The sequence below is a fragment of the Corapipo altera genome, unplaced genomic scaffold (genome assembly GCF_003945725.1).
Source record: "Corapipo altera isolate COAL_440 unplaced genomic scaffold, ASM394572v1 107b, whole genome shotgun sequence".
Lineage (NCBI taxonomy): Eukaryota > Metazoa > Chordata > Aves > Passeriformes > Pipridae > Corapipo > Corapipo altera.
Genome location: NW_020884951.1, coordinates 2,290,001 through 2,358,449, shown reverse-complemented (window position 1 = coordinate 2,358,449; position 68,449 = coordinate 2,290,001). Strand labels below are relative to the sequence as shown.

Here is a 68,449-nt window from a genome sequence, read left to right as displayed (position 1 = left end):
ATTTGAAAATTCAAGCGGATGAAGGTGCCGTGGGCAGTGTGGTGTGCGGGTGGAAGCTCTGTGCTCTCTGTGCCTGTCCCACGGGAGCTCCCTGGGCCCAGCTGAGGCAGGAGGGGGAAGCTCCCCAGTCCCTGCCCTCGTGTCCCTCTGGCCCGACAGGGACAGCAGGACATGGCCACGTGTGCCAGAGCCCCTGGGGCTGAGCCAGGACGTCGCCCTGCTCAGGCTCAGATCTTACCAGTGCTCCCAGTTGGTCACAGACAGCTCGGGGAAGGAGCAGTGGTGCTGGTGTGGCCCAGAATTGGGGTTCAGGTGGCTTCAGGGACCCGAGTGTGCCCAGCAGCACTGGCCAGGGCTCAGTGTGCCGGGGGCTGACTGAGGTGGGGGTGAAGGGGGAACAGAGACCTGGTAAGATGGTGCCTCATGAATGAATGAATGGATATTAAACCCTATCTCTGAGTGGCTAATGAACGATAGGCAATTAACCCCAGCCCTGACCTGGCTAATGAACCAATGGCAATTAACTCCTTCCCTGTCCTGCACTGGGATTTGAGGCAAGAGCCAGCACTGTGTCCATGCTCTGCACTGGGGATGCAGAGTGGGTGACGGTCACTTGGGTGACAGTGGGGACACCCATGGCACAGCCATGGCTGGTGAGCCTTGGCCCGGGTCTGGTGGCAGCAGGGACACGGTGGCAGCAAGGACACGCTGCCCCTGTGCCGGGCATGGGCTGCGGGCTGGGGAAGGCCACCACGGCCCGATGGTCACAAGAGGGCAGCAGGACCGCGCCGTCCCTGACCGCCTTTTGTAGCTTGGTTCTTCCCCCGCCTTGGTTTCCGGCTCCATCGGGGTTGCTCCGGGATGCACAGCCGGGGTTTGCGGGTCCCGCAGCCAGGACAGGGCTTGCGGGCAGCCACGGGGGGTGAGCTGAGTGTTGCCAGCCTCGGCCCCTGCTGCGGGTTCTCTGCCTGCTCGGTGAGTTACCAGTTTGAGGCAAGAAGATACTTTCATTCAACAGGGGGCATTTTTTTTTTAAAAAAAAAGGCAATTTACTGGGCTGGAAATGCAACTCTTCCACTCAAAAGAGCTGTTCCCCGATGCAGCTCCATGGTTTGTAGTTACACTTTATTTGGATAAAGCTTGGATTTAGCATTTTTTCCCCCAAGCTAATTTTTTAAGGCAAATATACTGTGTGCTGGATTGTAACTTAGGGTAAATGAATGGGGCAGGTAACAGTGGAAGGAAGGACTTTCCCAGTAAAATCAGGGAGCAACTCATCCAGTGAAGCTGTTGACTGACCCCTGGCACGGTGAACCCGTGAGCCCCGACCTTTGGCTTTCCTGGCAGGATCGATGGCATGGCTGTGGGAGCTGCAAGTCAGGCTGGAGGCTGCTGAGTCTCCACATCGCAGGTACTCGGCACAGGGGTGGCAGGCAGTGAGGGGTGGGACGGGCATGGTGTGCCCAGCACGGGGGTTCCTCGGTGCAGACACGGGAGAGCGGCGCTGGGGGCAGGTGGGACAGGGAGCCCAACACCCGGGGCTGCTGCTGGCACAGACCGAAGGTCACTGTGTTGCTCTGCTGTCAGGGGGCAATGCTTGTGCTGCAGGGGAGGGGTCCCTGAGAGAGAGAAGTGAAAGCTTGCTGTAGATTTGTTCCCAGCCATGGTTGTAACAGAAAACAATAAGGGCACTTCCTGATGCAGGTTCGCTGTTTCCACCCCTGTTACTCTTCCTGACCCTTGTCCCTCTGTCCACGTTTAAGGGAAGGGAACAAAGTGTTGTTTGGGGTGTCACGGCCTCCCCGTGCCTGGTACCTCGGCACATCTGCATTCTAAGCCCTCTGTGGCTCAGAAGCTGCTGTTTGTGCTGTGGATGGAGGTGAGGGAGCATCAGTGGGAGCCTTGGGCACAGCGAGGCACAGCGGGAGGGCTCCTGCCACACAGTGCTCCATTGTCCCTGTGGGGTGGCAGTGGGGGATGAGCTGCCCCAGTGCTGCCATGCCCAGGGTGGGAGCAGATGGAGGGATCCCCTGTCTTGGCTGAATTCCTCCTGCCTGTGGAGAAGGCTCGGCCCCAGCTCCTCCGAGGGTCCAGGGGCAGCATCTCCTGCCCTGAGACACACCTCAGACAGCACCTGGCTAAAATCATGCACATGAGCCCCCTCCAAACCCCTCCTCTTCCCCCAGTGCTGCACTGCTGGCAGTGGAAAGAGCATGATGTGAAGCATGAGGTCCTCTGAAGGGCTAAAAGGAGTTTGGTATTTTAAAATGAAGAATACAAACCCAGCTGGCTGAGCTGAACAGCCTGTGCTGTGAGTCCACATGTTCCAGTGAGGAGAGCATGGACATTCCTCAAATAAGGGCCATTACATCCCTTTCTAATCAAATGGGATGGAAAAGAAAATGGGAAAAGCAAACTAAATGTCATCTCCTGGGTGGTTCTTGCTAAGAAGTTGTGGGTTTGCGTTGCCAGCTTTGCCAGCGGTGGGGGTTCCGTCCATGGACAATGGACACAAGGAGTGCTGAGCACCAAGAAAAACCACTGGTGTCTCCAGGCCAGTGGGGTGAGCTCCTGGCCCTGCACTTTTCCTCATCAGCTGAAGATGAGGAAGGTGAGGCAGGTGTCTGTGGCTTCTTCTGTCCAAGGAGCAGCGAGTGCAGTCCTGAGGATGAACCTGACTCTGCGTTGATCCATGACAACTCTGCGCCCTTCCTGTGGGGATCTTTTCCCCGGAGAACTGGAAGGCACTGGCCAAGATTTTTCAGCCTCACAGAGAGTCCTGCAGGGCACGGCGAGGATGCTACAGGCAAGAATAAACTTTTCAGCAGCAGTGAATTGTTGGCCTTTGATGAACATTCCCAGACAAAGCCTGGGCACGTGCTCGGGAATGGCAAAACAGATCCAGAGGGGCTGCTCAGGGCAGACCTGGAGAGAGACCACAACACCCTGGACTGGGATGAAGATGAGGTTAATGACGAGGTTAATGACGAGGTTAATGCCTCCTCGCTGTCCTCGGGGGAGCTGGTAAGTGCCTCTCTCAGTGACTGTGTGTGCCTGTTACCTGCGCCCCACTCCCTGCTCCCTTCAGGTGCCTGGCTGGTCCTGATGCTCTGGCAGACACCGGCTGCTCTATCTTCTCTTTACCCTAAACTCCTGCTTCACCCTCAAGACCTCTGGTCCTTGTTATTTGGTTGTGGAGGACTCCAGGCTCTGCCGTGCCCACGTGTGGGGGCTGATGGAGCCTTTGGAGCAGCCCCATCCCTGCAGCCGTTCTCCTGGTGCTTCCCCCATCCCTATGGCTGTTCTCCTGCTTCCCACATCCCCATTGTTGCAAGGCAGAGCCTGATGAGCTCATTGATTTCTACAAGAAAAAGGCAGAGGGTAAATTTTACAGCTCAGCAAGAACTGCTGGATTTCACTGGGATTGTGTTTTCTGGTTCTTTTCAAGTCTTTTCCTGGTGTTTTGTGTTGCTGTCGCAGGCTCATAAACAGAAAGTGCAATTATTTATCCCAGGCACTGATTTAAAACCTTCCTCTCCCTGTAACTCAGCCCTCCCTTAGCAAAACCCACAGGGCTGAGAGCTGGGATGGGGCTGCTGCCTCTATTTTCTCAGGGTTTTGGAATTCTGCCCAGCAGCAGAGGCAGAAGTCCAACACAGCACAGCCCAGCACGTGGTGTGGGGACACCAGTCTGCACCCCACCTGCAGCCAGGATCTGTTCCAGAAAAACCTCTTCTACCTCTTGGTTCCCTTTGGAGCAGGGAAGCACGTGGCTCCAGCTCAGCCCCTGGCACAGGGCTGGCAGCATGATCCCTCCCTGGGACAAGCCTGGCAGCCCCTGCAGCCGTGGGGGGCGAAAAGAATTCGCTGTCACATAATGAGTCTTTGTGTGTGTGAGGGTTGGCAGAAAGGGTTTTCTGAAGCTTTTTTCTTGGAGCTTTCTTGGAACCCCCAGAGAAGGCTGGGAGAGGCACATGGCTCCTGTCCAGCCCTGGAAACGCCCTGGGGTGCAGTGCCAGGGGCACGGGATGGGCATGGGACGGGCACTTGTTGTCCCCAAGCGTGAAGTGTCTCTCCTTGTCCGTGCAGTCAGTGGCTGAAGGAAAGGGCATCCTTGGGCAGGGTTTTTGACTGAACAGGTGCCAAGAGAAGCTGTGCCCGCTGCTGGTTTGTTTTCAGTGTCTGCTGCCACCTGCTCTATGCCCACTGGACCCGTCTGCCCATGCCCTGAGCCCCCTCAGCTTTGGGGTGCTCTGCTCTCGGGGTGCCCACAAGATCAGCCTGGCCCTGGTGGGGTTTCAGCAACCCTGGGCTCTTGAGGATGAGCCAGGAGGGTGTCCTGGCCCCCGGCTCTGTGCTGTGGTGGTCTGTGCCTGAGCACGGAGGTGCCAGTGTGTTATGGTGACAGTTCTCTGGAGACCCAGCGTCCTGGAATGGGACAGCAAAGCCCAGAAAACCAAACTGGGCACTGGTGGGCTTGCAGAAACCCTTGGGCCCTGTCACCTCCTGCTCCAGGGCTGAATGCTTGGAGCCACTGTGGGATTTGACTGTTGGCACCCAGAGCAGAGCTACCATGTCCCTGTCCTGTGTCCCAGTCAGTCCCTGTGCCGTGTCCCCAGCTCTGCACGAGAAGCTGCAGTAGACAGGGTTTGCCTCCAGATTTGGGTGTGGAAAACTTGGTACATGAATGGCCCATCCCTCCATGAGTGAGGGGAGGTTGGTGTGGATTCACCACAGGGGTTCAGCTTGCAGAGGCCTGCCCTTGCAGGGAGCCAGTGCTGCACCTGACGGGATTCCTCTGTCTTGGGAATTAATTCCAACCCTCAGCCAGAATTAGGGCTGGGATCCTCCCCAGACAACAGCTGTCGCCAGAACTTGGTGCAAAAATACCCAAGTAGCTCAAACGCAGTTTATTACGTGGCATTTCCTTGGGGCAGCCCAAGGAGGAGGTGTCCCTGCTGCCTGTGGTTGTGTTTTGGGTGCTGAGTGTGTGCCAGTGGCAGGTACCACCCTTGCCCCCCCAGGTGTGTGTGTGTGTCTGTACACGCGTGTGCGGGAGCACACGTGTGCTGTCAGCCCTCCCAGGCGTTTGGCCATGGGAGCCTCCTGCTCCTGCTAATAATAAGAACTGCTGCAATTCCTTGGGCTGTTCTGGCGCCTGCCTTGGGGGCAGAGGATTAATGTCCCAGGATTAATGTCCCAGCCGGGCTCCAGCAGCTCGGTGCTATTCCCAGGGGAAGAAAATATGCCTGGTGAGTGATCTGCTTATGCCCCCTTTTATACTTAAAAATGCAGCCTGATTTATATTTCTTTTTCTCTTCAACATGCTTGAGTGAGAACTGGAGCACAGCAGCAGGTTTTTGCTGGAATTCTGTCCTGTGTGGGAGCCTCTGTAGACGCTCACAGATATTTACTCTGGGATGCTTGCTTATTATTACCAGAGTTAAAATCAGATGGATATATGGGTCTCAAAAACCCCCAATTTCTTTCCGTATAGAATACACTTGAGTCTATTTATAATTTGTGTAATTTGTCTATAGGATCTCAAAAGTGTCACCCTATCAGTTATGCTCTTTTAAATGCGTTTAAATAGCTCTTCCCCCATACTAAGCACATCCCCAGGGCTCTGTTGAACACCCCAAGCTTTCCAGCTCACAGCTTTGAGCTTACAGACCTGTGGAAGTCTCAGGGAATGGGGGCAGGAGCCCCCCCAGCTGGCACAGCAGAAATTCCCCAAAACCATCAACTGATTTTTTTCAGTGATGTTGTCTCTTGTTCAGTAAAACTGAGGTGTTCAGCCAGTCTGTGAGGACTAGTCAGCTGAAAAGTTTGTTTGGCTTTTGTGTGTGTGCTAAATCAATCTGTGTTTGTAAATTCTCTCACTGGTGTTTGCAAACTGGAGCATCCTGTGAGGGAAAAGCACAGACCCAGCCTGTGCCAGGACCCCCCACGGGACAGGGAGTGTAGGGGGCTTCTTGCAGCCCTGGATGACGCACCAGGAGCCCTCAGGTTGTTTCTGGAAGCCCAGTGGACATCTGGGCTAAGGAAAAGTGTCACTGGTATTGGAGGGCAAAGCATCAGCAGGACACAAGTGCCACCAGCGCCGGGAGAGGCAACATCCTGCTGTGCTGCCCCAGCCCTCTGGAAGGGCCGTGCTGAGGGAATGCCGTGGGACCGACTGGCTGCTTCAGTGCTGTGGGATGGAGAGGTTGATGCCTTTGGCCCCAGAAGGCCCTTCTGGGTGCTGCCCAGCTCTCAGGAGTGCTCTCCTGCTCACCCGAGCGCTTCCTTCTGCGGCAGGAGCCGGCACGTGGGGATTAAGTAATTGCCTAATTGCCCATCCCGGAGGGAAGCTTTCCCGCAGTGCTGCGTCTGCAGTGCAGCCTGAGGCCCGCGGGCATCCCAGCAGCATCCCGCCCCCTCCCTGCAGGCAGCGTCCATCCCAGTGCACCCCACCTGTTTGCTGTTGGAGATTGGAGCGTTACTTTGGGGTTATTTTAAATGAGGAATGTTTTAAGGGAGAAGCAGCGGTGGCAGGCAGGGAGCTCACTGGTGGCATGGGGTGGCTGTGGGACAATGGGAGCTGGGCAATGTCTTCTGCTGCCCTCTGGCATTCGTGTCTCTCGGTTGGCTTCTTGTGCTCTGGCCGCGGCGGTGCCTCTCCAGTGCAGGGATCCCGCAGAGACATTTGGCCTCTCGGGCTGGAGCCCAGTGCCGAGGTGTGAGCAGGGACCCGGCCCCGGGCTGCAGTGGGGCTCCGGGGGCTTCCGTGTGCTGGACTTTCCCGGGCAGAGCCCCGCAGCCCCTTGCCCGGGGGCACATCGGGGGGTTCAGCCCTGCCCTTGTTCTCTCCGCCTCCCCGGTGCCGCTCCCCTGGGCAGCAGGTTTCTCGCGTTCTCCCCCGTCCCTCCACCGCCCTCGTGGTGCCACAGCCCCAGCACTGCCAGCCCCCGCCCCGCGCCCGTCGTCGGGAGAAGAAAAGGGTCCCTGTTCCCGCTATGCTAATGGGGAAACGCCGGCTCCGCGGGAGCTGCGCCCTTCCCGACCTCGGGAAATGCCAGCGCACAGCGGAGAGTGGAAAATCCCCGCGTGCCCACGGCCGGGGGTGTCCCCCGCTCATACCCCTGCAGACACCCCTCGGGTCCAGCCTGGGACCGGCCCCGGGAGCGGTGCCAGCGGCGGGTTCTGTGGCCGACGGGGACACTGCCCGGCCTCTGTCACTGATACTGTGCAACAGCCGGGACAGCAGCAGCTCATCGCTGGACAGGAATAGCTCCGGCCGCGGGGACATGGGATCCTCCAGGGAATGATCTGTTGTGGGGGGAGGCTGTACCTGTCCTCCAAAATACCATCTCTGTCCCTTGACTTTCAGAGAACGTGAGATGCGTGTGGCAGTGCTGGGGCTGCTCGGTGGCATCCCAGTGACCATCCCAGCTCCGGGCACTGGGGACAGCTGATGGCATTCACCACATGGGAAGCTCTTAGTGAGTGTGTACGGGGGGGAGTTTTCCTTAAAAATCAACCTTTTAAAATTAATTCAAGTTTAAAATGGGTTCTCACGCGGTTCTGAGGGTGATAGTGGTACTCACATGCATATAGATACATACACAGAATGAGTGGACATTGCTTTTGCTTTTCCTGTAGCTGGCTGTGGAGTGGGTACATTAGGAATTTTGGGAAGAGCCAAATGCAGCAGTGGGGTCTGTGTCCCAGCACCACTTGGCAGAAATACCCATTTGCTGTGCACAGTTCCTGCCACTTCCCCATGGATCCAGTCCCCTGCCAAGGATAGTGTCCTGGCACAATGAGGAAGGATCCAAGATGTAACATTACTGGAATGCTTTTGGGATGACTGGGTAGGAAGAGGCTACTCAAGTATGCAGAAGCCGCTGTGGTTTGTCTCCCAGGCCTGGGAAGGAGACAGACTGCTTCTATTTGTGCTAACTTGGCTTTTTTGGCTTTTGGAGGAAGTGGGAGAAGGACCCACCACCGGGTGAGCGGTGACATGGGGGCTGTCGGGGGGCAGGGGGGGCTGGCAGAGGCACTTCTCTGGGTCCTGGTGGGGTCATGGTTGAAACTGTGGGGCTGGCCCCCTGTCTGTAAGGGCTTGTCTGGTTTAGGCAGGACAGAGCCACCTCCACCAGCCTGTCCTGATGACTTTGTGGATGGATGGATGGATGGATGGACGGATGCCTCTCTTGCTACCCCATGTGCTGCCTGTGCTCCCTGGAGCAGGCAGGTGCCCATCCTGCCTGCCAAGCAGAGCACAGTGTTGACAGGTGAGCCCCTGACAGGAAGAGCAGCCCAGTGCCACCCTCCCTGTAGGGACAGTCCCTCCTGTAAGAGGTGCCTTCAGCCCCAGCCCAGGCCCAAATGCCCTGCTCTGGGGGCAAAACCTGCAGAAGCATTGAACAGCCTCCTGGGGCTGCCCCGAGTGACAATGGTGGAGCCTTTCCAGGATCATGGTGACAGTGCCCTTCCATGTCCTGGCCGCAGTGGTGGCCCCTGCCAGCTCAGCCCTCTGGCAGCAGTGCCTGGTGAGATGTGTGGGGATGTCTGGCAGTGGGCATGGAAAGGTGACCCCAGTGGGACACGTGCCATAGAGGTGAGACTGCCTTCCCAGCCCCAGGCTTTGAAAGGAAGAGAAAAGGATAATACAAAGCTTGCACTGTGCTTCAGTGCCCCCGGCCCCGCTGAGCTGGCCCAGGAACACCAGTGACACGGGGGACAGGGTGAGGAGCTGCAGCTGGTGCCAAGCCTGGGAGTGGTGCCAGAGCCCACTGAGGAATGAGTGAGGGGAGATGGAAGGAGGCAGCTGGAGCCAGTGCTGGGACTCATCTGCCTGTGACCTGCTGCCAGGGCCACGGCAGAGCTGTGCTGGGGCCATGGCAGAGCTGTGATGGGGCCATGGCAGAGCTGTGCCAGGGCCATGGCAGAGCTGTGCTGGGGCCATGACAGAGCTGTGATGGTGCCACATCAGAGCTGTGCTGGGGCCATGGCAGAGCTGTGCTGGGGCCATGGCAGAGCTGTGCTGGTGCCATGGCAGAGCTGTGCTGGGGCCATGGCAGAGCTGTGCTGGGGCCATGGTAGAGCTGTGCCAGGGCCATGGCAGAGCTGTGCCCGCCTGCAGGGAGTTGCACGGGTGCAAGGCTGGGCATGGGCAGCACCGTCCCTGCAGCATGTGGAGCTGACCCCAGCCTGGGATGGGCAGTGGGCAGGAGCAATGCCACGGGTGAGCCTGATGCCAGTGCAGTGTGGGTGGCACCCACCGAGGGTCCTGTGGGAGCAGGGCTGAGCCTGGGCATCGCTGGAGACGCTTGCCCTTGCTTAGCCCTTGCTTATTCCGAGCTGTGCCTGCAAGAGGAATCCTGGGGCTGTGAGCGGAGGGCTGGCACAAATGCTCGTGAAGGGACCTTAAATTGTGGCCTTTGTGAACAAATGATGTTTGTGGAAGGCAGGTAAGGAGCTGTGAATAGCTGGAGTGAATGGCTCAGTCATATTTGATGGCCAGGGGTGGTTTTCCCTGTGTTGTTCCCTCTGCTGGGGTCTCTCCTGCAGGCTGGCCCTGCGTGCCCTTGCTCTGTGCTGAGGGTGCTCGCCGTGCTCGGCACAGTGAGCCTGGGTGCCCATGGTGGGCCTGGCTGCCAGCTGTGGCCAAGGGGAGCCTGGCTACCTCCTGTGCCCGCAGTGGGGCCAGCAGCACCTAAGCACGCGGGAGGCCGTGGCGGGGGCATCCAGGGATGACACCACGGCTGGGTATCCCTTGTCCCTCGAAGGGGAGAGCACCAGGAGCTGCCAGTCAGCTTGGGCAGCACTGGAGTGACAACCTGAACCGTCCGTTTTTCAGCGTCCTACGTGTGCCTTTGACAGCTCCAAGTGCCTTTCTCCCATTCCAGAGTGTCTCTCTCCCCTCGCCCCTTCACGCTGCCTGGGAATGGGAGCAGGCGGTGCGTTCCAGGCAGGAAGGAAAGCCTGGAGCTGTTTAAAACTCGCAATCTTCAGGGAATTTCAATCGCGTCCAAGCCTGTTCACAACCAACTGAATAACGGTGCAGGGTTTGAATGCTGGCCCGCCTCCGCCGCTGCCTCCTCCTCCTCCCTCCGCCCGCCGGCCGCTCCTGCCCGCACTGGGCTCTGCCCGGCTCCGCTGCCGCGGGCGCTGCCATGGGGGTGCCGGGGGGGGCCCTCCCCGCCGGGGGCAGCGCCGCGCTCTAGGGGGGCTCTGCCGGCCCTTCGCCCGCCCATCATGCCATTGCTGGATTTTTTCTGGTCTTGCTTCAAAAGAGCCAAGGTAAGGGACCGCTGCTGGGTGGTGTCCGCCGCTGGCACCCTCCAATTTCAGGAGAAGCCTCTGGAAGGGACGACGGGGACGCGTCCCCGGCGGCGCTCGGTTTGCTCACGGTGTCAGCGTCTGCTCTGGGGGGTGTCGTGCCCGTGCCCCACGTGCACGTGAGAGGTTAATTTTGGCTGGGCCGCATGTGGGTGTGCTGGTCCCCGTCCCTGTGCTCGCCCGTCACTGGGTCACCGTCACTGGGTCACCACGTCCCGCAGCAGCAGCCCCGGGTGGGCGGGGGCTGTGCCCGGTGAGAGCGGCGGTGGGCTCGGGGGCTGCGTGTGTCTGGGTGTGCTTTTGGCCCTCCGAGGTGGTCCTGCCATGCTCGGGTGGTGTGGCTGGGCTGGGACACCCCTTCGAACCCAGAGGCTCGGGTTGCTCCCGTTGCGGGAGCACGGCTGCCTTGGCCGACCCGCAGGGCCAGGGTGGCTGTGAGCGACATGACAAAGGAGCAGCGAGGCCGGGGGCCCCCAGTTTTAATTTCCTGCAGCAGCGGCTCTCGTGGCATCTGGGATTTTTCATTGGGCTTTAATTCGTCATCTGTCGCCTTAATAAAGAGCAAATCTCCCTGCCTGCCTCTGATCACTGTACTGGTTTATTGTGTCCCAGCCCACGCAGTGTGGTGGGAGGTGAGCTGGGAAGATGGTAGAAATATGGTTAGTGTGGATTTTGGGAGCTTCAGATTGGGAAAAGCATAAAATCCCTCTGCAGACAGAGCTGTACACCAGGCTGTGCCGGGCGAGTGGATCTGCTGCGGTGAAATGGATGTGGAATGCACACTGTCCCCCGGGCTTTCAGGGCAATGCTTAAAATAGTTGAGTCTAAAAATGACATTTGTGAAATTCATTAGTAATATTAGTGGCTGTCTTGTCCCTGCTGTCTCCAGAGAGCTCAGCTGTCCTCGTTAACCCTGCTTGTCCCTGCGTGCTGTGTGTTGGCATTGCCATCGTACTCGTGGTGGCACAGAGACGGACACTGGCTCCTGCATCTGCCTTGCCCAGCTGCAGACCCCAAGGCCTCCAGCCCAGCCCATGCTGGCTCCAGTGCCTGGGGGCTTCAGTGATGTTGGAAGCAGCCGGTAAACCACTGGATTCAGCCCGACGTGGGGTCTGGTGGCCCCGCTGGCCAGGGCACCACCTTCCTGGGTGCCCTTGGTGCACACTGATGGCCTTGTGTGGGGTTGAGGCTTCTGCTTCAGTCTGGCCCCTCTCCCTCCGTGCTGGTGTTGCTCAGCTGCTCTGTTCACCATGAACAGCCGAGGAATTTCTTGAAGAGGGAGAAACATGCTGGGCTCTGTGGAATTAAAGCTTTCCCGGTTAAATGAGGTGGAGCTGTGGCTGGCGGAAGATTTTGTGGGAAAAGGAAGGTGTGGGAACAGACTGGGCAATGCCAAAGGAGCTGGAGGAGCACAGTGCCCACCCCCACTGATGTGGGCTCTCTGTGAGGTCGCAGCGATGTCTCCGGCCCCGCTGATGGCACCTCTTGGGCAGGCACTGCTGAGGGAAGCCCGGCAGCAGGGACACGGTTAAACCCATCTCTCCTGGGTCATTCCCAGCCCTGCTGCCCCGGCAGGAAGAGGGGTCCCGGGGGTCCGTGGGAAAGGCCAGCTCAGCAGCGCTCTGCATTCCTGCAGGGATCCTGCGGCCCCTCCGGCCCGTCCACGGGGCTGTGGCAGCGCTCTGGGGCTCCAGGGGGTCCCAGGCTCTGGGTTTGCCTCAGGATGGGGGAGTGGGGGACCCTCAGCTCCACCTCTGCAAATTGCTGCCTTCTCCCAAGTGCTGCTGAGGCTCCATTGCTGTGAATCCAATTGCTCTTGGCTTTCCTTGGAGCCGGGGTGGTGGGTGCGTGCTGGGCACATTGTGTTTGCCCAGCACTCAGGGTTGTGGGTGGTGCTGGCATTTTAAAACCAATGGGGCCGATGCCCTGGGGAGAAGCCTTTGCCAGAACTGTGCTTCTCCTCAGAGCCAGAGCACCACTTCTGGTCCCAGCTTCTCTCCGGGCGGAGGAGAGGCTGGAGGGGGGACTGAGCCCAGACATGAGGGGTAGCAGTCCTTGAGTATGAGAATTAAATCTATAACAAAATTATTTCTGTTCTTTTTTTCTTTCTTTTCACAGAGTTTCACATTTCTAGAAGATAGGAAAGATGCAGGTAAGCTATGGCAATGTTTTTTGGGCAGGAATATTGTTGCTGTGGGACGGGCAGGGGTCATGGGAAGAAGACAGTCCCCTTGCTGGGCTCCTGGGTTCATCTGTCAGCAGCGTGATTTTGCCCCCAGACTGTTGTTTTCAGAGGGATATATTTGCCAAAGGGCCTTGGTTCCTTTCCCATTCCTCTCTTTGTGGTGAACAGCTTTGTGCTCTGCAGACAAACTCACTGGGAGCTTCGGAGCCTCGGCACTGCTGTGACCCGGGAAGGAGGGTCTCCCTGGCTCAGAGCCCCCTGGCTTTGTGTGACTGAGGTGCCTCATGTGTGACTGTGGGGCAGGAGGGACTCGTGGTGCAGCTCCAGGCTGACCCATGGGGATTGTGTGCAGCTCCACCAAACCTCTGCCAGGGTGGGGGCACAGGCTGGGGGTTGGGGCTGCCCTACCCTGTGGGGCTCGTGGGTGCTGGGAAGGCTGGTGGGAGGAGGAGGAGGAGGGGTGTGTGCCAGCAGGGCTGGGAAACAGGGATGGAGATGGGGCTGTGGGCAGGAGGGTCGAGGTCCCACCTTTTGTCATCCCACTGGTCAGTGCCATGGGGGTCTTTGCACAGTGACACCCCCAGAATCAAACCATTTCATACTACAGGCAGCCCATGGGCACTGGCTCTGACAGCCCTGGAAGTGGGGGAACCTGGAGCCCAGGGTGGCTCTGCTGCTTTTGGCACAGGGCTCAGGACAGGCCCTGGGGATGGTGGCTCCAGCACCAGAGTCAGGAGGAGAGTGGCTGCCCACTGTTGGCCAGAGCCTTGGTGCCATGAAAAGGGAAACCTGCCATGCAGGGACCCCATGGGATGTGCCAGGGAGTCTCCAGCCAGTTCCCTGATTGGAGGGCAATGTCCAGGGGCCTCTTGTTTTCATCCAGGTAAGGGTTAGGTGAGCTCTGAGCCCAGCTGGAGAGAGCTGGGAGTACAGGAGAGCTCTGGGCAACAAAAGGTACTTTGTGAGGGAGCCCCAGACGTATCCTGGGTGGTCTCTGGCCCTTTCATGGCAGAGATTAGGAACATGAATGTCAAGAGCTTTTTAAAAAGGGTTAAAGAGCCCCGTGAAAAGGAAGGAGCAGGGCTGGATAACATTGTGACTGAGATTTTTGGGGGAAGAACATTTATAGGTGTTTTCCCCTTTGTTAAAACTGCCTGTAGAATCCAGGTCTCTCCTGGTGAAGGCTCAGTGACACTCACACCACCCCAGCTGATACCTGCCTGTCCCTACTGTCCCTCCCACCGCCCTGCCTGTGGCAGGACCCCCTCTGGCCCACCCTGTGGTCCCCTCCAGCAGCACCTCCAGCTGGGTGGGACACAGTGCCCCTGCACAGTCCCAGCACGGTCAGGTTTCCATGGATTTCCTAACCCTCTGCTTCCTCTCCAGCATTCACTTCCCATGTATTGTTCTGGAAGAGCAGAAAGGAAAGGCTCACAGACTGGCCGTGCACATGAAACCTGCATCCTCAGAATAAACTCCTGCCAACAGCAGCACCAGGACCCTCCAAAAGGGATTGGGAGGTGCTCTGCAGATGTCACTGAGCAGTGACTCCTCTCACTGCCGAGGGACAGGGATGGAGCTGGTGGCTCCTGGCAGCACAGCCAGGCAGTGGTGACATTGCAGCATTTCAGGGTGGGCTCCTCTGGCTGGACGTGGTGAACTAATGGGGAAAAGCAGCACAAGGGACTCGGCTGAACTTTTGCCCCTGCATGAAATAATAAGGTTGTATTTACCCAGCATCTGGATTGCTGAAAATAACCCTCTAAATTTAGCTGTTGTTGATGTGTTGTCACAGCTGAGCTGTTCTTCTCTCCTCACATGCAAATCTCCTGTGCTGGCTCGGTGGGTCTGTGGCCTGAGCACAAGGCCCCTGTTCCTCTCCTGGCCTGTGCCCATGTGTTCAATTCCCTGGGTTTTGGGGAGAAAACGGGGACTGGGATCTGGTTTTGTCATTGCCAAGATGGGTTGGAAGGGACATGGAGGAGGGGGCTGTGCCAGGGCTGGTGGGTGTGCAGGGGCTGCACCACTGCCCTCGGCACCGGGGCCGCACCCCGTCTGTGGTGTCGGTGCTGGGGAGATCTGGGGGGACTCTTGGGCTGGGTGGGATGCTGGACATGGCAGCAGGGACCTGTTCTGGGCAGTTTTGGAACTGGCTGAGAAACTGCTGCTGCTACACGGTGGAAAAGGCAGTCACAGGGCTGGGTGTGGGCTGGAGAGGTGGGAAGTAGAAAAGCTGAACCGAATGTGATTATTAGTGGGTTTAGTGGGACATGTGATGAGGGGATTCTGTGCTGCTGCTCCTTCCTCTTCCTCTTTCCTGCCTGCCCGGGCTTGGGCTCAGGCTCAGCTGGTGACTCACACTGAAACACCAGCATCCACCCCAAACTAATGCCGGGTCCCTCCTGGCTCCACATAGCCCTGGAGATGAGCTCTGCCACTCCTTGGCCTATTCCTCATGAAGGAAAGATGTTCCTCAAATACTCTCATCTTCTCTCAATTACAGTCTCTGTGGCCTTACTCCTGCACCCTCTCCTCACCAGGAATGGATCCCTGCCTGGCCAGTGCATGTGCTTTGAGATTAACTATTATCAGTAAAAAAGTTTTTCAAAAAAATAATGAGGTCATTCCTAAACAAGACTTTATGCACTAAAATTCACCCTGCCAGAGCAGTTTGTGCCCCTTCCATCAGATGTTTCCTCAGGAGCTGGGACAGCCTCTCCTGAGGCTCCAGACATGATCTCCAGCCTTTCCCTTCCAGCTCATCAGTGCACCCCTGAGGCTGTTTTGGAGCTGCTGAGCCTTTTGATACATACTTATCCCTGTTGGTTAAATTGCCCTAGGACATGGGCTGGTGCTAGTGCCCTGGGCTGGTGCTAGTGCCCTGGCATAGCCAGGCTTCCACGTTTCCCCATGGGTCACTCTGGGATATTTGTCGTGGGTGCAGGAGGTTTGCAGGGATGGTGGATCCCATGTGAGCCCACGGAACCAGGCACAGAATTCCATCCTCGGGTAATTAAGAGGAACCAGCAGGGCAGTGACATGGACATGCAGAGGATGCCTGTTAGTGCCTTGCCTACAGGAATTTTAAACACATTTTGTTTGTTCCCGTGTCACCTTTATGTTCTTTAGTCCTTCTGCAGCTTTAATTCCAGGGGTGGAAATTTTCCTGTTTCCTGTAGGTAACAAAATACAGATCCCCCCTCTGGACAGCAGGATCCTTCTTTGAAGGCCAGAAAGGACGAGCATGGGTTAGAGAGAGGGTTTTTCTCTGTTGGTGAGCTGCATGGCAGGTAGGAAGTGCAGGGAATGAGCTGGGAAAAGGCCCCTGTGGCCACCTGGTGCCCACGGTATTGCCAAGTTTTTCCTTTGTCAGCAAGGAGAGATTGAGACTGACTGTAAAGTTCTAGCTGCATCCTTGGGGTGGTTTGCATGAGATAGAAGGGGCTGAGAGAGAAGTTCCAAGTGTGATCACTTCCCTGAAATGATAATGAGAGAATACACTGAAAACTGGCAGAAAGGTTCAGCTGGGCAATGGTTTTGCTTTGGTTGGAGCTTTGTCGTGCAAACTCCTTAAACAGGCACAGGAAGGTAATGCTTCCTGCGTCCGAAATTGCCCCTCTGTCCTTCTGGGGCGAAGGTGGTGTAAAGGAGCAGGCAGGGGGCCGTGGGAGCCTCTTGGGGCTGTGCCATGCTCACGGGCGTTTGTTTTCAAAGCCTGAGAGGTCAAATGGGGAAAAAGCGGTGAGAGGTGTTCGCAGGCCAGTCTGATCACGTCAATTCCTTCTCCCCTTAATGAAGAGCCTCTGAGCCCTGCCCGGAGTGTCCGCAGGGCTTTGAACACCCGCCCACCCCCGGGAGCGGAGGCGGCAGCGAGCGAGCGCCCAGGCGCGGTGTGGGGCCGGAGCGGGGGTGACTCAGTTTTGGGAGGATGCAGGTGGAACCCGTGGCTCAGCATCACCTTGACCTCGGCCCCTGGTGACGCCTGACCCCGGGGCTGAGCGGGGTCCCGGGGATGCTGCAGGACGCGGCGGCGGGAGGCGCGGCTGGGGAGGCTCCTCCGGGCGGGGGGAGCGGGCGGAAGGGGAGCGGGCGTTCCCCGCGAGCGGCCCCGGTCCCGTCCGGGCATCCCGGCGGGGGAGGAGCCGCCGGTCCCGCCCGTCCCGCCGGAGCCGAGCGATGGGCGGCCGGGCCGGGGTCGGGGCCGCGTTTCCCCGCCGGGGCTCCGGGCGCTCCCTGGGGCCGCGGCTCCGTGCGGGGCGGGACGGCGCGGGCGGGCAGGTGAGTGCGGGGCTCGGGGCTGCGGCGACAGGAGGAGGTCGCGTTTGCTGCTCAGCGAGGGGAAGGGCTGCGGGACTGGTGCAGGGTGGGCTCGGTGCGGATCAGCGCGGGGGCATGCAAAGGGCAGGGCGTGGGCAGGGGACGTGGCTGAGGGGCTCAGGCTCTGCTTTCCTTCCAAACCCGAGCGATTTTGGTGGTGTTCTGTTCTGAGCCATGCCCGGCTGCCCACTGTGTCTTAATGTGGGTGATCCCACTCCCAAAGCCAAGGGCTAACTGTCCTGGACCGACTGGTGAAACACATCAGCCGCCCAAGAGGCCATCACGTGGAAAGAACCCCCACTTTTCATCAAAGAAAGGGCATTATTTTGTATTTGATCGTGTCTTGATGATGCTTGTATCAGTCATCTTGTCAAGGCTGTGAAAATGCTCAAGGAGGTTTTGTTCATTTGGAACTCCAGTGCTAAACTTGGCTTGATGTGGCTTGTAAAGATGCATGTGATAACAGGGTGTGGGTAACATCTTGAAAGCCATTTCTTTTGGGTTATGGGAAAGGGGAAACACTGTGGCTCTGGGCTCTGTCAGCTGCAGTGCTTAGTGAAAAATTCCATCTCATACCTGCCCCAAGACTCATGTTGGAGACTCTTTCCTCCTGCTGATAAATGATCCCTTCAGGAATGGCCCAAAACATGCTGGGTGGACAGCGGTTTTTCCTCAGGGATGAGGAGATCAGGTTAGTTTGCCACAGGCAAGGGGGAATTGGAGTTTTCCACAGAGCTCCTTCTGCTGGACCCGTGGCAGTGACATTGTTCCCTCAGTGCTGGCATGTGGGGTGAGTTGTAGCCAGGGGCAATTGGCCCCACGGGACAAGGGACAGAGAGGGCAGGAGGTTGTTTTGGCATGATCCACATGAGAACAGGGAGCATGTGGATCCCCTCCGGGGGTCTTCTGAAGGGTCCATGGCCGCTCCCAGAAGACAACTGTGCTGGTAAGATTTTCAAGAGATTGCTCAGCATTCTGCCTCTTTTCACTTGTGTTGGAAATCCCGTGCGTGCTTCCAAGGCCAGACCAGACTGGAAAACCCTGTCCTTAGAGCTGCAAACCAGCACTGTTATCTCTGGGACCACAGACTGCTCGGTTTGCCACCGAGCTGCTCGGAGCAGCCATGAGCTCCTCATCTTCCCCCTGTGTGCCCCCAAGTGCAGGCACGATGTCATCACCTCTGCATGCTGCAGCAAAGCCCACATGCCAGCTGGGGACCAGGGTCCTCCCTGTCCCCTCGGTGGGACTGTGTGGAGGGAGGGCCAATCCCCCAGCCCCACGATGTGGCAGGAGGAGGCTCTGGCATGTGTGGGTGAGGCAGGAACAGCTGGGGCACGGAGCTGGTTGCTCATCGCTCGCCAGCGTTTTGCCTTCCAGCAGCTGGGGACTTGCTGCCCTGCTTCAGCAGTGGCCACATAATCCGGATTCCTTGGATAAATTCCTGCTGTTTCTCAGAGATCTGTGGCTGCTGTTTTAATTACCCAGAGCTCTGGGCCAGACACAGGACCCTTGTTGCAGAAACTCAGCTCCCATGAATGATGCTGTTGTGTGTGTCTCTGAGCTTCTCTTTTCCTCCCTCTCACCCTCCTCCCTTGGAAGCCAGGGAATTCGGTGCTGGTGAGATCCTTCCTGCTGTACTTGTGCAGCTGGTGACACGGCTCCAGCTGCCATTTCGGGTGCCTTTTTCTTCTCCTAAACAAGGATATTGAAGCCATCCTCCTCCTCTCGGCTGGAGCTGGCTTTCCCACTTCCCTCTGGTGTGAGGCTCAGTGCTGAGGCTGGCACTGGAGCATCCCTGGGGCCCTGGAAGCTCCAGGCAGATGGGGCAGAGACAGTTTCTGGGTTCTCTGTGCTGCAGATTCACTACTTGCACGGGTGTCAGGGATGTCCTGTGGGCCTGGGGCTCCTTGTGGTGTTTGCTGGGTACCCAGAGGTTGGAAGGGCTGCAGTGGCAGCACCTTGATGCTGCTTCTGTGCCTGTGAATTGGAAAAAGCCAAAAATGTTCTGCATTTGGGGAGCCAGACAGAGAAATAAATGGGGCACCCCAGCTCTGCCAGGGGGTGACACCCAGGTGAAGCTGCTTCGTGTGAAAATACCACAGGTTTCTCCTGTTCTCCCTCCACAGGAGTGGAAAAATAGGAGCTGTGGAAAATGCATTAGCAGAGCAGGAGTCCCTGAGCAGCTGTGTGTGACACACATACCCCAGTACAGTGTCTTTGTATTCATACACCTGGAAGAAAAGTGTAACTTTTTTTCTCTGTGTGTATTTTGTTGTTGGAAAAGAGCAGCAGTGACTGGCCATGGCAGGGAGTGCAGGATGAGTCCACCGGGGGTGCTCAGTTGGAGCAAAGGTGCTTTTGCCACGGATTCAGAGTAGTTTTTTGTCCCTTTTTTACACCGTTTCCTTGGTTTGGCTTTTCCAGGGGCTTTTCATTTGGTGTTGCGTGTCGGGGCCACCAGAGGACGCCCTGTCCTGCTCCGCGGCCGGGGGGGCACAAGGACAGGGAGGTCGCGGGGGGGCCCAAAAGGGCCATGGGTGGGGTCAACCTTGGGGAGGACTCAGAGGGACCGTGGGAGGTCTCGCGTGAGGGGGGCCCACAAGAACCACGTGGGAGAGTCACACGTCGGGGGGGTGTGCAAGGGCCCTGGAGGGGTGATGGGTCGGGGGGACCCAAAAGGACCGTGAAGGGGTCACGCGTGGGGGAACCCGGCGCGTGTGAGTGCCCGCGGGCTCCGGGTGGGAGCGGCTGCTCTGCCCTGCCCTCGCTGCTGCCTCTTTCCAGCTCAGTGTCCCCGGGAGAATTCCTGCTCTCTGCCCCCACACCCTCCCTGTTCCTGCTTCACACAAGGAATGAATGGAAAAATGCTTGAAATCCTCTGAGCCCAGCACTTTTCCACTGGCTGTCACCGTTCTGGGACCCCCCCGGTGAAATGTCCATCCTGGCTGTCCCCTGGGTGCTGGCCTGGGAGTCACTCAGTACCCCGAGGCTCTGCACCCATCATGTTTCCAGAGGCTTTGCTCACCCTTTGTCCCTTTCTGTCCCCTCCCCGGGAGCCAGGGACCTGTGCTCTGAGGGGGTTGGTACTTGTGGGGGTCAAGGCTCAGCTGGGTCCTGGTACCCCGAGCTCCCCTGACCCCTCCTCTGACCCTTGGGCGCTCACAGCCCATCGCTCCTTGCCTGAGTGACTTCCACTGATCCCCCCGGATCAACAGCTGCTCCCTTCTCTGGAGCTGACCCTGGGAGGGCACTGGCTGCCTGTTGTCACCCCCCTGCCATCCCCCTGCCCACCCCCGGGCTCCAGCTGGCGAGGGGCTCCCACACACAAAGCTGTGGGAGGACTTTGCAGCCAACAAGGGCTGCACTGAGCAGCCTGTGCTGGAGCACCGTCCCTCCACGGTGAGGGGCTACGGGGTGGGGGGGTAGAGGCAGGCAGGAGCTTGGTGGGAGGAGGGTCAGGAGCTCGGGAAGGAAGGAAGGAGATGTGCATCAAAAGCTTCTCAGACTATGAAAACAGTGGGGAAAAAAATCCTGGTTTTTAACTTGATCCTCCCACTTTGGGAGCTTGGGCATCCCTCCGAGCAGTGATTTCAAGGGAAAAGCTGTTTTGTGGCATCCCTGCAATGTACCTGGTCTCTCTCCTGCTTTTCTGATGATCCCCCCTCTCAAATTGCCACCTACCTTTCCTTGCCAGTGTCTGTGCCCAGTGTTTGTCTCAGGCCTCCTGCCCAGGGTCCTGTTGCCTCCATCTCATGCTCTGCCTCCTCTGCCTCTCCCTCTATGCTCAGGCTGCTGCTTCCTAACCTTCAACCCTTTTGCCTCCCATTTCTCACAACAAAATTCCTCCTTCAAGTCCACTTTAAACATTTTTTCCCCTCTTAGCATCCTATTCCAAACTCTGCCTACCCTTTTCTTCCTCACTCTCTTGCAAATCACATGTGGCTGGTCCCCTCTGGTGTGACATAGGTCTGGGGTCCAGAGCCAGGTTGTGAGGTGTGTGTGCCATGAAGAGGGTCCTCCTCACCCTGTGCTGTTGGAGGAGTAACTATGGAGCAGGTAAATCCCCTGCAGAGTGAGGGGGATTTCTGGGGACACGAGACCTTGAGAGCAGCCCTGCTGCCCCTCTCAGTGCCTTGCTGCTGCTCCCACCCCGGCTGTTCCATCCATGGGGTCTGATGGACAGGAGAGCTGGGGACAGCCAGGTGTCTGTCCAGAAACTGTCCTGGGGCTCCTCTTTGTGGGGGGAACAGCCTGAGGGACCCCCATGGGAGCTGAGCCCTGTGGGGAGGTGGCAGCTGTTGGTGTCACAGCCGCCAGCTCCAGCCCACGGGCCAGGCCAGGCCCTGCAGTTGCTGCTGCCGGTCTGGGAGCAGAGGGAGGGGGGTGGCTGAGTGGAGGGGCTGAGGGGCTGGGGCAGTGTGGGACATGGACGGGTCTGGGGTTGGACTGAACTTCACATGTGTCACAGAAACACAGCCTGGTTTGGGTTGGAAGGGATCTTAAAGCTCATCTCGATCCACCTCCTGCCGTGGGCAGGGACACCTTCCACTAGCCCAGGTTGCTCCAAGCCCTGTCCAACCTGGCCTTGGACACTTCCAGGGATGGGGCAGCCACAACTTCTCTGGGCAACCTGTGCCAGGGCCTCACTGCCCTCACAGGGAAGGATTTCTTCCCAATCTTCCATCTAACCCTGCCATTCCCCCTTGTCCTAGCACTCCAGGCCCTTGTCCCAAGTCCCTCTCCAGCTCTCTTGGAGTCCCTTTAGACTCGAAGGGGCTCTCAGGTCTCCGTGAAGCCTTCTCTTCTCCAGTTGAACACCCCCAGCTCTCCCCGCCTGTCTCCATAGCAGAGGGGTTCCAGCCCTGGACCATCTCACGTCCCTCCTCTGTCCCGGTGTGGCCGAAGCGGCTCCACCGCTCGGTTCGAGCGCAGCCCCCGGAGCTCCGGGAGCGGAGCGGGGCGGTCCCGGGGCGGGCGATCCCAGGGATTGGGAGGCGGATCCCGGGAGTGGGTGGGACGGATCCCGGCGGGGGGATCCCGCACCTGCCGCGGCCGCGATCACACCGATAACAGCCGGAGCTCGGCTGGCACCGCCCGAGCCCGCCCGCTGCCCGCGGCGGGCACCGGGACCCTCCCGCTGCACCTCCGGCCTCCTCCCGCACCCATCCTCCTCCTCCTCCTCCTCCCCGCGGGTCCCCCTGGACGAGGCACAGCCCGAAGGTAAATCAGGAACCTGCGGTTGTGTGCGGGGGTTTGAGGGGAGAGGAGGGGGCGGATTTCGATAGAGAGCATCCAGCAATCTGCTGAACCTGTAGGCTTTGTTCCTGGTCTCGGGCTGTGCTGTGCCTGGAACGTTGGCACACACGTATGAGAGAGAGTCCCTTCCCGGAATCACTTGCAGCTCTGTGTGTAACAGAGGAAGTAGACGGGAGGTGATGCAGTGGTACAGTGACTTCAAGTTGTGCCAAGGGAGGTTTAGTTAGATATTAGGAACAATTTCTTCCTGGAAAGGACTATCCAGCCCTGGCACAGACTGCCCAAGGTGGTGGTGGAGTCACTGTCCCTGGAGGGATTTAACAGCCATGTGGATGTGGCACTTTGGGACATGGTCAGTGGTGGCCTTGGCAGTGCTGGGGGAACTGTTGGGCTCGGTGGTCTCAGAGGGCTTTTCCAACCTGAATGGTTCTGTGATTCACCTGTGGCTCTGGAGGGTGCTGCTCAGCCCCACTGCCTCCAGCAGCACCAGAATGCCTCCAGGTGGGATGTGAGTGGTCTGGACCGGTGTGCTTGCATGGGTGGATGTGGTGCCTGTACGAGGTGGCTGTTGCTGCTGCTGGGGATGATGAGAAGCTCAGAGCTGGTACTTGTCTCCTGACATGCTCGAGCTGTAACTGGATCCCCCTCTGTCGCTGCCAGGCTGAGTCATGGCAGTGTGTGGGATGAGGACCCGCTGCTGCTGTCGGAGCGGGTGTTCAGCCTGCCCAGCTCCCGCTCTGCTGTGCTGACCCATGTGCTGCCAGCAGAGCTGGCCAGGGGTCTGAGGGGCTGGTTGAAGGGTTTGGGCTGCCTGGGTTTTCTCAGGGTTCCTCCTCACCCTCCTCTACCTGGCATTAGTGGTGATTAACCCGGTGGCTGGGAAAGCACAGATTTGCCATCTGATCCAGAGAGTCAGTGAGTTCTTGGAAAAACCATGCTGACATCAGAAGACTCCAGATCAGGCCCTCTTGCTGTGGTGGGGAAGGCTGGGCTCCATGTGATGGCTTTCAGTGCCATGGGCACGTGTTCCCAGCGGATCAGCTCCTTTGGAGCCCTTTGTCATTGGTAGGGACAGATGGGTTTGCCATGTGTGTGTCGCTTGTCACATTGTGACCCAATGCTGCTCTGGAGGAGGCTGCTTCCCCAGGGGCTGTTTGATCGTGCTGAGCTCAAACACCAGCTCTTTGTGTGTTTGGATTTGTGGTTTGTGTTCTGGAACAGCTCTGTGTGCTGAGGGCAGCAGAGCCTCTTCTACCAAAGGCCTTTGTACAGTCCCAGGGTGTCGGAGCACATATCATGAGTTATTGGCAGAAATCCACGTTCTTTCCATGTGCATACGTGAACTCTTATCAGTGGCTGTGCCTTTTTCTGTTTGCATTCTAACTGAAGCCCAGCTGGGGAGGTGGCTGTGCAGCCGCTCTCCGCACGCGTGTGCCAGCAGGAGCAGGGGCCACAGACCTGCTCAGACCCTGTCAGCCTCCCTCCATTCTTGCAGGGGAAAGATTAGCTCCCAGCCTTATCCCAAAGGCTTGCCAGCATTTTCCGTATGTGGCAAAACACCAAGCTCCAGCACAGGTATCAGAGCTGCTTCTGAGGAGCAGCTCACGTTCACGCCATGTGGTCACACTTCCTCTGAGAAATCCTTTTCTGATAAAAGACTGGCTGCATAAATCCAGTCATGCCTCCTTTGAGCATTCCTTGTCTGCATCGCCCGCGGTGCCCAGAGCCCAGCGTGTGCAGGGGACAGGCTGCCAGCGGTTCAGTTTTGTAAGAGAACAAAATGTGGTTGTGCCCAAGGGCACGTCAGGACTTCCCCTTGGTTTTGTACTAATTTCAAAAAGATTTGAAGGTTCTCAAAGTCAACTGAAGTCGAGTGCAGGAACGAAAGGTTGCCCTTTCCCCGAGGGCATGCAGAGGTTGCTGCGTGACTTTGGGCCAAAGGAACAATCTGGGAAGCTGGCTGGCACCAAGGGGTGTGGGGAGTGCTGAGGGTGCCTGGCCCCTCTGTGCTTCAGCTGTGGGGAGCCAGGGGGAGTGGCTGGAGCCAGGCAATTCTCTGGCTTTGCTCTCCTGGAGGAGATCATCCCCAGCAGAGAGGAGAACTGAATCTTCTTCCTTCAGCTGATCTGTCTGTGAAGAGCCTGAGACAGTTTGCCTGTCACAGGGGTTTGGGACTTGCCTTTGCTCTTGGTGTGGGCTTTTGCATTTGGTGTCTGGGAGTTTAATCCCCAAATTCAGGCAGCAGGGCTGCAGGGCAGGGAATGCCTCTGGTGTGGTCACTGTGACCCTGACTGTGTGGGGAGCTGGAGGTCCCATGGTACAGCAGGACCCCTGCCCTGTTCCAGTGCTCATCTCCCTGGCCTGGCAGAGCATCACTTAACATGGGGGTCTCCTTCCCTCCCCCAGCTCCAGAGTAGAGATGTTGCTCAGTCCCTCTGGATTTGGTGACATTGATTGCCAGAGCCCAGGGATGAAAGCTGAGCTGATTTTGTGCATGTAAAAAAGGCTTTAGGAGCAGTGTGGGGGCTGTAAAAGCTGAGATGCCATTTCTCCTGCCAGGCTTTCCATCTCATGCTGTGCCCATGTCCTGCCTTCAAGGCGAGAGAAGCCACGGGGAGTAGCAGCCCCCCAAACCATGGGTGCTGCTGGCACTGCCCGGGTGAGGTGAGCATGGGAATTTCTGCCAGGAAGTCAGGTTTTCTTGTTTCTCAACTTCCCTTCACGCACATGCTCTTCCAGCCCTGCTGGGATGTGTGATGGGAGTGTTTGGTGGGATTTAGCACTGGAGGAAAGCTGTGTTGGAAAGCTGCTGGAGCTCCAGGGGCCGGTGGTCAGGGCTGAGGAGCGTCTGTGAACCTTTGTGCTGAGCTCCGAGCTCCAGAGGGGACCGGCAGTGGCTGCACATTCCAGCGAGGCCGGGGGTCTCCCTGCCGGTTAATGATTGAGCTGCAATGGCCCTTTGGTTCCTGCTGTTCAGAGAGGCACCTCGGGAACGATGTGAACCTTTCCAGGCTGCGGGGCTGGGCGTGGGGATTTAAAGAAACAGGGTCTGTCCCTGCATTTCTAGCAAGAGATTATTTTCCTGGTGCTGGGGGCGATGGCTTGTGGGGTTTTGTTGTCTGTTTGCTGTCTGATTCCTTGAGTACATCACCTGCACGTTCCGTACGAGGGATCGTTCTGGCGTGGAGCTGCACTGGCCTCGCTCTGCCCTGCTCCCTGCCCCTCCCTCTGTGCCCCGTGCTCCTCCTGGAGTGCCGGCCCTGAGCCCGTGGGATGTGACTGCTGCTGGGTCCCCATGTGTCCCTGTCTCTGAGTGCTGTGACATCCATCAGTGGCCATCTACCCAGTCCACTCTCTTCCCTCCCCTTGGTTAATCATTGCCCGGGCACACTGGCCTGCTTGGGGCTGTTTGCCCAGCCCTTATCAGCACAGGGCACTTGTCACCCCTGCCAGTCACAGGCAGAGTAATAACGGCCGGTGCTGGGAGCAGCTTTAACAGCTCAGGGCACCTTCCCTGGGGCTCAGCCGATTCATATCCCATGGCACCGGAGACTCATGGAATACTGGGCTGGTTCGGGTTGGAAGGGACCTTAGAGACCATCCAGTTCCATGCCCCTGCCATGTCCAGCTTGAGTTCCTTTGCTGTTCCATGGCCGGGCTCAGCTGTCCCTTCTGTGTCCGTGTCACAGGTCCCACTGAGCCATCCTGGTCTGTCAGGAATTGGACAAGGGGTTACCAAAACCCGCTGGCCAGGCTGCTGCTGGGCATCACAGCTTGTGGGACAGAGCCCCCGAGCCCCGCAGCTGCAGGGTGGGGGTCCCTGCTCAGCCTGGTCCAGTGCCAGCTCTGCCCCTGCCTTGGGGGACCCAGGCAGGAGTGTGCAGTGTCACAGCCCGGGGGGCTGCAGGGGGCACGAGGCTGCTGAGGCCGTCTGGATGAGTCCTGGGACAGCTGGCTGCTGGTGTGGGGAACTTCTGGATTTCATGGGCGCTGCAGCCAAGGCTTGGCCATGCCAGTGCTTGACTGGGAGCAGCAGCTGGCAGCTCCTCCCGGGGTGTCCCAGCACTGAACCCGAGGGGCCCAGTGCACCCCAGCCTGGGTGAGCCAGGGGATTTCCTGCCCTGCAGGCAGAGAGGACAAGAAAGCTGGCATTTAAAGGAAAAAAGAAATAGAAAGTAAAAGGAGTGAAGAGGAGGCTTTGCTGCGATTGCTGGGCGAAGGTGGGGCTGGGAGGGAGGGGGGAGCAGTTCCAGGGCTGTAGGCAGGGGTTTGTTCTGGGGGGCTCACAAGGGTCAGCTGGGGGCTGGTTCCCTCTGCTGCTCCTGGTGAAACTGGAACCGGCCACGGGCAGTGGCAGGCAGAGGTGTCACGAGGCTGTGGGACAGTGCCCACAGCAGTGACACAGAGAGCACTTGACCTCGTTTCCTCAGTGTCATTGGGCAAGAGCAGGACGTCTGGGCAGCCAGAGCCAGTGTTCCAGCTCTGTTTTCCCAGGCAGAGAATGGCCCCAAGGCCCCTGGACACCTTCCTGAGCAAATCTCAGGATGGCTGTTCCCTGGCGAGAGCCACTGGCACGAGCCCCCCGGGCATGGACATGCACCAGGAGCACCACGCTGGTGGCTGTGTGATTGATTTCTCCTGAGCTGAAGTCCTGGGAGCTGTGGTGCTGCTGTCGTGAAAGCAGAAAGGATGTAGGAAGCAGTGCTCCTTCCCCAGCTGAAAATAATGGGCTTCTAAAAAACAAACCCAAATGTTTGGAGGAGTTAACTGCTGTTCCCCGGGCACAGGGTGGCACTGGGAGTGCTGGGGAGTGCCACTGGTTTGCCCAGCAGATATTGTTGAGGACTTCAGCTGCTGAAGATGGAGATGTCCATCCTTGGAACTGCCAGCATCTGTTGGCCCTGTGCGTGGTCTCTTCTCCCTTAGTACCTTCCCTGTGGGCATCTCCAGAGGCTGTAGGTACCAAAATGCCTCCTCGACCTCTGGCTTTCCCTGTACAGCTCATCTCTGAAGAGCCAGAGGAACAGCCCTGTTCTCTGTTTGGCCATGGCAGAAGCATCCCTCTGCTCTGGAGCTGCCCCAGGCACTTGTTTCCCCTCGCTGGGATAACTGCAGCTCGGCAGGCTCTGCTCCACCGGGACTGGGGCTGCTTGTGCTGGGAACCTCTGTACACAACGTGAAAAACCAGGGACAGGGCTGAAATCTCCTCCTTTCTCGAGGCAGGTATGATCTCCTGCTGAACTCTGAGTCTGGCTGCTGCTCCACATGGACACTCACTTCCCAGCCAAGTGGCAGCTGACCCCACGCTTCCCTTTCCCACGCCTGGCCTCACACCTCCACACGTCCCTGCTCCGAGCAATCCCAAAACACAGCAGGCACTGGGGGAGGGGGGGTGTCAGCAGCTGAATTGGATCAGACCACGTTGTGCCTGCTGAAAGCCTCGAATGCCTGGTTTTTGAGGGGACTTTTAGAGAGGCGTTGGGGTCAGTGACATGGGAAGAGCTTTGGCTGTGCCCGTGGCCTTGCTCCTGCCTTGGCTTCAGGAGAGGCTCTGCCTCAGCAACCTCCTCTGTGTGGGGAGAATGGAATCACCTTCTCTGATGCTGCCAGATCCTGGTAGAGTTTACTTATTGTCCTGGCCCATGGAGGTTCCTCTCCAGCATCCCTGGCAGTGCCCAGTGCCCATGGAGGGACCAGGGAGGGGGAGCTCTCCCCTCTCCACACTGGGCTGTTGGCTTTGGGCTGTCCTTGACCGTTCTGAGGCAGCTGCCTCTCCCCATCCTGGATTTCCTGGACTTATCTTTTTTCTTTCTTGTGCCTTGTGTTGGGCCATTGGTGTCAGGGCAATCTTGGTGCTTCTTAAGCCTCCATATGTTGCCCTGCTGGGCTGGAGCAGCTGCAGCGCTGGGCCAGCACAGGGCAGGAGCTGCAGGGGGCTGTGGGAGGCTGCATCACTGGGGTACCCCCTCTCTGCCCTCTTTGGGAAGCTGGGGAGCCACATTTCCAGCTGCTGGAGATCCCAGCACACCTTCTGAGGGACCCTCGGAGGGGAGGGGGCACTGATGCCCCACCCAGGGCCCTCGAAGAAGGGGTGGGGATGGGAAGGGGAGCTCAGGTGCAGCCCCCCAGCACCCCTGGCTGCAGGGCAGGACCTCCAGCAATGCCAACAGCTGTGTGAGTCCCGCTCTGCCCCATGGCTCTGGGAATGGAGCCAGTGCTTTTGTGGAATCAAGTGTGGGTTCCCACCTATGAGCCCTTTGTGAGGGTCCTGTGCTTTCCTTGCCAGATGGAGAGTTTGTGTTTGGATTCTGGATTTTGTGCCATTTTTGCTCAGGACCTGGCGATGCTGCAGGACCTGCCTATGGCAGGAGGCTGCTCTCATGTCACTAGTCTGGAGCCCAGACACCTTGAAATTCCCTGAGGCACATGGGGGCTGCATTTGCAGCAGGGACTGAAGGGGTTAAAGTTGCTTTGCAGTGTAATTTTTTTTTTTAAAAAGCCATTTCCTTCATGTCCAGAGACAGTTTATTTTCTTCAGGACGCAGGGAGGTGCCTTTTCTTTAAGGCATTTCCTGTAAGCAAGTTTATATTTGGCCTGGGGAGGGTGGGGAGAGGAGGTGGGTGCTGGGGAGGGTCTGTGGCCGAGCTGGGTGACCTCAGCTTTTGGCTCCTTGTCCTGAATTGTGGAGGTGGCAGCTGTGGGAGCTGCAGGAATGGCTGGCTGTCACAGCAGGAGGAGTGGGGTCCTGGGGGGGTCCCGTGTGTGCCCCCGGCACTGCTGCCCCATGGTGGGGTTGAGCTGGCATCTGCAGGGTGTGCAGGATGCTTTCAGACCATCCCTTCCACTACCTTTAAGGTGATGAACGTAAGGGCTGCTGGACCCCATATCCTACTGCTCAGTCTGATTCTTTTTCCTCCCCCAGGATGGCTTTGATGTCCCTTGGAAAGACAAACAGTCAAACAAACGTGGTAATGTAGCAGACCATCAAAGTTCACTGTGCCCCCGCTGTCTGTGGTGCACATTTAACTCCCGTGGATATTTGATCAGACCTTGATCCTGGTGCAGGGGCTGCAGCCCCAGGCAGTGTTGGGGCTCGAGCTGTTCCCCCCTTGTTCCCCGTGCCAGGTTTCTTCTCCTCCATTTTGTTTTCTTTTTATTACCGTGATTTCCTAACATCGGAAGAGGCGAGTTATGAAACTGGAGTTATCCAAACACGTCTTGTTTGAAGATAGCGTTTCATCCAGCAGATGCAGCTTCCTGCCCTGTAAATGGTTCCCATTGTTCCACCTTGGCTCCCGGCCCCGGCAGTGCTGGGGTGTCGCTCCGCTCTGGCAGCCCGGGGAGTGGGGTTCCCAGCCACGGAATGGCTGCACTGGGAGCACTGGTGTTCTGTACACAGCCTCTGAAAGGGCCAGGGAGGCTCCCTGGGGCTGCCTTGCTCAGAGACACTGAGCAGGGTGTGGGCTCAGCCACGGATGCTCAGGTTTTCCAGTCTGTGTCCGCTCTTCCCACAAGGTTCTGTCTGGGGGGAACCAGGTGATGCCATTTCTATTTGTAGTCACCCAGGTGTGTACTCCAAATGCCCACCTTGATGACACTCACCCCTGGGACCCCAGGTGTTTAAAAAGGGATTCAGAGCATAAGGCTGTGACCAGAGTCCTGCTGCAGACCCGGAGCTGGGACGCAGCACAGAGCAGTGACACCATGGCACTGCTGCCAGCACTGCTCCTGCAAACATCACCTGCAAACATCGCCTGCAAACATCGCCTGCAAACATCACCTGCAAACTGGGATCGTGGTGTGCTGGGCCAGGACAAAGGTAGCTCTGGTCTGATGGCTGCTGTCTGGGTGGCAGCAGGTGAGGAACAGGGAGTGGATAAAATGAGGTGGTGCTGGTTGGTGTGGTGAGCTGTGTCCAGCACAAAAGAACCAGCACAATTTTAATTTTTAATTTATTTTTTTTTAATGTTCAAATGCAGGGAGAGGGTTTGGAGATGACCCTCAGGTGCTGCTGAGGCATTGGGAAGAATTTCTCCCTGTGAGGGCAGTGAGGCCCTGGCACAGGTTGCCCAGAGAAGCTGTGGCTGCCCCATCCCTGGAAGTGTCCAAGGCCAGGTTGGATGGGGCTTGGAGCAACCTGGGCTAGTGGAAGGTGTTCCTGCCCATGGCAGGGGGTGGGATGAGATGAGCTTTAAGGTCCCTTTCAACTCAAACCATTCTGTGATTCCATGATTCTGTGATCCCTGTGGTGGTGGCAGGAATGTGGTGTGGGATTGAAGTGGTAACAAAGAGGACAGTCAGAGCATGCTGGTGAGCCAGAGCTTGGTGCTTCACACTCCTCCCTGGGCACATGGGTGCTGTCAGCCTGGCCCTGAGCAGTGGCAGCTGCTCCAGCCGGCTGTGGGTGGCTGGAGCATCCTGGGCACAGAAAGGCGCAGCAAGAGCAGGCTGAGACCCACTGAGTTTTGGGTGGATCACCTTCCTCTGCCTGTGAGAGGAGCTGGGTGTGCCCAGATGTCTCCCTGTGATGGAAGAAGCCATGCTGGGGGTCACGCTGTCCCCAGAGCCTTGGCACCATTGTCCTCCTGCTGCTGCAGCCGCACTGTGCTGCTGCCTCTCCTCTCCTGCTCTCCACAGCTTTCCCACCTGCTTGAGCAGCAGGGATTGTTTTTTAATTAATTTCTTGTTTCTGTGAATGCTGTTGCAGGCTGGGGAGCTGCAGCTGTCGGCTCATTAATGGAGTTGTGCAGAAGCGCGGCCGGAAGCGGCGCCGGGCCCTGGCTGAGCTCCGTGGTTTGACGTTTTTCCTTCCTGCCCTTCTCAGAGACACAAATCCGTGCAAGCCCTTTGCTGCACTGAGACAGCCCCACCTTGGCCCCTGCTCCTCTTCTGCTTTGGGATGGCTCTTCTCAGTTTGAGGGGTGGGCTGAGGTCCCCCAGGTCCTCCCCATGTCTCTGTTGCATGGCCGCAGCCGTTAGAGAAGGCAGGGGATAACGAGATCAGGAGTTTCAATGATTAGTGTTTGATAAGGTTCACTGATATTTTATCTGTGGTCTTCATGGAGAAGAGGAAACATGGTGTGTTAAGAACATCTGTCTTAACAGGGCCAGGTCCTCCCAAGTGCCCGGTGCTGGCTTGGGATGGGACCCAAATCCTCAGAGATCCCAGTCTCTCCTTACTGCCAGTGCCTGTGGAGATCTTGGCTGTCCTTGGGCTGCTCTTCACCTGTGCTGGCAGAACCAGTCACCTGCCTGGCTGCTTCACGTGGGATTTACCTGCTCTCAGGTGGTTCGTGCCGCTCCTTGAGCAGGAGCTGTGCCGTGAAGGGCTTCTGGCAGCACGGAGGGATGTGCCTGAGCGTTGTGTGAGGCTGTGTTCCATGGATTACTGAGGGCTCGTGTTTCTTGGCTGGGTTTCTCAGCCCATCAGGGCACTGCATGGCTTTGTCAGTGCTTTCCCTGTTTTTCCAGCACTGCTCCCCTTCATCTCCAGCTCTGCTGGGATCTGGGCTGGGGATGGGCACAGAGGCACTTTGCAGTGGCAGTGGGAGGAGATGCTGTGTCCCATGGCCTTCTCTGGGAATGCTCTGGAGACCCAGGGAGAGCAAAGATCAGCTCCTCCGGCCCCGCTCAGTGCTGTTGGCCCAGAGGCACCTCGTGACGCTCCGCAGTCCCGCGGGCAGGTGGGAATGACACGCTGGGTGAGCAGCCGCGGGGAGAGCAGCGAGTCCTTGTGCGCGGCCGTCACGGGCCAGTGTCACCCGTCACGTGCTGGGCAGGGCAGGGTTGGCTCCCGGCCCCGTGCCCATGGCTGTGGCTCACTCAGGTGGGCAGCGGGTGAGCAGCTGTGCAGCATGTGTCTGGGCCCTGGGACTCGGGGGATTTGGGCACAAGTGTGGGCTGCCTCAGGTGGGGCTGGTCAGTGAGCGGCCGTGGGGGCTGGGGGCAGGAGCCGCTCGTCCCCGAAGGTGCTGAGGTTGCTGAGCTGTGCTGGGCCTGGGGTCCCTTCCAAAAACACACATGTGAGTCGAAAATTAGTGGCTCATAAAAATAGACATGGGAGAGTTCTAGAAGGGTGTGAGCTGATTGATTGACCACAAACACCTCCGTCTGCAGTGCTGAGGGAGAGCTTTGCTGAGGCAAAGGCTTCCTCAGAAACACCAGTGGAGCAACCACTGCACACTGGTGGGACTGGGAAGGAACTCTTACTTGGGAAGAGATGAGCGTTTTAGAGTGTTGTTCTGAAGGACACAACACTGGCTGCTTGGGACACTTACACGTGTAAAATACTGCTGTGCCAAGTGTTAGACTGAGACAGCCCTGGGTGTCTCTGGGGTGGGCAGCCCCTCTGAGGTGCAGGACCTGCCAGGGTCCCTCACTCTGTGGCACATGGACAGACAGGCTTCAAGCCCTGCAGAGGCTCCTCCTGGCTGGATTTCCATTAGCCAAAGAACTCTGGGACATCACTCCTTCCTCCTGAAGCTGTGGGAAGAGAGGGGCTTCCCTGCGTGCACAGCCACTGAGGTGGAGATTGGAGAGGTTCCTCCCTGTGTGATCACAGTGGGTATTCCAGAACGACTGTCATTAGGGCAAGGTGTTCCTTGTATCACCCCTGGAAAGCACTGGATGTGGGCTGGAGCCTTTGCCAGTCCTGGCATCATCCTGCCATCAGGAGGGGATCTGTCTTCTCCGAGCAGCTGCTCTGTCCTCACCATGTCTGGCTGTGAGCTCCAGCAAAGCTGTTGTGCTGTCAGGGCTGGGCAAGAAAACCCCAAGCGGGTCTTGCTGTGACAAATCTTTTCCTTACAGAGGGGGTTTCACATGGAAGGGAAGCTGGAACAAACATGCCCATTCCTGCCAAAGGCACTGCTCTGCCAGTAAGAGGCTTCTGTTTTCTATTGCAAGCGGTTGGTGTGTGGAATTGGGTCTTCCTGCTGCTGCCTGACCCCTGGGCTTCTCCTTGGCCTGACCCCAGGAGCTGTTCCTCTGCTCCTGACCCTGCTGTTGGCAGCCACTGCTCCGGCTCCAATGCCTTCGGCATCATAACTTCCCATGAGCCGGAATAGCTGTGTGAGGGGGTGGGAGCTCCTGTGCCTGTAAATCCCTCAGAAGGCTGGGAAGCGCTTGGTTAATTAACCAAACTGAGGAAAAATCGTTTGAACCATCTCTTTTCCTCATTGTTTACAGCAAAGGCCTGGGATTCATGACCTTCAGCCACAGATCAGCCCAGTTCCCTTTGTGCATCCTCGGGTCCTCCCTGGCCCTTCACTGTGTCCTGTGAGGCTCTGCTCGCCTCAGCTCCTCAGAAATGCTGTGTTTGATGTGAAGGCCTCTGTTTTGACCTGTGTCCTGGTGCAGGGTGGGCTTGGCTGTGGGAAGGGGCACAGGGACAGCTGGCAGAGTGGGCTGTGCTGGATTCACTGGTGGGAGACAGACAGATGGGACCATATAAACTGCCTCTGCCATCCTCATGGTTGGTCTTCCACTGAGATTCAGCATCTTGACTGTCAGGCCAGTGTATGAGTCTCTAACATTGCTTGAGGCCAGCTTTTGTATCCTGTTTTGTAATATTCTCTGACATTCCCCACATTCCTGGCAAGGAGACTTCTGTATTTTTTTGAAATGTTCCTTTGTCTCTTTGCAAAACTATGACATCCTTTAAGACTTCTCCAAAAGGCTGTTGTCCTGCTGTCCCAGCATCTCCTGTTGGCTCATAAAGAACGGGGAGCCTTGAACTTCAAATCCAGCCTCAACAGTGTCTCCTTCCAGTGGGGAGAAAGGGAAAAAAAGAGCGAGGCAGGTTGTGGGCTCCTGTTTGGCTCGGTGACCTCCCTAACCTGAGGTCTGTGCTGTTTCTTCCACCCTTGTCCTCAGGTTTCACTGCCCCCCACGTTTTTGTGACGATGCTGGGCTTGTTGTCTGAGCTTCCATTGCCTGTTGGGACAGCGTGGTCTGGAGGGGCCTGAGTCTGGAGAAGGCAGAAGGCATCACAGTGGCCCTCGGGTCCCTGTCCTGCCTCTTCCTGCTCTCTTCTGTCTGACCTGCCAGGTGTAAGGAAGCTGGGGGCGGGCGGGATGTTTTCCAATGCCGTATCCCTGGACAGGGATGAGAGACCTATCATGTTTCTCACTGGGAATCAGAAACAAGGCGAGATGATGCTCAGCTGAGGGGATCTCACAGCTCGTTCTGGGAATGATTTGTGCCACAGCACCGGCTGGGGAAGTGCAGTCGCAGGAAATGTGCTTTTCATTGTGGAGACTAATCCTGTGTCAACCACAGCTTCTCACTTGGACTCTGCTGACCCCTCTGCTTTGGGCTGCCCGAGAGGTAAGCACTGCTGCATGGGGAAGGAGCATTCCCAGGGCAGGTGGAACAAACTGGGCTGAGCATAAACTGAGATGCTGTAGGGAATTGGGCAATTAGGTCTGGATATCTTGGATTGCAGGCACCCCTGTTGTTGTCCCTGAACCATCTTTTTGAGCTTTTAGTCCTCTTTGGTACCTTGAGGGACTGGGAAATTTATGATGGATCAGCCTTGGATTTCCCTTTCCCCAGCCTTCTCATCCCTGGCACAGAGAAAGCTGTGTTCCTGGGCAGCACTGGCAGCCGAGAGGAGCCTCAGCTGGACGTCAGTCAGTGGCTTGAGTAGTCCATGTCTGATGGGGTGGAAAAGGGGGCTTTGGGGTGCCCATCCCTCTCTTCCCTCCTGGAGTACTGCCGGGCAGTGCCACGCTCCTGTCCAGCCCCGCTCCGAGCGCCTGGGGCTGGCACGATGCCGCCCTGCGGGAAGCTTCACTCTCAGTCCCTCATTTTTTCCAGCTGGAATTGAACGCTGCAGCTCGCCGGGCTGGACCGGCACCCCGTGCAGGGGTGTCCCACGCCGGGTGTCCGTACTGCGGGAGCGCGGGGCTGTCCCGGGGCTGGGAGGGCTCAGCGCTCCCCGGCGCTCCGGATGGAGCCCTCCCCGCCGCTCCCACCCCCGCCCGGGCGGCTCAGCCCTGCGCGGCCGGGATGTCCTGTTTGCTCGTGACGAGGAGCGGGGCAGCGGGGGCACAGCGCGGGGCTCGGCACCGCGGGAGAGGTCGCAGCTCTCCCGGGGGTGCCTGGGGTAAGGTCTCTAGCCACCCGCGGACAGTGCTGGGTGGCCCAGGAGGGGATGAAGGAGGCCGGGGGTCATGCTGATACTTTTTTCTGCATTTGATCCACGGTTTCAAATGAACAAAGCCGGGATTAACAGCTCCTGCCATGGTGAGTCTGCTCGTGTCCAGGCTCTGTGTTTGGATTGGGAGGCTCCAGCCAGCAAACACTCTCAGGGGAGGTGGGAAAGGCTGTAAAATGACCTTTTCTTTTGTCAGAGATTTCTTGGAAGCAGCATTTCCTCTGCAGCAGGGTGGTTCACTCTGGCTTTTCACAGCGAGGCGAGGGAAGGGTTCAGAGGTGTCGGTTGTGTTGTTTTTAAGTTGAGGGGTTTTTTTTATCTTTTCTTGACAAACGGCTTTTCCTTTACCTTTTTTTCCCCTTGAAGTGCTCTGTAGCTACTGCCCTGCGTGTGCCTGAGAGGGGCTGCAGGGGGTGTGCAGGGATCCCTGTGCGTGATGGAAGTGACAGAGCACGGGCTGGCCTCGGTCACACCGTGTGGGGCTTTTCCTCCCCCTTCTGCTCCCCAGGGAAGGTACAGCCTTGGTAATATTTGGGTTTATTTCTGACAGAGGCAGCTGAGCCGGTGAGAGCACAGTGAGTGCCATGTGCCAGCTCCTCTTGATCTCTTGTGTTTTTTCCTGAGCCCAAGCCAAAATGCCTTTCTGTGAGCCTGACCCCTTCTCCTGCCAGGCAGTGAGGGTGGTGGGATGGCAGCTGGCATGACCAGGAGCACGATGGTGCCGCTACCAGCTGTGCCGTGGGATGTGGCATCACCTGCTGACACCAGTTCACTGACTTAAAGGCAGTATTAAAAAGAGGAGAGGAGGGAATAAGAAGGGAACAGCTTTGGAGCTGTGGTGTGGGGAGGAAAATGCCCCCTGGAGTCGGGTGAGTGATGCCTGAGTGGTGCCAGTGGACACCGGGTGCAGCAGGAGGGGGTCCCGATGGGAGAGCCCCATGGGCAGGTGACAGCCCTGCCTTGGCACACACAGACCTGTGTCCACCTGAGAAATGTTCCGTGGCTGCTTTGTGAAGCTCAGGGTTTGGGTTTTTTGTTGTTTATGCTGTGCTGTGTGGCTCTGTCTGGAGGAGTGCCCGGAGGTGTCCCTGCATGGGCTCTGTCCCTGCACCTCCTCTGTGCCAGCAGTGGGCTGAGGGGGGGCCTTGTGCTTGGCTGTGCACCCACAACTCCCTGGGGTTAAAACCCTGAATTTTGCTAGTGAGGAGCACTGGCTCCCCACAGATGGCAGGGACCAGTTGATGAACCAATGCCAAGGCTGGTGGCCAGTGGCCATGGGCAGGAGGGAGGTGACTTTGGAGTCACGCTGCAGTGGGGAAGGGGGGAGGCAGGGGAAGGAGGCAGGTTATTGCACAGAACTGGGAAACACTTGATTTGGGGTTATTTTTGTATTGCAGCCTTTAAAAAGGGAAGAAGAGAGCCCCAAAGTAACCCTTCATGCCTCTGCTGGGAATTCAGTGCCCATTTCTTCCTGTGGAGGCACATTTCTGCTCCAGGGCTGTGGCAGTGCCCACTGGCCAGGTGTGACAGCTGTGGTTTGGGGTCCCTGTCCCCGGGAGCTTGCAGGGCTCCCACAAAAGCCACCAGAGCCTGAACATTCCTCAGCTGGGTTTGTGATTCTGTACAGCATGGAAAAAGCTGCAGCAAGACCACGAGGGAATGCTGCTCCATGGGTTCCTCTGGTAACACACACGTGTTTGTGCTAAATAATGCATAACAGTAGGAGGGAATTCCCTCATGTATTAAGTGAGTAACTGTGTTTGGTGCCTGGATTTAGCAGTAGGAGCTGAGGGTTGCTCCTCGGGGTGGGATGCAGGAGAGCAGATGCAGCAGGAGATGCAAATGCACATCTGCTGTGGGTGCTGCGACTGGAACTGAGAGCTCCCTGCAAAACCAGAGCTACCACTGGCTCTGTTTCTTTAGCAGAACTGTTGGTGTTTTCCTTTGCCTTGGTCTTCCTTGGCCTTTGGTAGTGGCTGGTGTTGGGTCTCGTGCTGCCTGTGGTGTGAGTGCTATGCTGAAAGCAGCGCTGGGACGCAGCACTCCGGGTGTTGACCTCAGCTGTGCCAGAGGCAGGATAGGCTGGGGGGGTTGTGCTGTCTGTGCTGGGTGTAACACTCCTTCAAGCAGTGAAAACTGGACTTTTGTTGTTGTCCATGTTAAGAAATGTGGGATGCAATCCCTCCTCACGGGGAGGTGAGGTTAGGCCAGTACCTGCAGTGGGGGATCCGTGCTGGAGCTCTGGCACCACTGGCTGCTCCTGGAGGGATGGCGTCCACTAGTCCAAACAAAGTGTGTGTGAGATCCATGGGATGGTCAACAGGAAAACAGCAGGGCAATTTTAGAAAGGGTGGGATACAGGATGGGCAAGACGGATTATTTTTTTCAGCATCTGAGTAGCTGTTTCCATCTTGCTCCTTGTGGATGTTCCATCCCTGGAAGTGCCCAAGGCCAGTTTGGACAGGGCTTGAAGCAACCTGGTCTATGGAAGGTGCCTCTGCCCGTGGCAGGGGTCCAGATGATTTCTAGATCCCTTCCAAACCAAACTATTCAGGGACTCTCTTCTGGATTTCTCTTTCTGGGCTCAGCAAACACCAGCCAGGAAGGGAATAATGAACCAGTGCCAAAGACAAGGCAGGGATTCACCCCAAGGATAGATCCAACAGAGGTGGCCAGCGGCTGTGCCAGCGCTGATGGAGACCTTCTTGGGTGGTGCAGGGGGTGGGCTGGAGCCAGGGATCCTCTCTGCCATGAGATTGCTTTGCTGTTGTCTTTTCAGAGATGGAAGGCCAGGTTCCTCCTGGGTTTCCCTTGGACATGGGAGGCTGTTGCTGCTGCACTCCCCGGCACAGGGGGATGGTCCTGCCCTCTCGGTTGTTCCTCTGGGGTCAGAGCAGCTGCAGAAACGCAGGTGGAGAAGGCAAGGACAGATCAGGGTCCTCACCTTCCTGGCCCTTTGTTTCTGTTCCTCTCTCTTTCCATCCCTTGTTCCCCCCAGACATCTGCTCTGCAGCCGCAGCACGCGGGTGGGCCGTGTAACCCCTGAGCTGCCGCAGCACTCCTGCTCCTGGGCTCTCCAGAGCTGAGGGCTGGGAGGAGGTGTCCTGTGGGAGCAGGAATCTGGAATATCCTGTGGGACACTCCCGTAGCCATCATGGCAGTGCCAGGTCCATCTCTGCCTCACCACTGCATCCTGCTACCACATCCACCGAATGGTGTGTCCCATGTCCCTCTGGATCCTTCCCTCCTGGAAAGATCCTTCCCTGTGTCCCTGAGTGTGGCATCTGCTGTTCAACCATGCCCAGCGGGGTCTGTCAAGGTGTGTTGGTGTGAAGAAGGGACATGGGCTAGTGGTGGCCTTGGCAGTAGTGAACTTGATGATCTTTGGGGGCTTTCTCAGCCTAAACCATTCCGTCATCCTAAGCCTCAGGTGTTTGGGGCTGATGTAGCTGCTTCAGTGCTTTCTTCTCACCTTTAATAGAAACAGCACAGGTTGCAAGCCTGAAATTAAGTTGCTCCAAGTGATGTTTGGGGAAGCAGTGGTGTTCCCTGTGCATGTGGGATGCAGCTCCTGTCCCAGGTGCCAACCTGCGAGGGCAGGAGTTGCTTTTTGGCTGGGCAGGGTTCTCCAGCAGCACCTGGGTTTCCTCGGAGCTGCGTTCCTGCAGGCAGCACCAGGCTCTGGGGCTTTGGGTGCAAAGGGCTGGTCTGAGCTTTCAGAACACAGTAAAGCAGACCCGAGGCTGCTGTTGGGCTCGTTTGAGGAGAGGAAACCAGAGCTGCCTCATCCCTGCAGCCGATAAGGGCTGTTACAGGCAGCCCTGGAGCTGAGCCAAGGGACAAGGGGGGCAGAGATAAGGTGGGGGGAGTGCTCTGGGGGCTGCAGTGGTGCTGCTGAGGGCCTACACACCCATCCTGCATGGATTCTGATCCAGATCTGATCCAGAAACACAATGAGTCTCCCTGCCCCGTGGCAGCCAGAGGGATTCCTGCCCAGGTTGTACCAGCCGGTGCTTGGGTATTGGCCCCCACGCAGACACCATCAGCAAGTTCTTTGATGCCTCTGGAAATGTTTTTCCCCCTGGATGTCCCTAGTGTTCATCTGCCCCACACAGCAGCTGTCTGGGACTGAAGCTGGGTGGCAGAGGGCTCTGGTGCCCCCGCAGTGCCATCCACCTTGCCAGGTGCCAGCCCCAGGGAGTGTTGCCCTTGGACCAGGCATTTCAGGGCTAGAGGTGATGCTTCTGGTTGGTGACATAGATTCCTGGTTGGTGACATAGAAAGGAACAGTTCCCAAAACTTATGGGACCTATTTGCTGCGTGAAGGTTAATTATGGAAACACGCCGTGTCTGGGAGAACATCCAACAGCATTCCTCATTCCTGCCCGTGTGCCCTGTCCATGTCTGTGCTGGCAGCTCTGAAGTCTCTGGCCTTTGCTGGATGGTGCTGGGAGCTGGAAACAGATAACTGGTGTTCATTAGTGCCACGTGCCAAGCTACCTGTGGACAGGGGGTGTCCGTGGACAGGAGATGCCCGTGGACAGGGGGTGCCCATGGACAGGAGATGCCCGTGGATGGGGAATGCCCGTGGCTGTGTGAAGCTCTGTCTGCCTCGTGCTCCGAGGGCTCAGCTTGGTGGAGCCCAGTGCTGGGGGAGCAGTGTGGGGTTTCCTCCCAAGCACACTGGGAGGGGATGGGTGTCTCCAGTGGGCACGGAGGGTCCGGGTTTGGCCCTTGGCTGTGTTTGAGTGATGCCCCTCAGGGCGGCAGCCCCGATTTCTGCAGGCACAGCACTGGGGGCTGCAGGCAGAGTCAGTCCCTCTTTCCCTGGCCATGCTGGCCCCAATACCTTCAGCAGCAGTAGGATACATACACCTTTCTCATGGGCAACCTGCTTCAGCTCCTCACATTTTCAAGCAGTGAAGGCACATCCCCCTGGTTTGGGAGAGGCCTTGGGAGTTTCTGTCATTCTTGTAAAAGGCAGGCAAGAACTTCTGCTTCCAGCTGGGAAGGGAAGTCCCTGTTGTATGCAGAGATTTATTTTCAGGTGGGATGGAAAGAAATCTCACCAAAAAGAAAGAAAAAGCAGCAATTTTCCCCCACTGGTGCTGGAGTTGGAGCTTCCCCCACAATGCTGGGCAGCTGTTTCCAGCTTTCCATGAGGTAACGTGCGGGCGATTTCGTGGCAGGGTTTTCTCCTCACACACTAATTGGCTGTGTGGGATGTTTTGTGGGGATTTGGAGCCTTGCTGTGGGAAGCTGGGAGCCTGGGCTGGGATTTCTCCCTTCTTAGTTTTGATTGTTAAAGGCAAAGTGCAGAGCCAGGGTCCTGGGAAGTGGCTTTCCTGCCTGTAATTCGACTGGCTCCAGTGTTCCAGGTTGCTGGTTTTAGAGTTTTATGATCCCGGGCTTTTCCGTGTCCACACCTGTTCCAGGCCAGGGCGGGGTGGATGGAACTCCAAAAGTACTCAGGGCAGAGATGTCAGACTCCAGGCACCCCACAGCCAGAACCATTCCTGTTGGAGCCATCAGTGGGTTATGTCCAGGGAAATGCTGTGGTGCAGTGACTGCAGGAAGGGGATCGGGGAATTTTATCCTTTGTTTCCACTTCCATGTTGGTTTTTATCCTTTTCTTCTGGCACAATGGGAGCCTCTTCTCTTCCTTTGTTTTTGCTTTCTGCCCCTTGCCCGGGGGTGCTGGGGAGTGCTGGGGGGTCTGGGTTCCCTGCCTTGGAGGGACCAGGTGAGTGACCCCAGGCTGGGCGAGCTGGACCCACTCGGGGCATTTCTGATGGACCACGGTGGCCCCTGGGCCACAGCCTGTGCCCCTTGCTGGGTGCAGGGGAGGGGAGAGCAGCTGTGGTGCCTTTTCTTGGGAAATGCCATCCAGCCTCAGCAGGTGCCAGAGAAGGGCAGAGCCTTTGCCTGGGGATGTTCTCTGGTGGCTCATGGAGGTTGTGCACCATTGGGAGCCTTCTCCAGCATTGGTGCTGGTTCACCCCATGGGGTTGTCCAGGTGTTTCCCAAGGGCTCATCTCCCATGGAGAGCTTCCTCGGGAGCCTGAGGCATATTGGGATCACTGGTCTATCTTCCCTGCCTGCAGTCAGGAAGCTGGTGGGATTTATCCCCTTCTTTCTCATGGATGTGTGGGCTCTGCTGGGCGTGTTTCCCTGCCTGTCTGCCAGTGCCTGTCCCTGCTCCTCCCGATGCAACTTGAATGGGATCATTTCCGGCCCATTTAAACTGCAGATCTCAAAGATACTGAGCTGCTACAAGCTCCTGGAAATTGTTTGCTGACCAGAGGAGGAGAGGAGACCCTCTTTGTGCCCTGCTGAGGGTGGGTGCAGTGTTCGATGAGCCTGTATTAGACATCAGAGAATCCCCATGTCCCCATTGGAAACCCGTTTCTGTCGCTGCTGCCGGGGCTCAGGCTGAGGCAGTGGAGGGTCTCCAGGCACCATTCCCTGGGGTCAGGCTGGATTCCCATGGGAGGCTGCAGCCAGGGATGAGTTCTGGGCTCGGGTCCCATCCCCCTGCCCTGGCAGTGAGGCTGCCAGGAGGTGGCAGGGAGGGTTGGGAACACGGCTGAAATGGGTAACCCTGTGCCCAGTGTCCGGCTGTGCCCCCCCGGCAGGAGCGTTTGCCTGCCCGACCTTTCCTGCGCCTCCCTGGGAAAGCACGTCCGTGGGAAGGGCGGGAGGAGGAGGAAGCTGGCTGCTGGCTCCCTCTGGGACGGGACACTTGGAAAGCTTTTCTGTGCCAGCGCTTCGACGTGGGGAGGGCTCAGCCTGGGCTGAGCAGAGCACCCTGCCCATGGGGGGATGCTCACTGTTCGAGGGACTCGGGGGGGATGCAGGACCTGAGCAGGCAGAGCCCGGGACCGGGTTCCCAAAGAGGGGGAGGAGAGGGGAGGTGCGGGGCCCTGGCCCCCCGCCAGCCCCGCGCGGGGGAGGCAGCAGAGGGGAAGGAAATGTCGTGCTCTGACTCCGCGTTTCCAGCGGAGCGATGGGCGGCCGAGCCAGTCCCACGCGGAACATCCTGTCCCGGCTGCTCCGGCTGCTCCCGGCCCCGCCGCCGCGGCCACGCGGGGTGTCCCCGGGCCCGGCATGTCCCCGTCGGTGCCCAGCCATGCTCTTCTACCAGCTCAGCCCCACCGTGGGCTCGGGTAAGCTCGGCTGGGCTCTGCTCCTGCTGCCCTTCCCTCCGCCGGCCTCTCCATGGGAGATGCCAGACCCATCCCTGGGGCAGGATCCGTGGGGCAGGCGGGAGGTTGGTGTTTCTGCTCGTGGCTGGGGGTACCCAGAGCTGCAGCCACTGGCTGGGGTGGCCCCATGGAACATCCACTGGGAGCAAAGGGGGAGCAGAGATGAGAAGGAACAAAGGCTGGCAGGTCCATTGGAGGGGCTGTGGGAAATGCCTGTCCCTGAGTCCTGCCTGCCCCACAGGTATGGGAGGGATCTGCTTCCAGAACTGGCACGGCCAAAGAGATTCACAAGGGCCACCAGCCTTGGTGCCCTCCTGCTGGACGGCAACAGCCACAGGGTGCCCTCCCCAGGGAGTGTCAGGTCTTTGGGAGGGATACAGTGCTCCACATGGAGCAGCTGCCCCAGGACTGCGCCAGGGCTGAGTTCTCCACTGGGATTGCTGGGGCTGAGCCCTGTCGGGGCAGGAGGGGTCAGCCCCGGGTTTTGGCTGGGCTTGCACCACGGCCAGGGACAGCTGTGTGGTTTGGACCCAGATGCAGATGCTCGTTCCAAAAGTTCTTCCCAAAACTTCCCAAGTATTTGGGTCCAGGGTTTTGGCTTGGTCCTGTCCTGAATTGAGCTGCTTGTTTAGAGCTTTTTTTCCCCCCTACTGTAGATTTGGACTGGGGAATGTAAAATGGAGCCAGAGCTCTGGGTTGAGGCAGTGGGTGGATGGAATCGGGGTATTCCAGTGCTGGGTGGGTCTGCCTCAGCCCACTCTGTGCCTGGTGGTGCCTCTGGGAGAGATGGGACAGACCCCGAAGATGCCAAGGCATTTTCTACCCTTGAGGTCAAACATCGTCACCCTCAGCAGTAAAATGCCACTGGACCAGCAGTGCCAACATCTAGCAATGACTTGCTATGGCTGCAGGAGTTTTGAGCTGTTTTCCCTCAAGTTCTCTAAATTTGAGGAATTTCCCAGGAAACAGTGCTGCTTGCTGGATGAGTTCATCCAGGCGATGGCTGATGCCTGTGTGAGGGGTGAGAACTGGCTGGGTGAGGGGGGTAGAACCCCATCAGGGGTTTGGTGCCCACTGGGACAAACACCAGCTTGAAACAAGAGGCAGGGAGGGCCAGGCAGTGGGAAGGAGGTGAGGAGGAGGTGGGGAGGAAGGCCTCCTTTGGCAGGATTTTCTGGAGGATGTTTGCAGAAGTGACCAGCCCTGAGCTTTGATGAGCTCTGAACTCATTATTACAAATAAAGATCTTCCTCTCCTGCCTGGCCAAGAACTGTATTTGGTTGGTGGGTTCAGATACAAAACATTTCACTGGAAGGTTAAAATTGTGTCTTGTGCCTGTCACTTCCTGATCTTTGCCTGGTGCTGTTGGAGAGGTGCAGCTGAGCTGTGTATGCCTGAGACCCCTCTCTGTGCCTGGCATTGCTGCCCGCGGGACCCCTGGCTCCCGGTTCCACAGCTGGGCATCTCCTCTGCTCTGTGCACGTGGAACAGGGGCTTGGTGCCGGGTGTCTGGGGGAGTGGGCTGTGATCCAGGGAGCGTTGCTGCTGCCACCAGGTGCTCAAGCCGGTTCTTTGCTTTCTTCCAGAAGTTGAAGCCAAGAGAGCCTGTGACTGGCTGCGGGCAGCAGGATTCCCCCAGTATGCCCAGCTGTACGAAGGTGAGAGCTGCCTCCTCCCGCTGACCCCTGCTCTGTACCTGGGCTCAGAGCCCATATCTCATCCACATTCCGAGGAGAGCTGCAGGGAGAGCGCCCACAGCTCCAGGAAGAGGAGGGGATGGAGAGGATTGTTCACTGATTATATGATCGTGTGTAAAACTTGACCGTGCCCTTGGCTGTGGCCTGGAGAGCCAACCACAATTAACTTTCCTGCATTCCTGAACTTTTCCCCTTCAGGCAGGGCTACAAGGAGTCCCAGGGTGGCTGCTCCAGCCAAGGGCAACCAGGCTTTGGAGAGCCATCAGCTCAGGAGAGGTTCAGTGAGTGTTTGCCGTGGGTGGGAGTGCAGGGGCAGCCAGTGTAGGTAACGTGGAGAGCAAACATGTTCTCCCTCCTTTCCTCCTTCCCTCCCTCCCTGCTGACCATCCTGCGACCCCTGCCCTGCTCTGGCTTGCCCTCTCTGAGTGCTTGGTGAGCCCAGCCCGGTGCAGATCCGGTCCCCAGGGCTCCCCAGGTGTGGGGCAGGGGCAGACCCCCAGCTCCCGCTCCCGGCACTGTGCCAGGTGCCCAGGGTGAGTCACAGGGTGGCTGGGCCAGTGGGCCTTGCCTTAGGCTCAGCTGTGTTTACTTGGAAGCCACAGTGGGCCCCTGGTCCTGGCCGGGGGGTCGATGTGGAGCGGTGCTGCAGCCGGCCCTGCTGGCCGGACAATAGCGGGAAGTGGGATCCGGCGGGATCCGGGGGCCGTGGCCATTGTTTGGCCGGGCACTTCCACGGGCCCTGCAGCAGCAGCCCCCGGGGATGGCTTTACAGGCTGCCTGTTTGCTGCTGCTGTCTATTTTGGGGAGCTGCCCCACGTGCAAGGACGTGCTGTGTTCCTTCTGGGAGACCCCCAGTGCCAGGTCCTGGCCCCGGGCCGTGCTCACAGCTGGGCACTGAGGAGCGGTGCTGCTGCTGGAGTCCGGGAATGAACCCACCCCTTTCCAGCCTCTCTCCACAGAACTTCCCACATCCTCCAAGTGTTTCCTTCTGTTTCCCTTCCCTTGGTGATTGCACTCCATGGCTTAATGAACAGCTGGTTTGAGACCCTTGGGGTTGAGGGTCCAGATCCCACATGCGTGATCCCAGCAGAGCAGGGAACTGGATGGATGCCATCGGGCACCTCGTCACCCTCACCTAATGCACCTGGGAGCTGTGCCCAGGGACCCTGGGCATGCACCACCTCTGGGTGGTCTCCAGCCACTCAAGTCTCTCCTTCTCTTGCTCCTCACAGCCTTTCCCTCCTCCCATGCCTCCTGCTGCCTGATGGAGCAGCTGGCTCGGGAGCGGCCACTGATGTGCCTCTCGCTTTTCCCCCCAGACTCCTTGTTCCCTCTTGACATTGGCGCTGTGAAGAAGGACCACAGCTTCCTGGACCAGGATTCCCTCAAATCCCTGTGCAGGTAATACTCCCTCACATCCCTGCACAGTGCAGACCGTGGAACCAGCATGGGGATGTGCTCCAGGCAAGGGCACAACTGTCCTGGGCTGATGGGGTGGTGGGTGCTGCCAGGTGCCCACCTCATACCTCAGCCGGGCTCAGAGCCTGCTCTGCTGCTGTTGCTCCCTCCGCAGTGAGGACTCTGGATGTGTCAGTTGGATTGGGTAGCACTGCTGGTGTTGTGTGGTTCCAGGAAAACAATAGCTTTTTTATGAACATCCAGAGCTGCTAGAGAACAGAAACATTGCCCAGGAATAATTCTTCTCTTTGTGGGGCTGTTGGGCTGTGCTTTAATTTCAAGCTTGGGTAACTAGACTGTAGAGCTCGGCTAGAATTGGGTTGGTCAGAGCTGAGCTGTCAAACCGAGCAGAGATGTGTTGTCCCCACTGTCCTGCTCCCCTGCCCCCTCCTACCACTCCAGGTGGCATCCTTTGGCAGTGATCCCCAGGGCAGGGAGCCGTGTCTGCCCAGGGCACCTTCACCACAGACTCACAGAATCATTTAGGTTGTAAAAGACCTCTAAGATCATTAAATCCAACCATTGCCCAGCACTGCCAGGGTGATATTGTGAGGATGCTGTGTAACATCTTGGAGAGCTAAAGCCAGGACTAAAGCCTGGTGTGGAAGCCAGGTCTTGCCTTGTCATGAGGAACTGCAGGGGGTCCTGGTGGGGCGGGAGGCGGGAGCTGGTGGCTCGCACAGGGTTTGCCGAGCGCGGGTGGGTCTGTGCCGATGGGACTCTCCCTCCCCGGCACACCACACTGTCAACTGCCTTTCCAAGTGTTCTCTGGCTCCGTGTGACAATACTCTGTGTGATGCTGGTTGTCCTGGTGCCAGGCAGCACAGCCTGGCCGTGTGTTTTCCACCAGGACACAGTGCTGCTGGATCAGCAGGGCTGGGAAGAGCTGAGGGAGCTGCGCGGGGTGTGCTGTGTAGGGAGCAGTGTGTGCTGGGGGGACTCTGCCAGTGCAGAAGCTGACACCCAAAGGGAGGGACTGACTGGATAGTCCCTCTGTCCGGACGGGCTGTGTGTCACCGGTTCTGGGGGTGACTCAGCCTTGCCTTGGCTCTTGGGACACATCATCACAGCCGTGCCCCCGCACTGACTCTGCGCCGTCCCTCTCACCCAGAACAGACAAGGGGCGGGAACAGGGTCTGTTACTTGTTTTCCCGACAGGACAGAGAGGCAGCTGTGCTGGGCAGGAGGGGATTCCCACACCGCTTCCTGGTGCAGCAGGGTGGGAGGTGACGGGAGGTCTCTGCCTGTCCTGCCCTGTCTGAGCTTTTGGGCCTTTTTTGGGTCCTTTAGTCATTCCCTTGCCCAGCCACAGCAGCTTTTGAGCTGGTTTTGCTCTAATAACTTGGAGCAGGTCATCTGTCCTCACTCATAGGACCAGTGGCCCCAGCTGCTGCAGGTATGTGGCCTGGCTTGGGCTACCATCTGCTGGCATCATCCCCTCAGTAGCTGGGTGTCCCCCTGGCCCCTGGAGCCACAGCTGCAGTTGACAGGTGACAGACACAGGCAGGAAAATGAAAAGAAGCCAAAGCCAGCCCTGTGACAGCAGCGGGGCCAGGGGTGGGGCTGGGACCAGGGTAAAGCCTCTCTGTTTCTCGCAGGAGGCTGATGACCCTGAACACTTGTGCCTCCATGAAGCTGGATGTTCACTTTCAGCGTAAACAGGTAGGTCCTGGGCACTCAGGGCAGGTGAGGGGACTGGGGGGTGGGGGGGATCACGTACTCAGCGGTGGGACAGTGTCCTGGGGTGTCCCATGATGATCCTGGGTACAGAGTGGTTCCTGGAACCCTCTGCTGCCAAATGGGACTGGGGATGGTTTAAGGGGGTGAACATACTTCTCTCCTCCCCACTGGGGACCATCTGGTGGCTGTGCCCCTCTCTGGGGTGCTTGTCCCCTGGGCAGGGGGGACACGCTGACCCTCCGTGGCTCCAACCCCTGTTCTCAGCTTGATCATCCCCTGTTCTCAACCACTCACAGAATGAAGACTCTGAGGAGGAAGATCTGTGTGCCATCAGCAACCGGTGGGCTTTCCAGAGGGACAGCAAGAGGTGGTCCCGGGTAGGGTCGGCCGATGTCCTCTCCCAGGGCTCCGAGGCCCTGAGCTGCACCATGAGGCCGGTGTCCAGCCGCGAGAGCATCCTCACGGACCTCAGCACCAACCCGGAGGCCGCGTCCCTGCACAGCACGGGCAGCGTGGGCAGCGTGGGCGGCACGCGTGGCACGCTGGGCACTGCGGCCGCGCCCTCCGAACCCCCGTCACCGCTCCGTCCCGCTGCCAGTGCCACCAGCTGCAGCCGGAGCGAGCATTCCTCACTGGAGCAGCCCCCGAGCCGCAGAGAGGGCTCCAAGGAGAAGCCAAAGAAACGACGGTCTCGCAGCTTCCTGAAGCGGATCGAGTCCCTGCGGAGGAAGGACAAGGAGAAAGCCAGCCCAGACAGGAGGGTGGCCCTGCACAGCAGCAAAACTCTCCCACCGGGATGGGGCCCCCTGAAGAGTAATGGGGACCTTGCAGCCACCAGGACCAACTCCTCTAAAAGAGGGATACCTGCCTCTTTCCATGGCAAAAAACACTTCTTCTCACTATCGTACAGGACTAACCGCCCGCTCGGCGCCGGGGGCACCACGGAGGGCTCTGACCCCAACTGCAGCGGAGTCTCCCTGGAGGACTTTGACACGGCTGGCACGGCCAGCAGCGCCTGGGCTGCCGCCTCTGCGTGCCAGCGCCGGCGGGCTCACCGTGGGGACTGCCTGGTCTACATCCCCTGTGACCACAAGCCTGGCACCTTCCCCAAATCCCTCTCCATCGAGAGCTTGTGTCCCCTGGGCGGCAGTTCCCTGACCCGCTGGGACCCGGGGAGCGTGGCCGCGGGGCTGGGGGCGGGTGGCAGGGGCGGCAGCAGCAGCAGCACGGAGGGCTCGTCCTCCCCCCGCGGCTTTGCCCGCCGGCGCCGCGGCTCCTGCAGCTCCCTGGGCAGCAGGGTCAGCGTCTACGACAACGTGCCGGACTTCGGCAGCAGCGAGGATTTCTGCAAGGACGGGGAGGTCACCTATGAGAACCTCGACGACATTCTGCAGCACATGTGGGGGCTGCAGCAGAAGGTGGAGCTCTGGTGTAAAGCCATCGCCCCTGGCCTGGGTGGAGAGGAAGGAGGCGATGAAGAGGACGATGAGGAGGAGTTGGATTCGGGAGGGGAACCCTCCAACTTGCACTTCGAAGAGCGATCCATGTCGGACGTAGGCACCTCCGCCAGTGACTTTGACAGCACGGGGAACTCCCTCAACGAGGCTGAAGAGATTGAGACGCGGGAGCGCCGGGATTCGGGGGTGGGAGCGTCGCTCACGAGGCCCTGCAGGTATCACAGAATCCTGGGATGGTTTGAGTGGGAAGGGACAGAGACCGTCTCTCTCCACCCCCTTGCTATGGGCAGGGACACCTTCCTCTAGACAGGGTTTCTCCAAGCCCCGTCCCACCTGGCCTTGAACACTTCCAGGGATGGGGCAGCGGGGAGTGGCGCACAGCCCGTGGCTCGGAGGAGCAGCACCCCGATCCCGTCCTCGGGGGGCTGGCTGATCGCCCCTCGCCGGGAGGCAGGAGCTGGCGGAGGGAGGGAAGTGCAGCTGGAGCAGCCCGGGCAGGGAGCGCGGCGCGGGTGCGCTCTGGCGGCCGCAGGACACCACTGCCACCGCTGCCAGCCCTCCGTCCGCACAGGCCCGTCATTGAAAGGTTTCTCATTAACTAAAACCAGGCGTAAGCGCAGGAGGCACATGCCTCCCCTGTGCCAGTGCCCCCGCGTGCTTTCCCTTGGAGGACTCTGGCCATTGCTGAGTTTGTGGCTTTTCTCACCCTTGCTTAGCGGTGCTGGAGAGTGATGTGCTTGCACCCACCGCTGTGCCTGCACCTTCCCCACAGCCAGGGGTGCCCTGGGCAGGGACAGGCTCTTCCCTGGGCTCGCCAGCTCTCACACCCACTTTTTCCATCCAGAAAACTGCGTTGGCACAGCTTCCAGAACTCGCACCGGCCCAGCATGAACTCGGCCTCACTGGAGATCAACCGCCAGTCCTCGGCCCAGCTCAACCTGCTCCAGAAGTGCTCCCTGCTCCGGCTCACTGCCATCATGGAGAAGTACTCAGTGCCCCACAAGCAAGCCTGGACGTGGTGAGCTGGCAGGGAGGCGATCAGGATGGTGCCCACAAGCTGCAGCTTGTGCTGTGCCGGGCATTGCCTCCAGCCCAGGGCAGCTTCAGGGGGTGGAGACGGTGGAGAGGGAGGGGGAAGAGCCAAAACAAGGGATGGCTTTGCTCTGTCAAGTGTGAGCTGGGGTTGACCCCCAGGCATCTGGCGTTGTCTGCATCCAGGGGGCTCCTGGCATCATCTGCAGCCATGGGGGCTGCAGATGTTCGTGGGGTATTAAAAATGCTGCAGCAGCATGAGACAGTGGGACAGTATCATAGGCAAGTATCAAAGCATTTTGGCTTAATAAAAGATGCTGCAATTCCTGCTGGAATTCCAAACACGTCAGAAGTGTGTCTGTGTCTGTGTGTCTGTGTGTTTGTGAGTTCCCAGGGTCCCGCTCCCCCTGTGAGAGGTTGTTGAGGGCACTGATTGTTGCACTGATTTCTCTCTGTTCTACTCTGCAGGACTGTCCCCAAGTTCATGAAGAGGAGTAAAGTCCCTGACTACAGGGACAAGACTGTTTTTGGGGTGCCACCCATTGTCAACGTGCAGCGCACGGGGCAGCCCCTGCCCCAGAGCATCCAGCAGGCCATGCGCTACCTGCGCAGCCAGTGCCTGGACCAGGTGATGCTGCGACCACTGGGCAGGGTGCTGGGATTTGGGGACAAAAAAAAATAACTTTGGGGGTGCCTTTGTTCACCTCTGTGGTGTGTGGTGAAGTGGGACGGTGGGATTGTTTGTGGGAACCCCACACCCACTGGTGTCCCCTTGGCCATCCCTCACTCAGTGTCTCCTCTGGGTCAGGGGGAGGAGCTTTTTGGGGGACGGTGTCTTTGCCCGTCCCATGGGCGCTCACCCAGGCCGGTGCCCACTCACCCCCACTCTGCCCCCTCAGGTTGGCATTTTCCGTAAGTCAGGGGTGAAGTCCCGGATCCAGGCGCTCCGGCACATGAACGAGAGCAGCCCCGACAACGTCAGCTACGTGGGGCAGTCTGCATACGACGTGGCCGACCTGCTGAAGCAGTACTTCCGCGACCTGCCCGAGCCCATCTTCACCAGCAAGCTGACGGACACCTTCCTGCAGATCTACCAGTGTAAGGGCTGGGGAGGGGGGTCCCTCTGCTCCCGTGGGTGGAGGCATTGGGGGCGGGTGGGGGCTGCAGGCACGGCCCCACTAATGCCGGCGCTGCCCCTACCCACAGTCGTGTCCAAGGAGCAGCGGCTGCAGGCGGTGCAGGCTGCCATCATCCTCATGCCCGACGAGAACCGCGAGGTGCTGCAGACCCTGCTCTACTTCCTGAGCGACATCGCCTCGGCCGAGGAGAACCAGATGACTGCCGGGAACCTGGCCGTGTGCCTGGCCCCCTCCATCTTCCACCTCAACGTGTCCAAGAAGGAGAGCACCTCGCCCAGGTAAGGGCACCTCCCCATCACCCTTCCCTGCCTGCTGCAGGAGGAGGCCAGCGGGATGGGGTGATGGTGGGACACAGATGCTCTTGGCACAGCCCATCGCTCTGCCCTGCAGACTGTGAGTCCCCAGTGTGACATAAATCAGAGCCATGGGGGGCTAGGGGCGTGCAGTGCCCCCTGGTCCCAGCACCCCCTGCCCCCCACAGGGCCATACACAAGAGGGGCACCATGGGGAAGCCGGACCAGAAGGACCTTAACGAGAACATGGCTGCGACGCAGGGGCTCTCCCACATGATCACCGACTGCAAGAAGCTCTTCCAGGTGGGTGGCAGTGGTGTCCAGCCCAGCACTGCCCGTGGGAGGTGTGACCTCACTGGTGGGTGCAGTCCTGGGGTGACATGAGGGCACCCATCCCTAAGTGGGGCAGCTGCCACTGGCCAGTCACCCCAGGGGCAGAACCCAGTTTCATCTCCTGGTGGTGCAGGCTGTATGTCCAGGAGGGCTGTGTCCATCCTCCCCACTCCTTGGTGAGATGAGTTGTGGTTCTTTAGCTGCTCAGAACACTCAAAGTCCCTGCAGGATTCATTTGGCTCGCTGAAGTTGTGTGTTCTTGGTTTGCAGGTCTCCCACGACATCCTGCTGCAGCTGAGCAGCTCCTATATGGCTGCAGATGCTTATCCACACCCCCTGACTGACTTGGTATGCCAGGGGGAGAGCAAGGATCTGCACTCCTACTTCGAGCAGAGCGTCCAGAACCTGCTCAAAGAGTCATCAGAGAAATTCAAGGGGTGGCTGAGCAGCCCGGGGCCCCTGAACACAGAGCTGTCCTGCAAAAAGGTAAATGCCACAGTGTGGAGGGACTTGGGGACATGGGGAAAACGTGTATGGGGTGACCATGGGGATCTCCAGGCACCTACAGGCCTGCTGGCAACCCCTTGGTGCTTGTTCTCTTGTGCAAGGTGGGATCAGCAACCCTTTCCCTGGCCAGAGCGGGGACTGAGGGATGAAGGCTGCTCTGGGCCCAGCAGTCCTGGCAGAGAGCCCCCCACATTAGCAGAGAAGCTGGCTGCTGCCATCCAGTGCTCCTCCAGCAGCCAAAGCAGATCCCATGCCATCCCATCCCCATCAGCCCCTCACGTTGTCCCCTCAGGTCGGGGATGGGAACCCTCTGCGCCTGTGGAAGGTCTCCACGGAGGTCGAGGCCCCTCCTGCCACGGTGCTGCACCGGGTGCTGCGGGAGCGTCACCTGTGGGACGAGGACCTGCTGCAGAGCAAGGTGGTGGAGGCCCTGGACCAGGACATGGAGGTGTATCACTACGTGACGGACAGCATGGCCCCCCACCCGCGCAGGGACTGCATGGTGCTCCGGTGAGGGCGGGCAGGGACCCCGGCAGGGTTTGCTCTTGCTCTGGTGGATCCCACCTGCTCCAGCCCCATCTCCTACCCCCCGTGGGGGGCTCCCCCACCCCTCCGGTCCCACTGTGGGCCCTGCGTGTGGGCACAGAGTGACCCCTGCCCGTCCCCAGGCGCTGGCGCACGGACCTGCCGCGGGGAGCCTGCCTGCTCATGTCCCTCTCGGTGGAGCACGACAAGGTGCCGGTGGAGGGAGGCGTCAAGGCCGTTGTGATGAAGTCCCAGTACCTCATCGAGCCCAGTGCCATGGGCCGCTCCCGAGTGACCCACATCTGCAGGGCTGACCTCAGGTAACGGGGCCCTCGGTGCCACCGGGGCGGGGACAGAACACCAGGTCCTGGTGGGGCACCAGAGCTGCCCACCCCTCCATGGGCCTGGCCTGGCTCCTGCCCCACGGTCCTGCCTGCCCCGAGAGGAGGGTGCTGAGGGTGCTGGGCTGGGGCCAGGGTTTGCCTGCCGGGTGGGGACTGGACAAGGAGCCACCAGCTCAGTCAGTGCTGGCAGTTCCTCCCGTGGCTCTGAGGTGGCAGCTCCTGCAGAGCACCTGGGGTTCCCTGTGGGTCTGGAGCACGGCCTTGGTGCTGCTGAGCCGTGCTGGGGTTCAGGGGTGAGAGGGTGGGCTGGTGGAAGGGGCAGCCTGGTTGGGTCACAGATTTCCTCACACGTCTGAGGTGGGGATGGGGGAAGCAGGTCCCTGTCCTGGCACACAGTGCTCGTTCATCACCTCGTCCGTCCCTCCCCATGGGAGCTGTGCCGAGTGCCTGTCCCCAGCAAGGGGCACTGTGCTGCTCCATGGCAGGTGCCAGCATCCCTCCTGCCTGCTCATCCCTCTCCTGCCTCTTCCCTTCTTCAGGGGCCGGTCTCCCGAGTGGTACAACAGAGTCTTTGGCCACCTCTGTGCCATGGAACTGGCGAGGATCCGCGACTCTTTCCCAGCCCTGAGTCCCAGTGGCCCTGAGACGAAGATCTGAGGCGCCAGGAAGATGCTCTGTCCTGCCTAACATGGACTCGCCATGGATCTGGACTGGGGCTCTCAGCAGGGAGCACGGTGTGGGCAGTGCCCGTGGAGGGGGAGGCAGAGGCACATATTTATGAATGTCCTTTCACCCCAGGCTGGGCAGTCCCTGTCCCACCAGCCCTGAAGCGCTGCAGGGCAGATGTCCACAGAGGAAAAGCCACGGAGCCCCTGTCCCACAGGAGGGGTGGGGGAAGAGGAAGAGGGGCTGTGGGGTGACCCCAGGAGGGCAGCCTGCGGCAGGAGCTGGGTCCCCCAATGCTGGCTGGGAGCAATGGTGGGTGTGAAGGAGTGTGGAGCGAGGGGAGAGGACACAGTAGGATCAAGCAGAGAGGACAGGCCGTGTCCGCAGGTCGCAGAGCTGTGTCGGGAAGTGCAGGGGGGGCAGCGAGGCGTGGAGTGTGTCTGTGGTGTCACCCGGCAGGGACAGCCAGGGAGTCACGGTTTGGTAGTGGAAGAGGCTGCTGTTCTGGGAGGAGGGAGGCTCCCCACAGATACACAGGTACAGCTCGAGTGCCAGCCCCTGTTGAGGGGCAGAGGGAACCTGTTGCAGCTTTGGTGCTGAATTCATGGACGAAGCAGCCCTGTACTCCTGGGCCTCGCTCTTCCTTGGCTAAAAGCCCTCTTGTGCACTTCGTTTCAGTGGGGCTGGATGAACAATGTTCCAAGCCAAGCCCATCCCTCTTAACCAGCCAACTCGTTGTTTGGGTGGGGCAGGACATGTCTGGAGCCCCAGAGCAGCTGTCCCTGAGTGGGCTACAAGGGGAAAGGGCAATGCCTGGAAGGCAGGACAAAGGGAGGGAGAGAGGGACCCCCTGGAACAGCAGCTCCCCTTTCTTTGCTGCCATCAGGGTTCAGGGCAACACCCTGAGAGGGGAGAAGGGCAGAGCAGCACCAGCTGCTCCACGGCAGTGCCCGGGGCTGGAGGCACCATGAGGACAGTGCAGCAGAGCGTGGTTGCCCAGGCTGGGTCACCCCTGTGCCAGCTGCTGGCTCCAGCTCCATCCCCTCCTGGCTGCCGGGGGTGGTGGGAGATGGAGTTGTCCGGGAATCACCTTTTCAGGCAGCCACAGGGGCACAGCCCATGCCCTCTCCCTTCCACAAAGGTGTCCATTCCCCTTCCCATCCCTCCCTTCCCTCCATGCAGAAACTGTCCACCGAAGCTGTCAGCACATGGGAGACGACCTGGTTTCTCCATTCAGGAAGGGACTCAAATTCCCAGACACTGTTCCAACTGGAAAGCAACGCGACCCACGCGCTGGGGACCCCCAGTGTCAGTTTGGCCCTAACATGTCCTGTCTGTCTTTTGGTGAAAAAAGCACAAATCAGCTTCTAGTCTGTGTTTTTATATATATATATGTGTTTTATATATACATATATATATATAAATATAACTAACATTTGGGGGAGTGAATTTTCTCCTGATATTTTTTTAAAGTGTTTCTTTTTTTCTATCTATAAATACTTGTACAGGTGGAATATTAATATATAACTGGTGGCAGAGCTTAGCACCAGGTGATGCTCACTTAGAGCCAGATATTTTGTATTTAAGGGACTTTTGTATCATATAAAACTTCAACAATTGTTTGACTTGGATGGGGGCTGCTCTTCCCATCTGTGCAATTAATAAAGTACTAACAAGATCTGCTGGCTGATGAAGAAACCTTCGTGCTCAGAATTTCAACAGCACTGGAGCAGCCCAGGGCTGAGCAATGCATGTCCTTGGGGCTGCCCATGTGTGGGTGAAGGGACCCAAACCCAGCAGCTCCCACATCCAGCTGTGCTCCAGGGCCTTTCCAAGGGTTGGGGTTCACCTGGCATTGCCATCTGCTGTAGGGAGAGCAGCCTGAGGAGGAAGATGAGCATCCGGCATCGATCAAACATCAGTGATGATGATGAAGAACCACTTTGTGCCCGCCGTCCCTGGAGCAGACACCTCTCTCCACTGTTCTGGAAGCAGTGATGGAGAACATACTGGAGTAGATGATGATGGTGATGAAGGCTGTGAGATTCAAGCCTGGAGAGGAAGAAATGTCTCTCTGAGCATGATCTAAGTGTGGGACGAGCAGCAGTGGGACTCCTCAGGCTTTTAGCACCAGAGGGGGCAGAGACTGGTGGGCATCCCTGGCTCATCCAGAATCCAGCCCGAGCCTGGTGATGCCCATGGCCAGGGCTCCAGCTTCTGGCTGGAGAGGGGACCCTCCCAGTCCAGGATGGAGGGTAGAGCTGGCACCTCATCTTACGGGGTCCCAGCAGGATGGTAGCACCCTGTGGACCCACCCAGGCACCCCACTGGCAGCAGGGTGAGGGCCCTCTGGGCACTCCCACAGGGAACCCTGTCCTGCCGCACATCCGTGCCCGGGTCCCAAGTCCCCAGCATAGTTGAACAAAGGGGCTCTCCCCACTACACAGTGCTGCACTGGGTGCAGACACTAAAGAGCACCCAAAAGCCTCTGCAAAGCCAGCTGGAGGCATGCCAGGGCTTTTGGGCTCACAGACCCCAGCCACGCTCCCAAATCCACCTTTGCTCGGCGCCAGCAGCTGATCAGCCCAAGAGCGTTTTCCTCTAACCCCTGATTAGCACAAACGTTTAAAAATCAATTCTTTAATGAAATCCTCCAAGTCCCATTAACACAGATCCACATTTTTTCCACTGCACATTATTTGAGATTAATCTTTTCAAGCCTTCTAAAAGCCAACCCCCACAACTTCTACATTGGGAAATGACTGCAGAGCGGCAATGCCGGGCTCAGTTCGGCTTAATTGGAGATAAAAGGAGAGGAAATCATTCCTTATTAGCCAGTCAGGTAGGAGCTGTACTGTATTTAGAGTGCAAACAGCCCAGTTACAGGGAGGAAGACACACAGTTGTCTTTCATTACACATACTTGAAAATGTGTATCTGGGAAAAGTTATTGATTTTTTTCTCATTCCAAAGAGAAGCTGTAGCCCTCACAGACAGCTGTGTGGGCCATGCCCGCCCCAGGAGTGGTGCCTGTCCAGCCTGTTCATATGCTCATCCTTGGGGTCCTCAGGTCATTATCTCAGCCCAGGCAGAAGAATCTCTAACAGAGTGGCTCAGCCACAGCTCTCAGCACCCAGGGGTCTTGGTTGGTGGAATCTACCTGGCCCCATCACCTACCCAGTATCTACGTGAGCCCCACCACCTATCCAACATCTACCTGTCCCCACCACCTACACAACATCTACCTGGCCCCCACCACCTACACAACATCTACCTGGCCTCCACCACCTACACAACATCTACCTGTCCCCACCACCTATCCAACATCTACCTGGCCCCCACCACCTATCCAACATCTACCTGGCCCCCACCACCTATCCAACATGCCCCATAGGAACAGACATCACTGTATCACACCTGCACCAGGATGGGGACCCCACAGCTCTGCAACTTCTCCCTCCACAGGGGCACAGTGCTTCCCTTGCCCTAAATCAGCCCCAGCCAGGAGAGACCCTCCTGTCCCAGGGGATTTAAGCACTATCTTCATGCTGGGGGGCTTTCAGTGGGCTGGAATAACTTTCTCAGGGAATAGGAGTGAACTGGTTTCCCTTCCTGCATCCACATCCACCCCAGCCAGCAGCTCAGCACCACAGAGCCACTCTCCCCCACGACGCCACCAAGGGGAGGAGAATGGGAAAGAAAAGAAGCTCTTACCTTGTGGGTTGAGATATAAAAGTTTAATAATTAAAAAAAAATACTAGTAATACTAATGAAGAGATGCCCAGTACAATTGGTCACCCTCTGCTGTCACAGCACCTTACACCACATTTGTATTTCTTAATGTGAGCTTTGTTAATGGGCCAAAAATTTCCCACCCTGTGGCAGCAATCCTTGTCCAGAGCCTGGGATCACACCTCCCTCCAAGCCCCAGATGCTGTGTGTTGGACACCTCCCCACACAGGCTCAATTTCTGGGTGATGCAGCCCAACAATATGTTACAATACATCCCCGGGGGGCTCAGGAAGGGGATGTGCAACCGTGTAGCATAAATGTATATCCCGGGATTCCAAAGGTGTAACCTCCATGGCACAGCTCTGCAGTCATGTGCTGGGCAGCCCCGGCTCCAGCACGGCCACATCCCTGGATAGTGTTATGTTTGAGCAAACCAAGCCAGCTTTTCCCTTTTGCTTTGCTTTCCAGTGGGATAATCCCTTGGTTCTCACCCAGGCCTGGCTTCCCTGGTGTTTTTTCCCCCTCTGGATGAAACCCATGCTGCCCGCCTGGGATGGCAGTCACGCAAACTGGCACACTGGTTCCAGCATCCCTGTGGAACAGACATTGTCTGGTCCAAAGGCAAGATAGGAATTCAGGCATCCTCACTGTCTGACCCCACCCATGGGATGTTTGGGGCAAAAGTGTTCATTTTCTTATAAAAGAAAGTGCTGTGAACTCGTGCAGCACTCCCAGCCCTGCCCTGCACCCTGATGGACACGGCTCCTCAGGCTGGGATCACGCACCCAGCTCAGACAGGGGCCTGCCTTGTGGCCTCCTGTGGGATGGTGAGTGGTCCCAGCAGGAATCCTGAGGGATCAGCCCACTTCAGAACACAGACTACCCATCTGCAGCTCCCAGCTGGTGGCACCTCGGCCAGGCCCTACATTCCTTTTCTGTCCTCGGATCTAGGAGGGGATCCTTCCTCCCGGCAGAAAGGAGATGGAAGAAGGCAAATGGGAGAAAACAGTGCTTTAACTGGTGCTTTGAAAGTTAAATAGGAACATGGACAGAGTCGTTCTGGAAACAGAGATTGTATAAATCTGATCAGACTCTGTAGGTAAGTGAAGCCAGATGGTCCCTGTGGGAAGGGGAAGGACCTGGAAGAAATGGGAGACCAAGTATTTCTTTGGAGACAGGATACGTTTTAGGCAGCATAACTACAAGAACATTTGGGAAAGGTGCTCAGAGGATGCTCCAGCTCTCCTTTCAGTTACAGCCAACCCGGCAGTCCCATGGTTTTTAGTTGGGATCCCTGCTGTGTTGCAGAAGCCATCAGGGGATCCCATCCCCCTGTCTCCGGCCGGTCTGTCCTCAGCACACGCGACTGCTGCGCTCAGAGCTGGGGCAGCTTCCGAGGGACCCCGGGGACACGCCCAGGGTGACAACACACATCACCGTGCTCACAAGTGCAACTCATTTTTATGACATCCTGTTTCTGCTGGGGGCCATGACAAAGGAATCTGTTCCTCCTTTCAAGGAAGGAACACGCCACGTCACCTGACAGAGGTGTGTGTGTTCCTGGCACAGCTGGCACACCCCGGGCTCCTGCCGCCCCGAGCCTGCTCTGCTGGCACTGCGGGGAGAGAAACAGTTTCCTCAGTGCCACTGGAAGAGGCAACTCCCCCATGGGTGCCCTCCCAAGGGCTGCCTCTGGAGCCCAGCTAGGAGTTGGCATTTCAGCACCTTGGTCTAGCCATCCTCAGCTGCTAAAAGCTTCCAACACTTTCCTCACGTCCCTTTTTCCCCTCCAGTGCCCCTGTGGGGTCTCAGCCACTTTATCCAATCCTGGCTCTCCTTAGTCCTTTCTTTGTGTGGTATTTATATTGCAAGAGCCTCTCCTACTCCAACAGCACCTGGATGGACACTGATGACCCCTTGGCTTTCCAGCACCTGGAAGCTCTATCACTGCACTGTTTCTCCCTTTCCTTTATTCCAAGGTTTTATTTCTGGTAGGTTGCTCCTGCTTTAAACAGCCAGAGGGCTCTGCTTGGCTATAAACACATCCTAGGGACAGCAAGCAGATGTCCCTCCTTGTCTCTGCTCCCCCAACACCCCTGTCTCCTCTTCCTCTCTGTGTTTCTTCCCAAACTATCCAGGATTTTTACTATCTATCATCAAATCCCTTTGTCACCTGGTGTGAGCTTATCATCTTCGTTATTTTATCAATATAACAAAAAAAACCCCCTAAACCCAACAGCGTCACAACCTCCGGCTCTGACTGTGATATCTCCAGAAAGTACAGCCCCTCCCCGGAAAACCTGCTTTTCCCAGAAACACTCCTGGCATCCCAGCCCCAGCTCCACATGTGGAAACAACGTTTGCAATAATAATCAAACCTTTAGCAAACATCATTAAAACCAACTTGCCAACGAGCAGAAATAATTACCAGGTAATTACTCTATGGACAGCCAAGCAGGAAATGCACAACAGAGTTTTCTCCATGTTAAACAGGGAAACACAGGAAGGGAAAAGAAGCACCAAAGGGCAAAAGTTGCTGCTTAAACCACAAAATGAGGAGAGAAACGCTCGTTTCGGCCCCACCCACCTGCTGCTTGTCTGGCCTCGTGCAGGGGACTGAACCCCCAGCTCCGGGAGCTTCGGCATTCCCAAGGCTGGGATCTGCAGGCACAGCCGGCTGTGTTGTCTTGTTGCTCTGCCCCTGCTCCTGATGTCGTGCCCACAGCAGGACATGGCACTCTGCTGCTCCCCTGCTCCCTGCGCTGGAACTCAGACATCCACACCAGGCTGCTCTGGAGCACTTTGGGAGAGCTTTAGAGCACCATTCCCAAAAGGCTCCAGCACAGGAGCACCCCAGGTGCTGATGATCTACCCACCCAACCAGCTGCTGGTACTTTAACAACTTCGCCTGCAGCCCCTCGAATTGCTAAAAGCAAGCGAGGAATTTTTCCCTTTTCCCACCGGACTTCTTCCACTCTCTCTGCACATCCCCGTCCTCCTCGGCCGTGCCGGCAGGTTCCGCGGGTGGGCAGCGTCCTCCTGGGGGGAAAACCAGTCACAATAAAACTGGTGGCAGTTTTGGGCGCCGCGGGGAGCGGATTATGCAAATGAGGACATCCGCTTTAATGGCGTTCCAAGATTTTTAGTCAAATTTAATTACCTTCCGCCTTCCTCCTCTCTGTGCCTGTCCCTGATCAAATTAAAACAAACAACCCCCAGCAGAGTGTTTGTGACAGGAATCGTGTTGGAGACTAATTAAAACCTGACAATCGTCACTGTGATGAGCCCGGCAGCCGCCTGTGCCAGGCGGAGGGGGGACAGGGCAGGTGGCACAGGGACAGGGCAGGTGGCACAAGGACAGGGCAGGTGGCACGGCACGCTCGGCACTGGATGCTCCCCATGGCAGCTCATTACCCGCCCACTCCCGATGCCACCAACAGCTCCTGCCCGTGCCACAGCCGGCTGGGAGGCAGCTGGAGGGGGGAACACGTGAGTCTCAATTAACTTCAGCAATAATTTAATGAACTAATTAATAAACCCACGCGGCACCTTCTCGGGATGCTGCGGAGGCTGGCGGGGTGAGCTCTGTGTGGGGGCTGCCATCTGCCATGGCACTGGGAGCTGGGGAGCGGGGGCAGCTGGGCTGGGCACCCTGTCACACGTCTGTCTCCATTAGAGAAGTGGCCTTTGGCACATGGGGGCTCAGGCTGGCCCTGGCAGCTTCCCCCGGCCCTGCTCAGCTCCCCCCATCCCAATCCAGAGTGGGCTTCATGATCCTGCTTCATTTCCCCTCTCCTGCATTCCCCCAGGTTTGGCCTTGGTGTGGAGCAACCCCCACTGTGTCCTCTCAGGGTTGTGCCTTTTTCCCTATTGTTTCCAGTGCCTGTGTGCCCCCAGTGCCCGCTGGAAGCGAGCTGGCAGCTCTGGCTCCCTATCTCCCTGGCCACACGGGTCCAGCTGGGATGGGGAGGACAGATGGATGTTTGCAGGATGTTTGTGGCCGAGCAGCCGGAGGGAACAATCCCCGTGTGATGAACCAGCCGTGACCTGACCCCTCACAGCCTCTCCTGTCCTCAGGGGTGTCCTTGTTACGGCATCGATGAAGTCACTAAGTGATCCTCGTTAATATTCCCCTAAATCAATGGGTCCTGGCGCTGTCACACACTGGCTGGTTCCAGTATTTTAGTTGGGAGAGTTCTCAAGGGGAGCTGGGCTCATTAATTAAATCCATCTAATCAATCTGGCCTGCAAGGGCACCGGTTATTTATTCATCAGAGGCTGCACTGTGCAGCTCAGGCGATCTGAGAGGCAGTAAATAAACATGGAAATGGAAAGCTGAGGCAGCAGAGTTTGCCTGGGCCTGGGAGATTTCGGAGCTGGGTCAGATAATATGGGATCATGCGTTTAATTTAACAAAATCCAATAAAAAGTGCATCTGGACTGACCTACACCCCTGGGATGAGGGAGCTGCCAGAGCTGCCAGGGGACAAGCCCTCAGGGGTCGGGGTGGGCAGTGTCGTGGGGGGTGTGCCCAGCCCCTGCCCTCTCCCGACACCCACCCGTGTCCAACCTGCAGGGAGATGCTGGGGCAAGGGGAGCACCAGGCTTGGCCAGGGCGGGCGGGACTTCCCAGAGCCCATCACAGCTGCCCACGGACCGACCTGCTCATCCCCTCTGTGCCGGGGATCCCACAGCACCGTGGGGCTCATGTGTTCCGGGGAAGTTAATTACAAGGAGAGCCTTTCAGGAATTAGGGAAGAGGCAAAATTCAGCTGATGGATGGGAAAACAAGGGAGGGCGATATGTCACTTTTCAGCTCATTGTTTGCAGAACTATTCTCTGCTCTAGTGTAAAATGCCAAGAGAGCTGAGCTGTCGGGAGTGGATGAGCTCCCTCCCAGCCTGCCTAAGCCTGGTTTTGCCATTGCTGGAAACCAGAGTCATTTCAATATCCTTGTGAATGCAGAGACTTGCAAATCAGCACTGAATAAAACATTGCTGGCCTGAGTGAGGCACGTCTGAACCCTTGATCCAACAGGTTTGGTGTCTCTTGCAGCTTGGAAGAACTGATATATCCATTCTCCCATCTTGGTTTTTACCCCGAAGAAGGTGGATTAACAGCCACGGTGCTGGGATTGCCTGAGAGCTTTTCCCAAGGAAAGGCAGAGGGTTTCTGAGGCATGAGGGCAGGAACCCTCTGTCCAGCAGCCTCTGGGAATTTTCACCAGCCTTAGGGATGATCCTGCTGCAGGCAGTGCCTGAGGGATTCATGGATACCACTGGTGGCACAGCTAAATACAGGTGTGGGGAGTGTGGGGAGTGTGGGTGTGCAAATACCAAAGGGCAAGTGTTGTCAGACAGGTACAGGTGAGGATTAAGGTGTGAAGTGAGCCAAGCAGCTGGTAGTGGTGAGCTTGTGGGAATGGCAGCCCAGGGAACAGAGACACTGGGATGGGGTCAGGGCAGGAGAAGGTCAGGGACCCGCAGGGAGGATGGGAGGAGAATGAGGTGCCAGCATGCCTGGTGTGCCTGTGCAAACAGAGCCGCCTTTGCACCTCTGCAGGGGCTGAGGAAGAGAGGGCTGGGGGGAGGAAAACCTCCAGAACAGGAGCATGGGAAGGAGGACTGAGGGAGAGCATGGCAGGGCCACAGCTGAGTACAGGCAGAAGAGCAGAGGGCAACTGTGACTGGGCCATGGTTGGGGGTTGACGCTGAGCCCCCCAAGCACAGGAATGTTGGGAGCTGGGGTTTGCTCCCAGCCCCCTCCCAGCGGAGGGAGGGGGTTTCCTGAGACAAGGGAGGGCAGGGGGTAGAGGAGGCCTTGGCGCTGCTGTTGGTGGTCTAAGCCAGACTCTGCATGAAAAAAGGTAATTCAAGTGTGGGTGGGTGCTGAGGCTGTCAGGGTGCAGGGAGGGGCACAGGATTAGCCTGTAAATCATAATAAATTAATATGCAAAGCTGGGGAGAAGGGTTTTTCTCACCACAGCTCCCTCGCAATGTGAGAACTATGACTTGGATGTCACCCCACCACCAAGCTAGCTTCCCAAAGTCCCAGACCCTGTAACCTGGAAAACTTCTGCAAAGAGAAGTGGAAACTTCTAAAAGGGATATGGGCCCACATTTTGTAAGTGCTCTGCCACTGAGGAATGGAAACCCTTTTGGGAACAGCTGCTGTGGAGGGGACCAGCTGGGCAGAGCAGGAGGGTGCCCCAGCCTCCTCCTCCTCCTCCCTGTCTCCAGGGTGAGTTGGGCTGGCAGAGCCCACAGCCCTCCCTCTCAGCTTATCCGGCACAGCAGCATCACCTCCGGCCCCGGGGACAGGTCCCTGCAGAGCCAGGGCAGGGCTCTGGGATCCCCTTGGGGGGCTTTGCCAGGGGGCCAGGAGCCAGACCTGCCCGAGCTGCCCACCCCCTCTCCCAGCTCCTGCATCCCCCGGGGCTGGGATGGTTCCTGCGGTACCTGCGGTTTTCCCCTCCCACTTTCCTGGGAGTTTTCCTGGGAGTGGAGCTCTAATGAGAGGAACACAAACTGTTAAGTAGTTTCAGCCATGAAGAAAGAATTGAGGTTCACGTCCAGGTTTGGTCTAATCCAGTGTTTTTCTGAGCTGGTTTCTCCCCCCCCGTCCCTGACTCCCAGTGATTCACCACGAGCTCAGTACTTCTGAGTTAACACAACACACTTGGCTGCTGGTTGATGGTTTTATTAATTCTGGACTTGTTCTGATGAAGATCTGTCCTATCTGGAAACAAAATGCTTTTATCATGTGTCCCAAGTTTCTGGCCAACCCCTTGGTCTCCAAGCTCGCCTGCGATGAGGGCAAGATCATGAGGAACAATAAATCCAGTCTTTCAGACATTTTTCCCTCAGAAAGCCCAGCCACACCTGCCTGAAGGATGCCCTGGGCAGGGGATGGGGAGAAGCCAGTCCATTGGTGTCACCTGTTACACAGCAAAGCACAAGAGCTGCATTACTGGGATGAGCAAAACACATTCCCCAGTGCAGTGTGTTTCCAAAATCCCTGAATGGAAAATCCATAGGCCTGGAAAAGAACGCATTTGTTCTCTCACTGTCTCCATCGTTAGCTGGAGGAGTGCGCCTTCTCCAGGGGCTGCAGTGGGAAGACAGATGGTGAGAGTGACTCCAGCTGTCAGTCCCTGGGGACATGCGGAGGAATCAGTGTTTGGCATCTGATTTAGCTCTGCTGCCTCCTCGAGTCACCGCTGTCCCTCGCTCTGAAAGACGTGTGTGCTTCTGAGACAGATAAATTAAACCTCGCACGCGCTCCTTCCCTCTGAAATGTCAGCTGCCAGCTTGTCATGAGGATTCCAATGGGTCTGGGTTCACTCCCTGGAATCTGGATGTCTGCCTCCTTCCCCTTCCAGGGCAGAGTTACACTGGCCCGGGAGAGGACCTGCAGCCAACCCAGGCAGGCAGAGCTGGGGCCTGCAGGCAGAAGTGGGCAGGGACAACTTCTTGAAAAAGGGGAGCCTGTGGGGACCATCCTCTTTCCAGTGCTGGCTCTGGAGCTGGGGACAAGCCAAAGGGAGCCTGGCTTAGGGGACAGCTGTGTTATGTGGGCAGGGGACACCTGAGAAACAGAAACACTGGGGAGGAGAAGAAAGAGGAGGAGGAGGAGGCAGACATTCCATGAGAATCCCCATCTGTAGGGAGAGGGAGTGGGGTCCAGGGCTATAACACATCCCAGATGAGGTGGGAAGAGCTCACCAGAGCATGAGTCACTGCAGCAGAGGGGAGAGCAACTCTGATAAGATGTGAAGCAACTTCCCTGGGCTATTTAATCTTCATTCACTGACTGTGCCAGCGTGAGTCTTGCACAAGGGTCCCCTGGGGAACCTTGGCATTCAAACCCCTCCGTTGGCTGCTGGACAGTCCTTGTGTCCTTCCTGGGCACATGGCAGTGAGGTTCTGGTGCCCACAGAGAGTGTGGGGCAGGGAGAGAAGGCAGCTGCCTGCAGGGCCAGCCCAGATGAGGCTGGCTCTGGACACTCCAGGAGATCCCATTCCCAGCACAGACAGGACCCATTGCACCCCCACTGGCACAAGTAGCTGAAGTTAAAGGGCCTGTGTTGATGGCGGGTTGGTATAAGCTCCAAAGCTTATGGCTTTGAAGATGGTTACATCCCATCTCATAGAATCAAGGAATCGCAGGATAGTTTGGGTTGGGAAGGGACCACAGGCAGGGACACTTTTCTCTAGCCCAGGCTGCTCCAAGCCCTGTCCACCCTGGCCTTGGACACTTCCAGGGATGGGGCAGCCACAGCTTCTCTGGGCAACCTGTGCCAGGGCCTCCCCTCCCTCTGAGTAGTCTCAGTCTTCTGTTCTTTCCCACTGTGCTTCTCTGCCCGTGTCCCTCATCTCTCTCAAACTTTTGTGGAGCCACCTGTGGGTCCTTCATGGCTGTGGGTCTGTCTGTGGGCACGGGTCCGTCCGTGGGTCTGTCCGTGGGTCCGTCCGTGGTGCGGGTCCGTGCCCGCAGTGGCCGCGCGGGGGCAGGCGGAGACCGCGCGTGGGGCCGGGCTGTCGGTCCTGCGGGAATCTCTCCGGAGGGGCGCGAGTCCTGGAGCGGCGGGAGCCTCGCGGGCTGCGGTGCCCTCGGAGGGTCCGGGGGCTCTCCGGGGAGCGGTGGGACAACGAGCTCTGGAACCGACCCGACCCAGGGCTAAAGGGAAGGAATCCGGCGGAAACGGGCTCCCGAGCGCATCCAGGGGGTGAAGGGGGAACTGGGAGCCTGACGGGACAGGGGAGGCGCGGGCGGAGGATGGGGCCCATGACGGGGTGCAGAGAGGAGCCTGCCCTGGGACCAGGTCCCCAGACTGCTCCAAACTCCCCGCTCCGAGCTGGGGTTCCTGTTTGTGTCCGTCCCGGAGCCGGAGCTGGGCCGTGGGGATGGACGTCCCCGCTCGGGGTTCCCACGGACAGACACCTCCAGAGTCACTCCCGTGTGTGCTGCCTGGGGCCAGCGCCCGCTGCTGCCAAGAGCATCCCCTTCCGAAGCTGTTTTGCCCCCATCTTGGGTTTATTCCCAATCTGCCTCGCTCCGGTCGGTCACTGCACACGCCCGTGTGAAAGCGGGATCTTTGTTTCGGGGTGCGGGGCCGGCGCATGCCACACCTGCCACCAACATCCCCTCCTGGGCTGCCGCGGTTGCCAGGGCGATGGATATGATGTGATAAACAGAGGGAAATGGGGATGACGCCAGCTGGGAAAGGGCAGAATGGATTTTATTTCACGTTTATTGAAGCACAAATTGCCGTAAGAACCAACTTCCTTGTGAGCAAACAAGGGAAGCCGAGACCCTCTGGGCTGTGTGGGTCTCCCTGGGCTCCAGAGCAGCCTTTCAGCCAACATCCCTGACCTGCTGCTTGAGCCGAGCTGTGGGTTTTCCGTGGAAATGTCTGTTTACATTTGGAAACAGATCTTGGGGTGTTTGGGAAGGCTCTGCTGGCAAGTGTGAGGCTGGGATGGCCACAGCAGGACGCTCTGCTGGGACCTGCAGCACGGGAGGCAGGGAAGAATCCTGTGACTCCAGGGGGAACAGGAGAGCTCTGCCACCTCTGACCAAGCTGGAAGGAGGCTCCAGAAGAGATTATGGCCAATCTAACAGCAAATGAGGAAAAAGAAGTCCCACATTTTGCATTTATGTTTGCACAAGCTCTGGTGGTTGATGTATTTCCATTTCTTTCTCCCACCTTCCTGGGCTCCACAATGTAGGGTTGGAGAGACAAGAAAGACATTGAGAGGCTGGAGCCTGTCCAGAGATGGGAGCTGGGGAAGGGGCTGGAGCAGCAGGAGCAGCTGAGGGAGCTGGGGGGGCTCAGCCTGGAGCAAAGGAGGCTCAGGGGGGACCTTCTGGCTCTGCAACCCCCTGACAGGAGGGGGGACCTGGGGGGGATCGGGCTCTGCTCCCAGAGAACAAGGGACAGGATGAGAGGGAACGGCCTCCAGCTGTGCCAGAGGAGGCTGAGGCTGAATATTAGGGAAACCTTCTTTCCCAAAAGGGTGGTGAGGCACTGGAAGAGGCTCCACAGGGCAGAGGTGGAATCACCATCCCTGGAGGGATTTAACAGATGTCCCCTGGAAGGGTTACAGCAAAGGAGTTTAGGGAAGATCAAGTACCTTGGAGATGAATTTCCGTCTGTAGGTAACAGTACTCACGAGGGGCTGGTGCTCTCCATGTGTCCCTGTGTGTCCCTGACACAGCCCCTGCCATACAGATGGTTTCTGGTCGGAGCTGCAGCCCAGGAGCAGGGATGATCTGGCAGAGGTAATGTTATCCTCGTGGCAGATGGAATTGCATTTACTGATTTTCAGACCCAGGAGGGCCCATGTACAACTATCTGGTCTGATCTGCAGGGAGGGGAGGGCTGCTCCAAGTGGAAAGGCCAGTGGAAAATGAGCCAAGGAATGCTGATCTGCACAAAGTCTTCCCAGGTACCCCACTCCACACAGCTCCTGCTGTCCTGCTTCCAGGCCATCCCACTGTGGGTGAAATGGAGAAGCCCTCGAGGAATTTTAAAGTGTCTACAGGAAATACCTGAAACTCTCTGCATCAGGAAATGGAAGTGGAGGAGTTTGAGTGGCCACAAGGGCCGGGACACAGGCCTGGAGCATCCTCAGGCTGCAGCGGCTGCAGCTGAGGACGTGAGGGAAGGGGATCATCCACAGATGGTGAAACAAGGGGAGGGATCCTCTGCACTCCCTCACAAAGGCCTTGGTTGGATAATCCCCTGAGGAGAGGGAAAATGTGCTTGCTGGTGCTGATGTGGATCATTTATGGGTGAAATTATTAGTGATTTGTGTTTTCAGTCAGCTGGACAAGAGCAAAAATCCATGGAGAGGCTGAAGCAGAAGCCAGGATCCATGGCTGTGCACCTCCTCACCATGCCCCTCTTTGCCTGCTATTCCCCACTCAACTGCTCTCTCCATCCATCCCAATGGATGGATGAGCTCAGAAGCAGCTCCAGCCTGCCCGGGACATGTCCCACAGTCAGGACAGACAGGAACCCACAGCCAGAGGTGTCCAGTACTCCTGGACCCCTGACCCACCAGAGACCTTCTGAGAAAAGAGATGGGGAGTGTCCTGACAAGTGCCTTGGGTAGAGGAGGAGCAGGAGA

General features: G+C 57.9%; 1 protein-coding gene across 6 annotated transcripts; it reads left to right on the top strand.

The window, feature by feature from the left end:
- The first annotated feature begins 10,169 nt into the window (after nt 1–10,169).
- STARD8 (StAR related lipid transfer domain containing 8) lies at nt 10,170–55,261 on the top strand. Of its 6 annotated transcripts, XM_027663090.1 has the most exons (15): nt 10,170–10,290; nt 12,448–12,481; nt 44,039–44,110; nt 45,469–45,550; nt 47,206–47,269; nt 47,584–48,959; nt 49,589–49,762; nt 50,245–50,404; nt 50,676–50,874; nt 50,983–51,193; nt 51,397–51,511; nt 51,812–52,027; nt 52,341–52,558; nt 52,717–52,893; nt 53,457–55,261. In XM_027663090.1, exons 1-15 carry the CDS (start codon nt 10,246–10,248, stop codon nt 53,572–53,574), a joined length of 3,261 nt encoding a protein of 1,086 aa, XP_027518891.1. In that variant the 5' UTR covers nt 10,170–10,245; the 3' UTR covers nt 53,575–55,261. The 6 variants fall into 6 exon arrangements, with proteins under 6 accessions (XP_027518891.1, XP_027518890.1, XP_027518894.1 ...); XM_027663089.1 differs by lacking the exon at nt 10,170–10,290 and having other exon boundaries at nt 12,223–12,481; XM_027663093.1 differs by lacking the exons at nt 10,170–10,290; nt 12,448–12,481 and adding an exon at nt 22,014–22,051.
- Nucleotides 55,262–68,449: the final 13,188 nt, after the last annotated feature.

What these genes read in the sequence shown, in the direction of transcription:
- STARD8 (XM_027663089.1), top strand. Translation starts at nt 12,391, where the DNA reads ATGAGAATTAAATCTATAACAAAATTATTTCTGTTCTTTTTTTCTTTC. An exon ending in AAGGAGAGCACCTCGCCCAG is followed by an intron (nt 51,194 to 51,396) that starts GTAAGGGCACCT and finishes TGCCCCCCACAG; the next exon opens with GGCCATACACAAGAGGGGCA. An exon ending in ATCTGCAGGGCTGACCTCAG is followed by an intron (nt 52,894 to 53,456) that starts GTAACGGGGCCC and finishes TCCCTTCTTCAG; the next exon opens with GGGCCGGTCTCCCGAGTGGT.